Source organism: Adiantum capillus-veneris, chromosome 28, assembly GCF_014529385.1.
Source record: "Adiantum capillus-veneris isolate H3 chromosome 28, ASM1452938v2, whole genome shotgun sequence".
NCBI classification, from domain to species: Eukaryota; Viridiplantae; Streptophyta; class Polypodiopsida; order Polypodiales; family Pteridaceae; genus Adiantum; species Adiantum capillus-veneris.
In genome coordinates, this window is record NC_140958.1 from 99,219,209 (window position 1) to 99,291,297 (window position 72,089).

The following is a 72,089-nucleotide window of genomic DNA, read 5'->3' on the forward strand; positions in this document are numbered from 1 at the left end:
CTCTAAGAGCATGGGGTCTACGTTCGTCATGAATGGAAAATTTACTTCCCCACTCCCCTCATTTACATCGTTACCTCCATGTTCGGAGCGAGTGGCTCTACTAAAGGTTTCCTTCAAGTGGCTAAGCACGCTCGACCCGAACCGTGGACCCATGGTATGCATTTATTGGCTTGAGCTATTGAGATTAGGCATCTAGAAACCCTCCATGAAGTCGTAGTCAGAGGAAGAGTCATTAGTTGCTATGTTTTGGTCTTGCTTTGTACTACCTTGGGTCCCCGCTGAGGACCCATAACCTAAGGTAGGTGGATGTTGAGAACTCGCGTAAGTTGAAATGCTCTATAGTTTCTCTGTCTCCAGCACACGACCAGAGCACAGATGCATGTGCCTTGGGCACCCTACAAGCGTCGACGAGTAACCTGAAAGGTTAACCGCTGTCACAAGTTTTTTGAAGCAAGGGATTGTGCATATGTACATACACATGCATGGTGCATTGAATAAAGGATTTCCCATTTTCCAGAGCCAGGTGGTTATGTGGGGCCCACATGTGTACAGGTAGGACAGCATGTACATAGTACATCGATTTTCACTATCACCCGTACTAGTGTGTTTTTTGTATAATAATGAGGATTTGGTAGCACTAAAAATTCTCAAGGAAGATATCCGCGCTCTGACGACATGAGGTAAGCAAGCTCGTCAAATGGCATCTAGTGGCGTCAGGAGATCGAATGGGGTCAAGACTTGCACGTGGATAAGTACGGACACAACGTGGGTTTTTTCTTGTGATGTTTATGCAAAAAGTTAATCATGAGAAACATATTTTGGGGCCACTTCACGTGGTTGTGGGATGCATTATTGGAAAAAGTTGAGTGCCAGGTGTGCAGATGCATGCAGAAGGGTGATAACTATGCACTGCGAGGCTAGTTTTTGGCCTGTTCGAGGTCCATTTGAGGTCAACTAAAAGGCCAAGGGTTCCCAAGTAATAAATCTAAGTGTGGGAACTGAAAAAACTGAGAGAATACTAGAAAAAACGTGGAGAGAAGAGGAGAAACAGCCACAACTGTGTTTTTGCAATTTTTGGAGCATGTTTTGGCTGTAAACTGGTCATCCGAGGTCGGATTTGAGCACTTTGACATTGTAGACTGGGGTTTTGGGCCATTCCAAACGCAATAGCACTGTCTATTTTGCCAAATTTCTCAGTATTTTTTGTTGTTTTGACTGTGTAAGTTTCTCCTCCGAGCGAAGCTTTTGTCCCCATTTGTGATTGTATCTGGCATATTCTACCCATATTGTGTGAGCTATTTGCTCCATTGGTGATGGACCAAGCTCAATTGTATCTAAACATCAGAAATTCTCCTATTTTGATCTGAGTTTTTTGGGTGTGTGTGTGTGTCTCTCTGTGGAGTGGGTAAATGGGTAGTCTCTCTCCTCTCACTCCATAGGTGTGTTCCCTGTCTCGGCGAGGTGGGTTGTGTAAGCCCAGTGGTTCCCCATGGTGTGTGTGTGTGTATCATCCCAAGAGTGTGTGTTGGGTCATTATAGAAGTATTGTGTGTGTTTCTATCCCTCTCACATTCTTTTGGTGCCCCCACTGAGGATCCTCTTCGAGTACCTTCAACTTCAAGCTTCGAGATTTGGGATTACACGTTGTAGACTACAGGGACAGGGACAGGTATAGGTAATTCACACAGGTACAGGTAGCTGGAGTAGAGTGATACACTGATAGTGGAAGTCACTTGCAGTTGCCGTGGGTATGCATCATTTGGCGCCTGTTTGAGAGTATTGTCTGCTAGTATTGTACGTTACTTGTGGAAACTGCCATTTTACGCCTTTGTGGAGCCATACTTGGTTTTATTTGGCAGTCCCAACCATTTCTGAGACTTGGTCTGGAAGATAGTCATTTCTGAGACTTGACTATACGAGATTTGCATAAGCCTTCGTGAGAGGGTCGATAGCGTGAGGTTTTATTGAGCTGGGGGATTCTCAAATGTGATATCCTTTCGGTGATACAGGTAGCTGGAGCACCCTTTTCGTGACCTTGTCATAGGCTATGTACTAGTGATTCCTACTTGATGCTCGGGTTCTATTGTTGGCAGTTTATGCATACATATACAGTCTATATTTTGGATTCTCACTACTCTACTTCTGGGAAAACTCTGTCAAAATTTTTCCAAGTTGTGATGGCTGGTTTTTTGGTCTTTTGAGCCATTTATGCTGTTATGCTACTAAAATTTTGGCAAAATCAGAGGATAAGACATGTGTGCTTTCTTGGGAGCTGCATGGTTGACTTTAATGGATGATCAAAATGACCCTCAATTTACTCCTTTTCATTTAACTCAAAGAATCCAGATAAATGTTCATGTGTCCAGGAATACTTTTTTCCAGCAGCGCATAGTCTTTATGTTCGGGCCAAGAAGATTACGAGAGATCCTAGAATGTCCTTTGCCTGTTGTAATTCCGATGATCAACTATGAAAACTCATTTGATGTGCATGTGTTTGTCCTTATCTAAAGACAAGCTCCATTGAAGTTTCTAGGGATTGAGTCAGTCAAAAGTTTTGGGTTCTTGCACGTGTGTTAGAAGGGGTTCTCAAAGAATTGAAACTTGGGTAGCCATGCCTTTCTCTTATCCGAAATTTCATGGAAGAAGTTATGAAGATGTGAAAAACTTTTTGGAAAAGATGGAGGTTGCCTGCATTAGCAACCAGCCCGGTGAAGATGTTACGTCTTCTCCAAATTTGTTTGAAGAGTGATTCACGATTCTGGTCCAAAGAATTTGAAGAGGAGTTGTGTGTGGATGATCCACCTATAAGACTGAGTTGGGACAATCTAAGGCATGGATTGGAAGTAGAGTTTGTGAAGATAGAAGGTCCTGACAAAGTGTGGCAAGAAGTACAAGGTTTGGTGCAAAAGGAAGGTGAGCCACTAGATGCATACATACCTAAGTTTTCATTGGCATGGGAGCGGACGTGCAAGGTCATAACACCATAGGTACCCCCGCCTGACATGATGAAGAAGGATAGGTTCTTGGCTGGTCTTTGGGAGAATATATGTTGAGGAGTGGAGCTAAAGAAGCCCAGGACATATGAAGATGCACTAGAGGTATCAAGGAACAAAGAGTGGAAGCTGAGGAAAATGAGATAGCTAGGGGTGGAGTCTTTTCCCATGAGGTCTGAATTTCAGCCTATGGACTCTTTACAAGGTCGTATGCGAGGGGTTCATCATGAACCAGTGGTTTTTGTACTCCTCAAGTTATGCCAGTAGTGGTCACTACATCAGTGCAAGATGATGGGCTAAGGCAAGACCTGAGGCAAGACCTGAGGCAAGTGGTAGATTTAATGAAGAATATCAGCCTAAACATGCTAGGTCAAGTGGGAAATAATTGAGGTTGAGAGAGGTTTGCAAATCAGCCAGGAGGTGAAGAAAGGACCAGGAATGATGTTGGACAAAGCAATTGTAGGTTCTGGAGGCAGACGCCCACATGTTATAATTGCGGAGAGTTGAACTACATCAGCCCGCAATGTGATAAGCCACCAAGGATGGGGGGAGACATGTATCCCTTGCCAAGACAGGTGCTAACTTGGTCAAAATGATTATGGCATCGAAATTAAGGGAGAAGAAGGAACTAGTGGATTAACCCAGGAGGAAAAGAGAAAGACAAAAGTGATATGTGTAGTCACCTTGAAGAAGGCATCAAAGCTAGAGGATACATTAGTGATGCCTATTTGGAAGAGGACCACAGAGGAAAAGGAAGGAAGAAGCTCCCCAGGTCCTAGTAAGATGAAGGGAAAGAGCCATGAAGGTGAGGACGTCAAGGCCAAGAGGAAAAGGAGGGCTTGTAGCAAGTTTTATATTTCAGATTTTCCACTAGGGGATGGGCAATTAAGCTATGACTTGAAGGAGGATCTGACAAGCAGGAAAGCAGATGTTACTTTTGGGCAGCTTATAGAGATGGTGCCTAAGCTAAAGCGACAGTGGAAGAGGATGGTTAACCCAATGGAGAAAGAGCCAGAGAGAGGTTCAGTGAAGGTGTTGGCGATGGATGAGCTACCAGACATTTGCCCAAATATGTGTCATAACACAATCATACATGGAGAAGATGGATCTTACAGTGACTGGGGTGTCAGGCTTTCGGATAAGATTGGCAGACCATCAGAAAGTAAAATGTTTGGGTGTTGTAAAGAGCTTAGAATTGGAGGCGTATGATGCAAAGATGGTGGTTGATTTTCATGTGACGCCAATAGGATTAGGAGCATATCCTATTAAACTAGGCAGACCATGGTTACGTGCAGTGGGAGCTGTTCAAGATTGAAGACGTTGTACGATTAGCCTCTATGGAAAGATAGGTGCCAAGAAGCTATATAATATGGACACAAGGAAACGATTGGAGGAGATTTATGAAGATGAGGATGAGTCTAGTGATGAAGACTATTCCACAGTGTCTGACGAGGACAGTGATAGTACTACTAGTAGTGATGAGGATGTTGATGTTGCATTTTTTTTGATGGACAAAGAAATCCAAGAGTCTGGTTTAGTCGCCTTTGCAAATGAGGTTGAAGATAAAAATTAAGGGCCTTATGAAGTGATTGAAGGGCTGATGCAAACCAAGGTTGAATCATCAAAGAAGCAGGAATTGATGACACAAATGATCAGTGGAAACCTCTCAGCTATGGAGAAGGAGATATATTTGCACATGCTGGCTAGTTTCCTTGATTTGTTGATTACTTCATATGAAGAGATCAGAGGATTCAAGGGCAAAGAGATCCATATAGATCTGAAGGAAGGGGCTAAGCCAGTGCATCAAAGGCTAAGAAGGATGGGTCAAGAGCAGATGGAAGCCTCACAAGAAGAGTTGGACAAGTTATTGAAGGCAGGGTTCGTAGTTCCAGCGGAAACCACAGAATGGGTGAGTCCAGTAGTAGTCAGCCCAAAGAAGGATGGGAAGTGGAGGATTTCTGTAGATTTTAAACCCTTAAACGCAGCCACTAAGAAGAACCCATATGCTCTTCCATTCATTGATTAGATTTTGGATTCAGTGGTGGTAGGTTATGAGAGGTACAATGTGTGTGATGGTTTTTCAGGCTATTTTCAATTGAAGATTGCTCTTAAACACTGCACAAAGACAACTTTTATTACGCCATGGGTCTACTATTGCTACACAATATTTCCATTTGGGTTCACAAAGGGACCATCCTTTTATCAAGAGAGAGAAAATTGGGTATTGGCACCATTCATTGGTAGTTGTGTTAAAGCTTTTATGGACGACTTCTGTGTCTATAGCGGTAGGGATGAACACCATGAGAAGTTGAAGATGGTATTGGCTTGATATGATGAATGTGGAGGACAACTAAATCACAAGAAATGTCATCTAGCGCAGCCAAGGGTGAATTTATTGGGCCATATGGTGTCATAAAATGGCATTGTGGCTGATCTAGACAAGGTTAAGTGTATTATTCTTCTTCCATCACCTATGAGTACAAAGCAATTGGCAACCTTTATACACAAAGTGAAGTACATGGCGAGGTTTATTCCATTGTCTTCATAGCTCCTTTATCCATTACAACAAGTGGCAAAGCATGATCCATTGCAATGGGATGAAGTGTTTCAAGATGTGAAAGAGGTGTTAGGGGGGTTGTCAGCCATGCACGCTCCTCATTGGGAGCAAGTTTTTAATGTAAATCCATCAGTAGGGGATGATTCCATTGGAGCCATGCTATTGCAAAAGGGGAAGGGCAGTCATTATATGAGGCCAATGTATTGTGCAAGCCGAGTGAAGCTGGTAGCTGCTAAGAGAAAATTCTCGGAAGTAGAGCTAGTGATGGCCAGTGTAATATTTGCTTGTCTCGATGATTTCATCATTACTTGCTACCACGACCTTTTGTTTTCTTGATGAGTTATGCCTTTTTGCCACAGTTAATTAATGGCACTAACATGTCAAATGTGGTGAAGAAATGGGTAATTGAGATGCAAGATTTTGAGTTCTCTTTTCTAGTGAAAGACAGTAGAAGGGCTACCCTAGCTGATTTGTTGACTTATAAGGAGAATCCACTTCTTGTTAAGGAAGAGGTGGTGAGAAAGGGAGTTGAAGAAGTGCCACATATCATAAATGCACATGTGTTGTTCTTTGATGGCTCATACAAGAAGAGCCACGATGCGGCTTCAGGGGGTATAGCACTTTATGATCCAGAGGGGAAGATAGTATGTAAGAGAGGGTTCAAATTGGATGCGCATAGTAACAATGAGGCTGAATATGCTACTTTGGAAGCCGGATTACACATTTGTTTGAAGCAGGGGGTTAAAAGGTTGAGCATAAAAGGTGATGCCTTGTTAGTTGTGAAGCAAGTGTTGGGTGTGTGGAAGAGCAAGAACAACTCATTGAAGGAAATGTGCTGTAGAATTAAAGGCCTGTTAAAAAAGTTCAAAGCATGGAGCATCAGACACATTGAAGGTGCTCTAAATGGAGAGGCACATGAAGCAGCTCAAAGCATGATTGGGGAGCTATTTGAGTTGAGGACCAATTTACCTCTTTATCATGGCCGGGAAAGTTTGGCTCAAGAAGAGGAGTTTTTGCTAAGAGGAATCATTCCGAAAGACAATAAGAAGTCTAAGAAGTATGGTTTTGTGCGTAGAGCATACAGGTACAAATTGATTGGTGATGTTTTGTACATGAAAGGATCTGATCTCGTGTTGAGACGTGTACCTTGGCGGGAGGAGCTTTATAGAGTGTTGGAAGAGAATCATGAAAGCGCATGTGGCGGCCATTTTACTCTAAATATCACCTTGCATAAGATCTTGCAAGAGGGGTATGTATGGCCTAGTTTGCACAAGGATGTTCACCATTGGTGTAGGTCTTGCAATAGGTGTCAAGCATTTGGGAAGAGAGTGTTGAAGCCAGAGCTACAAAAAACCATTATGGCGTTTGATGTGTTTTAAAAGTGGGGGATTGATGCAATCAACCCGCTACCTATCACAAGCAGGGGCAAAAGCTATATTTTGACTGTAGTGGACTATTTGTCTAGATCAGGCCTGGAAATTGCAGGGCACCCTTACCCATCCTAGGGAAGGGAAATTTTCAAGAGTGCCCATCCATGGGAAGGGTTGTTTGGCATTTTCGACCTTCAAACTGAAGGGAAAAATTTTCCTTGCCCTTCCGATCAAATCTTTACCAAAATCCAATTCTTTCACATGTGTTTTCGAACAATTGTAACTTGTAAAGAAAGTTCTAAGTACAATGAGAAAGGGTGCAGTTTGAAGACATTACACATCAGTACTAAAAATCATTTCCTACAAAATACACAATGAGTAAGAGAAGTAGTAAGCTATAATGGAACATGCAAATATTTGGAACTTGAAATGTCCTGTAATGCAGCTGCGATGACGACATCATACGTCTTGGAATTTGTTGGATGTACCCTTTGCTAGAATTGTAACCATGAAGAGTCTCCCCTCGAGTTACAGACCTTCCATTGTTGAGCTCATGAAGTTACCGCTATTGCTATTCTCTCTGTGAAGCTAGGGTAGACATCTCTTCAAACTTCCAACTTCCAAGTTTTCTCTAAGTCGTTCTCGTCTCCTAAGAATCACCAATGAAAAACAATAAGATCCTTATAACATTATATACATAGATTGTAGCATCCTAATCATCAGACATGGTGCCATCTTAAACATGATGAAGTGATAAGTATGGGTTCGTATAAATAGGCTTTGGGAGCATGCCTAGCAAACCAAGAGGCTAGCACTATGTGAATCATGATTAGTGAAGGAGCCTTGAGACTTGAAGGACCTTTGTAATCGTAGACTCTGGAGTCGTCTGGAATCACAACCTAGAGGTCGCCCAAGGGACTCCCGATGGGAGCTTGCAGTTCATGGACAATGGGAGAGTGCTAGGCAATTCTGGAATGTGGAGCTTGTAGTTGATCGTGAGTCTGAGCCCTTGTAAGAATCAATCGGTATCTGAGAACAATTTCAAAAGATTTTGTATACCAAATCAAAGTGGGGAGCAAAAAGAGTGCTTAATCTTTACTCATTCCGTAATTTCCTTCAGTAAGGCATTATTCAGTGATGCTTTGAGTTAATCTCTAGTGTACTTACTTCTCTCTTTTTCCAACCCACTAGCCTTGATTACATGGCATCCCTCAAACCTCCTCATCTCAATTGGAACTTGGATATAGAAGCTCCGTGTCAGCAGTTGGTGGATGAATGAGACGAGTGTCAAGACTCGTCACTCAAGCCCAATGCCCTCACTAGAAAACTTGCGAGAGATTGAACTTTCAACTCTCAAGTTCAAAATTTAAACTTCAATCTTCGCACTTCGTCGCCTCTATAGTCTGCCCAACGCATTAAAATTCCCTATATTAAAAAGCTTACCTCAAATTACCTATATTAAAAAGTTACCTTAACGTTTTTAAAGGTGCATGGCAATGTATGCTTGAACAACCTTCAAAATCAGATTCCATACTCATTAGTGACTCTCAAAGTCCATAGAACATCCTCTAGGTACAAGTCCAAAAGTCCCAATCCCAAGCATTCGCATGATTAATCTTTGCAGGGCACTTTGAGAGGTTGCCCTTCCCTAGCAGTAAAACAGATCATTGCAAAGGATGTGGCAAAATTTGTGTATGATGAAATATGTTGCAAGTTTGGGGTGCCAGTAGAGTTACTTTCGGATAAGGGGCCAGAATTTAGAGCTAGACTGCTAGACTTTTTATGTGCGAAGATGAAGATTAGGCATCAACATACCACTCCTTATTACCCGCAGTGTAATGGATTAAATGAAAGATTCAATGGTGAGTTGGTACAAATCCTTTCGAAAGTGACAGAGCACCAAGGAAAGAATTGGGATTTGGAATTGCCTTGTCCATTATGGGCTTACCGTACTTCGGTGAAGACAAGTAAAGGGTTTACTCCATTTTATTGGGTATATGGAAAGGAAGCACTATTGCCTATGGAGGTAGAGTTGCATGCGGTCAAGATGCTGGAGAAGTTGCTTGGGCCGCCTAGTGATGCATTCAAAGAGAGGCTCCTACAAATACAAGAGGTTCAGCTGGATACAATGAGTGCATTGGAACATTAAGGGAAGATGTAGGATTAGGCTTTGGCAAAGATAAATGAAAAGGTCAAAAGTAAGGGTATCAAGAAGCATGACTTGGTTTTGCGTTACAACAGTAAGCTAGACAACACCTTCCAAAAGAATTTTCAAATTAAGTGGGAAGGCCCTTTCAAGGTAGTGGAGTGTTTTCCGAATGGTACATATCAGCTGGCTAACCTGGATGGGATTTTACATAAGTCAAGGGTAAATGGATTGCATCTTAAATTATATCATGCTAGGTTAATGATGGTGGAGCAAGATGAGCTGTCTGTAGAACAAGCAATGCTGTGAGGGATGAGGAGACCTGTGATGAGGCGAGTCTCATATCTCTTTTTGCTGCTGGCTGCTGATCATGAATGATCTAGCAGGCTAGGGGATGGGCAAATTATGTCAGGAGTTTTTTGGAGCAAGGGATTGTGCATATGTACATACACATGCATGGTGCATTGAATAAAGGATTGCCCATTTTCCAGAGCCAGGTGGTTGCATGGGGCCCACATGTGTATAGGTAGGACAACATGTACATAGTGCATCGATTCTCACTATCACTAGTACCAGTGTGTTTTTCCTATAATAATGAGGAGTTGGTAGTGCGTAAAAATTCTCGAGGAATCTATCCGCGGGACATGAGGTAAGCAGGAGGGTCAGATGGCATCTAGTGGCGTCAGGAGGTCGAATGGGGTCAAGACTTGCACGTGGATAAGTATGGACACAACGTGGGTGTTTTCTTGTGATAATTATGCAAAAAGGTCATCACGAGGAACATATTTTGGGGCCACTTCACATGGTTGCGGGATGCATTATTGGAAAAAGTTGAGTGCCAGGTGTGCGGATGGATGCAGCAGGGTGAAAACTATGCACTGCGAGGCCAATTTTTGGCATGTTCGGGGTCCGTTTGAGGTCAACTAAAAGGTCAAGGGTTCCCAAGTAATAAAGCTAAGTGTGGGAACTGAAAAACCTGAGAGAAGACCAAAAAAAACGTGGAGAGAAGAGGAGGAACAGCCGCAACTGTGTTTTTGTTGTTTTTGGAACTTGTTTTGGCTGTAAACTGCTCATCCAAGGTCGGATTTGAGCAATTTGACATTGTAGACTGGGGTTTTGGGCCGTTCCGAACATGATGGCACTATCCATTTTGTCAAATTCCTCACTATTTTTCTGTTGTTTTAATTGTGTAAGTTTCTCCTATGAACGAAGCTTCTGCTCCCAATTGTGATTGTATCTAGCATACTTTACCCATATTGTGTGAGCTATTTGACCCATTGGTGATGGCCCAAGCTCAACTATATGTAAACATCAGAGATTCTCCTCTTTTGAGTTGATTTTTTTGGGTGTGTGTGTGTCTCTCTCTCTGTGTGGAGTGGGTAAATGGTAGTCTCTCTCCTCTCACTCCATAGGTGTGTTCCCTGTCTCGGCTAGGTGGGTTGTGTAAGCCGAGTGGTGCCCTATAGTGTGTGTGTGTATCATCCCAAGAGTGTGTTTCGGGTCATTATAGAGGCGTTGTGTGTGTTTCCATCCCGCACACACCGCTTACTTTTTAAGGTGTCCGTTTTCACTCGTTTTTTGATGTTTTTTAATGCTTGATTTTTGGATTAGAGCATGTGATAGCTCAAAACAAGCGTATCGCTTTGATGTGCTTTACAACACCACATTTGGTTATCTTGAAGCTCTGTTGGTCCTCAAAAAGGTCGATTCTTACCTACGTGGGAGGCTAAAATATGTAATTTTAAAGGGGGACTAAGGCCTGAGCCTGAGCGTGAGCTTGGCTCTAGGGGATATTCTTGATCCCGGTCCTACCTTTATTTTCATTTTTTTATTTTTTGGGATAAGGTGGCCGTCGCCGCGCTCTTTGCGCGAGCAAACATACACCACCCTACCTACTTACAACTAATACAGATACTGTTACACACTAACACACTAATACAGTAACTCATTAGCTAACGGATCTACTTACTGTACTTTACACAGAACTAATAGTATGGATCTACTACCTTAATTCTAACACCTTATCTCATAGAGAAAACACAGTACCTTTTAGCACCTTAGGAACAGAAAAAACATAGTACCTTTCAACACCTTATTAAGAAAACAATACACTCGAGCAAAACAAACTTCTTCTCAACACACACACCTTCGTTCTCTACCTTTCCTACATTTAAAATTGCACCACAACGCAGCACAGAGTGCCTCTTGAGCTTAGTGCAGGGGGATTCCGCGGCAACGGTGCCAAAAATTTGCGCGTCTGTCGCACGTGTCAATGCAAGGGACTTGCTGATACACTGTGTGCGAGCCACAAATGGCTCCAAGCATGGGACTAGCCTAAACTAGTAAGCTCAAAGATGACGATGGTGTGTCACTCACTACTCTACATTTGTTGTCATGGAGGATTCTGTGCCGCGAAGAAGAGAGAGATGCCACTACACCGTGCTCAACCACCTCGCCACCGTTGTGTCACCGCAATGCTCGATCATAGACTCTCTCTCTCTCTCTCTCTCTCTCTCTCTCTCTCTCTCTCTCTCAAGTGCACACACACACACACACTAGTACACAAGGGAGATGGGGCAAGAGCACTCTTCTTGCATTGCACAAATGAGAGAATGAGGTTTTTTAGGTTTAGATTGACTTTTATATGGGCTTGCATGTTCACATTTGGGCGTCCACACTTAGCCAATCTTACCCAAATATTATAGGTTCCAGTTTTAGAGGGCACCTCTCATTGGTGATCACTCTTAACCATTTCTACGTGACCGATAAGCCCGGTCCTTGACTCTACCAAATAAATAATACAGCACTTGTCGTACGTGATAGGGTGTCCCTGAGCTGTGAAGGTTAACACTAGTGAACTCCTAGCCTTAAGCAAGAAACTGAGAAGATAGAGAGCAGTTCAAAGTTGGGAGTCTCTTCACGATGAAACAACTTATTTGGATCTAGAGAAATTTCAAATGTTGTTTGTGGGAGCCAGATGTATGGTAAACAACTAGAAATCATCTAACTCCCACAATCTTCAACTCTGCCAACTGCCTCCACATCATACCTACATTCAATGGTTGGACAGAGTCCCTGAGTGGTTCATAACCAAAGAAGATCTCGTGGTCAATCCTCATCTGTAGAATCTATCCACGGTAAACTTGAAAATCCTTGGCTTAGAATTGGAGGTACTCTTAGGTGACAAAAAAACATACAAGTGTATGAAAGTCAGAATATAGATCAAAGAAGTATTGATACATCTTCAGTGGGAAAGGAAGGTCTTAGATCATAAGATTTAGCTACTTCTAGAAGACTAGGCCACTACTAGCAGGGGCCGTGGACCAAAATGAGCCTGGGAAGACAAAAGAGAAATTTCAAAAGCCTCTACCACCTGGTAAGAAACTCAAAAAATGATGCAACAAGAGAACCTGGTGGTGATGAATTTTATCAAGTTTGTCCCAAATTCCCCTCCCTCATATATGCCATGCCTACTAAAGAATTTGAACTTCCAAGGTTCTTACTAGTGTTGTATCCAACATACCCAGAGCCAACTAACCAGCAAATTTACATCAAGATAGTCGACAAAGTCAGAGACTAGTATGAAGAATCCACTACAAAGTGGACAGTCTAGAAGAAATGTTAAAGAAAGATGTAGTTCCTGATTTGATTCAAGCACTCCAAAACTTCCAGCTAAAAAAGGGTCAAAGGAAGTTCCAAATCTGGAGATTGATCACGGTTATCAAATCAGCTATTGCAGCTCACAGTAGAGGCTCCCAAGATACTTGAGAAGAATTTAGCCAGCAAAGAATCCTTTTAACCTTAGTTCAGAGAGATGGTTGAAATCCTCTTTGAAGCCAAAATCAAATGCAGCCAACCTTACCCTCAACAATGGATCCATACGGCTTCCTATTGTTATAAACTAGGCAAAAGAACTTTGTATGACACTAACATGATGAAGATCTGGAATGCGCTAATCCCATATGAGGTCAAAAGAAAAATTTCCAAGAAGGATCAACTGGAACAAGAAGTCTTATACCGACTCATTTAGAAAGATAATATTGGTCCAAGTGACCCAGAGCCATTCAAAGTCCTATACAAATCTCTAAATAAGAAGACTCTAGATAAGAAACAGCAGGTCAGATGGATTGATAATGGGTAAATAGTCAATTTTTCTTTTAAATTTTTGTTATATAGAGAAACTCAAGAAAAAGGGGAAGGAATGTAGATTGTGAGAAGAACTACATAGCTATGGTGGCTAGATTTGGTAATTCCAAAGACAATTACCATAGTGACTGGTATAGTGCACAGTTGCAGTCCAAAGTCAAGTCGGAAGCCTATAAATATAGGGCACTTCTTCATTTTGATGATATGACTATTCCTAGATCCTATTCCCTTGTACCTTGTACCTTGTACCTTGTATCTTGTATCTTGGAGATCTTACGCTCTTGTAATCCTCACTTACTGAGCACACTTGACTCATTATTGTATTTGTCTACTAATCTAAATATACAATTCTAGTTTGAGTTCCCAATTCCAATGTCAACTCTCTATCCAAGCTCCAATGTTTGGTATCATTTCCAGTTTTAGTGTTCTATCGTCTGATCTGAAGTCTTATATTGATCTAAACTAACTCTAACTACCGACTTGAAATAGTTGACTACGGAAAGTGTCCATCTTAATCCACTCATTCTTGTATGGTTCCATCTTTTTTGCATTTAGCAATTAATGATAATTATCATTAAAGTTTTGTCAGCGCTGGAGAGGGGGAATGGGGGAACACACCCGACACCAACACAAGGGCCTCTCTATAGCTCAGGGTATTCAAAGCACCCCTATCCTCTCAGAAAACACCTCCAAAGAAACACTCTACACTAGAAGACCACCGTCTGTTCAATTTCTACTGCTCACAAATAACACAAACCACTACACAAGGTACACCTGCTACCATTGCCTATCTCCACCCTTACACACACACACAGCCACTCAATCTCACTCTCTCACTCAAAACACCATCGTTCCGGGGGGGCACACACTTCCACACAGCCGGCACCGAGGAGAAACATGAAAGCAGGAGAAAGAGAAGGGGGGAAGAGGAAACAACAGCACGGGAGGCAACTGTGGCTTGATTGCACTTCAAAAAACATATACACGGGTTTGCACTGCCATCACCATGGCCATTTTCAAGCAAAAGTTACAAAGGGGCTAGCTTGCTAGAGAATTCCACTTTGTAGGCTTCAAACGACACTCAAAAGCCAGGAAATAAGCCTAAGAAGAAGCCCCTCATTTGATTAATTTTTGGTCTTTATAGTGGGGGGGGGGGGGTTTAATTTGAGGAAACTGCTATCTAATTGGCCCATGGGGCACCTTGAATTGGCATTTTTGGGAAAGGAGGCACCGCCTTGCTCTATCTCTCTCTCTTCTTCACTCTTTGCACTTGGGGGGGGCGGGGGGGGGGGGGGCATTAGCGATGTCGCTATTGCCCCCTAGCCTTTTCATTTTTTTTTTTTTACCTTTCATCTTTTAACCTCTTTAGGCTTAACCTTATACTGCTCAATTAGCTTGACTTTGACTTTCTCTCTCTATCGGACTCCTCTTTTTCCCTCTTTTGGCCTTGGTCTCCATTTTCGTCCTTGCTTTGGTTTGTTCTTTGGTCTTTGCTCAACCCACTTGGCCGCCCTTGGGCTCTGCCTCTTTCTTTTTCTCTCTCTTATTCCGAGGGGACATGTTCGGCTTGGGAGCCTTCGGACTTATCTTCTCCTTGATGGGATCGGCATCCGAATCTTTCACTATATGCCCCAACTGTGGGACTGTCCCCTGTCTAATACAAGGGAGGCATTAGCGATGTCGCTAATGCCCCCTTGTTGCACACCTCTCAAAAGGTTTAGATCCCATCTGGGCCGCGGGATGCCACTCCTAGCGGGCACCACCACGTCATCATCACTGCTAACCCCCTTTCTCATGTAGGCGCACGCCACTGTGCCACCCCGCCTCCCCAAAACCACCGCAGAACACCACCGGCCGCCTACGCAATGCCAGCGGCGCCCAGTTCCACAAACAACGAGCTCAACCCACTCTTCTGCTTCACACACCTCCAAGAGGGAGCACGCCGTGGGTTATATACAACGTGCCCCCCCGCCCCGTCTTGCGCATATGGGCCAATGTCCCTAGACACGTGGTAGATGGTGGTTTGAGTGGCCTTCAAGCCCCCAAAAAATCTATCCTCTAGACTAGAAAGGTCCTCATTTTTTGCTTGCATTGGGCACTCTGGTATGCCTTGCCTAGTTGGCCTATGCACCGGCTTTGAAACCCGACCGCAAACCCACCGCCTCCACCTTCAAATCATCTATCTTTTGCCCCATTTCGATATGTTTAATGCCATCATCCGAGGCCGCAAAAAAACCAAAAAATGTCTGCCCCTTTTCTCTTGGCATTACTCCTCCACTTCGTCTTGCCGCATCTTGGGGAGGGTGAAAAGATGCTAGATGGCACACCCTTCAATGCAACCAAGTGGGCTCAAACCCGGCCCCCGGAAAAATTTCAACTTACCATATATTGCTAACCAGAGCTCCGATTTGCAATCCGAGAAGGCATACATGCTCCACAACTCACGCACTACACATGTATACACTGACATCAGCCCGGGCCACCTGTTCCTAGCTGCCCTATCCGTCGCGGATCTGCTACACACTCTTTCTTTAAACTGCAATATCTTGAGCACCGGGGCTTCGTTTGACGAGCCGTCTAGAGCGGCTTCTAGAGCACACTACGCACTACATTCTAGGATATTGACTTGGCATTTTGGACACCTCAATTAGCCATCTCATTTGAACCATTCCTTAAAAATCGCTTTAAGCATACATTCCCGCTACCCTTTGGCTGCCAAGGTCCTTGGCACCTGCCCTAGCCTTCTACACTGTACTTGACTGCACCCTTTGCCTAGTATAGACCATCTCCCCGCTTGGACCAACTTTGGTTGTACCATCATTGCCCAGCCCCCTCGTCAAACATTTATGTTCGACCAAAAGCATATGTACAAAACTTTGAAATTGGCAGACCAAACTGATGATTAAAAGCATTCACAGAACCATAACTATATGTATAGGCTATGTACAAAAGCTTCATCTTCTTTCTTTCACACACCGCATGATTTAGGTGGGTTGCCCACCCCCCTTGACAATAATTTGCTGCAGTTCAGACACTAGATTCCTCTCAAAATACATTTTGAGCCGTACACCATTTACCCTGTTCCTAAGAAGCTTTCCATTTACTCTTACCAGTTGATACGTCCCATTCGGAAAGGCTTTCCGCACTTTATACGGACCTGTCCACTTTTTCTTGAACTTCTTCTGGAATGTGAAATTCCAAGTAGCTTTCGTACTTTATGACCAGGTCTCCTTCCTCTATCTTCTTGTTCGGCAGGTTCTGATTGAATTTGGCAACCCGCTTCTCTCTTTGCTTCACATAATAGTCTGCCCCGCTGCCTCTCTGTCCATTTGCAAAGCCTCTAAACTTGCTATTCGATCTTGTAGAACTCCTTGTTGGGTGGCATTGACACGCCGCATACCCTTTAAAGCACCTAGATGTGCATGTATTGGCATCACGACCTCCTTACCATATACTAGCTCGAATGGAGTGAAGTTTGTAGCCACCTTATAGGACGTTCTATACGCCCGCAGACACTTCTCTAGATTTGCTTCCCACTCAGCTTCCTGTTTGTACACATACTTTGTTAACATCTTGATAATTTGACCATTAGCACTCTCGACTAGACCATTGCATTGGGGGTAGGTGAGGAAAATCGATGCTGAATCTTTAGCTTCTCCACTAATGAACTCATGAGCTTGCTTCTAAACCCCTGACCCCTATCAAAAACTAACACTCATGGAACACCGAAACGGCATCATATATTATCAAACATGAACTGAGCCACCACATTAGCATTTACTTCATTCACTGCTTTGGCCTCGACCCACCTTGTAAGGTAGTCAATGGCTACCACCACATACTTCTTACCACTTGTAGACTTTGGGAGAGGTCTTATTGCATCCAGACCCCATTTCTTGAAAGCACTTTGCGCGATGATGGCGCCCTGTGACTCCGCTACCAGTCGTCTTTCACCTATAGTCTGACACTCGTGACACGTTGTTAGGAGTTTTTTGGAAAAAGTGATTTCACATATGTACATACACTTGCACGGTGCATCAAATAAAGGATTTCCCATTTTCCAAATCCAGGTGGTTACGTGGGGCCCACATGTCTACAAGTAGAGTAGCATGTACATAGTGCATCGATTTTCACTATCACTAGTATCAGTGTGTTATAATAATGAGGAGTTTGTAGCACATAAAACTTCTCAAGGAAGCTATCTGCGGGCCGACGACATGAGGTAAGCAGGTGCGTCAGGTGGCATCTAGTGGTCTTAGGAGGTCGAATGGGGTCAATACTTGCACGTGGATAAGTACGGACACAGTGTGGGTGTTTTCTTGTGATGTTTATGCAAAAAGGTCATCATGAGGACCATCTTTTTGGGCCACTTCATGTGGTTTCGGGATGCATTATTGGAAAAAGTTGAGTGCCACATGTGCGGATGGATGCAAAAAGGTGACAACTATGCACCGCGAGGTCAGTTTTTGGCCTGTTCGGGGTCCGTTTGAGGTCAACTAAAAGGCCAAGGGTGCCAAAGTAATAAATCTAAGTGTGGGAACTGAAAAAAATAATAGAAGATTAGAAGAAACGTGGAGAAGAGAGGAGGAACAACCGCAACTTTGTTTTTTCTGTTTTTGGAGCCTGTTTTGGCCGTAAACTGCTCATCCGAGGTTGGATTTGAGCACTTTGACATTGTAGACTAGGGTTTTGAGCCGTTCCGGACGTGATGGCGCTGTCCATTTTGCCAAATTTGTCACTAATTTTTTTCTATTTTGGTTGTGTAAGTTTCTCCTATGAGCGAAGCTTTTGCTCCAATTTGTGATTGTATCTGGCATACTTTACCCATATTGTGTGAGCTATTTGCCCCATGGGTGTTGGAACAATCTCGATCGTATGTAAACATCATAAATTCTCCTCTTTTGAGCTGAGTTATAGGGTGTGTGTGTGTGTGTGTGTGTCTGTGTGGAGTGGGTAAATGGGTAGCCTCTCTTCTCTCACTCCATCTGTGTGTTCTTGTCTCGGCCAGGTGGGTTGTCTAAGCTGAGTGGTGCCCAAGTGGTGCCCCATAGTGTGTGTGTGTGTGTATCATCCTAAGAGTGTGTGTCGGAGCATTATAGAGGTGTTGTGTATGTTTCCATCCTGCTCACATTCTTTTGGTGCCCCCACTGAGGATCTTCTTCGAGTACCTTCTACTTCGAGCCTCAAGCTTTGAGATTCGGGATTACAGGTTGCAGACTACAGGTTACAGGTTACAGGGACAGATACAACTACACGTGATTCACACAGGTACAGGTAGCTAGACTAGAGTGACACACTGGCAAGTAGGAGTCAGCTGCTGCACTTGCCATGGGTATGCATCATTTGGCGCTTGTTTGAGCGCATTGTCTGTTGGTATTGTACGTTGCTTGTGGAAACTGCCAATTGTACGCCTTTGTGGAGACATACTTGGTTTATTTGGCAGTCCTAGTCATTTCTAAGACTTGGTTTGGAAGATAGTCATTTCTGAGACTTAACTATACGCGATTTGCGTTTGCCTTCGTGAGAGGGTCGATAGCGTGAGGTTTTATTGAGTTGGGGGATTCTCAACTGTGGAGATCCTTTCGGTGATACAGGTAGCTGGAGCACCCTTTTCATGACCTTGCCATAGGCTATGTACTAGTGATTCCTACTTGATTCTCGGGTCCTATTGTTGGAAGTTTATGCATACATATATAGTCTATATTTTGGGTTCTTACTGCTCTACTTATGGGGAAACTCTGCCAAAATTTTCCCAAGATATGATGGCTGGTTTTTTGGTATTTTGAGCCATTTATGATGTTATGCTGCTGAATCCAGATAAATGTTCATGTGTCCAGGAATATTTTTTCCAGCAGCGCATAGTCTTTATGTTCGGGCCAAGAAGATTACAAGAGATCCTGGAATGTCCTTTACCTGTTGTAATTCCGATGATTAACTATGAAAAATCATTTGATGTGCATGTGTTTGTCCTTATCTAAAGTTGAGCTCCATTGAAGTTTTTAGGGATTGGGGTCAATAAAACGTTTGGGTTCTTCTACGTGTGTTCGAAGGGGTTCTCAAAGCATCGTAGCTTGGGTAGCCATGGCTTTCTCTTATCCGGAGTTTCATGGAAGAAGTGATGAAGATGTGGAAGACTTTTTGGAAAAGATGGAGGTTGCCTGCATTAGCAACTAGATTCATGACCAGGCACAAATGTTACGTCTTCTCCAAATTTGTTTGAAGAGTGATGCACGAGTTTGGTCCAAAGCATTTGAAGAGGAGTTGCGTGTGGATGATCCACCTGTAAGATTAAGTTGGGACAATATAAGGCATGGATTGAAAGTGGAGTTTGTGAAGATAGAAGATCCTGATAAAGTGTGGCAAGAAGTGCAGGCTTTGGTGCAAAAGGAAGGTGAGCCAGTAGATGCGTACATACGTAAGTTTTCATTGGCATGGGAGAGGATGTGCAAGGCCTTAGCACCACAAGTACCCCCGCCTGACATGATGAAGAAGGACAGGTTCCTGGCTGGTCTTTGGGAGAATATACGTTGGAGAGTGGAGCTAGAGAAGCCTAGGACATATGAAGATGCACTAGAGGTAGCAAGGAACAAAGAGTGGAAGCTGAGGAAAATGAGCCAGTTAGGAGTAGAGTCTTTGCCCATGAGGTCTGAATTTCAGCTTATGGACTCTTTACAAGCTCGCATGCCAAGGGTTCATCATGGACTAGTGGTTCCTCTTACTCCTCAAGTCATGCTAGTAGTGGTCACTACAATTCAATGAAGAATATCAGCCTAAACATGCTAGGTCTAGTGGGAAATAATCGAGGTCCAGGGAGGTTTGCAAATGAGCCAGGACGTGAAGAAAGGCCCAGGAATGGTGTAGGACAAATCAATGGTAGGTTTTGGAGGCAGACGCCCACATGTTATAATTCCGGAGAGTTGGGTCACATCAGCCCGCAATGTGATAAGCCACCAAGGATGGGTGGAGATATGTATCCATTGCCAAGACAGGTGCTAACTAGGTCAAATGATTATGGCATCAATATTAAAGGAGAAGAAGGAACCAGTGGATTAACCGAGGAGGAAAAGGGAAAGACAAAAGTGATAAGTGTAGTAACCTTGGAGAAGACATCAAAGCTAGAGGATACATTAGTGATGCCTATTGGGAAGAGGACAAGTGATAAGTGTAGTAACCTTGGAGAAGACATCAAAGCTAGAGGATACATTAGTGATGTCTATTGGGAAGAGGAGCAGAGAGGAAAAGGAAGGAATAAGTGCCCCAGGTCCTAGTAAGAAGAAGGGAAAGAGCCATGAAGGCGAGGATGTCAAGGCCAAGAGGAAAAGAAGGGCTCGTCGCAAGTTTCATGTTTCAGATTTTCCACTAGGGGATGGGCAATTAAGCTATGACTTGAAGGAGGATCTGACAAGCAGGAAGGCAGATGATACTTTTGGGCATCTTATAGAGATGGTGCCTAAGCTCAAGCGACAGTGGAAGAACAGGAAAAGAAGGGCTCGTCGCAAGTTTCATGTTTCAGATTTTCCACTAGGGGATGGGCAATTAAGCTATGACTTGAAGGAGGATCTGACAAGCAGGAAGGCAAATGCTACTTTTGGGCATCTTATAGAGATGGTGCCTAAGCTCAAGCGACAGTGGAAGAGGATGGTTAACCCAATGGAGAAAGAGCCAGAGAGAGGTTCAGTGAAGGTGTTGGCAATGGATGATCTACCAGACATTTGTCCAATAGTAGATGTTTGGCACAAAATTAAAAATTTGGTACAAGGTTATGTTGATGGTGGAGCTCAAATATGTGTCATAACACACTCATGCGTTGAGAAGATGGGTCTTACAGTGACTGGGGTGTCAGGCCTCCGGATTAGATTGGCAAACCATCAAAAAGTAAAATATTTGGGTGTTGTAAAGAGTTTAGAAGTGGAGGCATATGATGCAAAGGCAGTGGTGGTTGATTTTTATGTGATGCCAGTAGCGTTGGGAGCATATCCTATTATACTGGGTAGACCATGGTTACGTGCAGTTGGAGTTGTTCAAGATTGGCGACGTGGTACGATTAGCCTCTATGGAAAGAAAGGTGCCAAGAAGCTATATAATATGGACACAAGGAAAGTATTGGAATAGAATTATGAAGATAAGGATGATTCTAGTGGATGAAGACTATTCCACAGTGACTGATGAGGACAGTGATAGTACTACCAGCAGTGATGAGGATGTTGATGTTGCATTTCTTTTGATGGACAAAGGAACAAGAGTCTGGTTTAGTCGCATTTGCAAATGAGGTTGAAGATGAAAGTGAAGGGCCTTATGAAGTGATTGAAGGGCTGATGCAAACCAAGGTTGAATTGTCAAAGAAGCAGGAGTTGATGACACAAATGATCAGTGGAGACCTCTCAGCTATGGAGAAGTTGCACATGTTGGCTAGTTTTCCTAATTTATTCATTACTTCATATGAAGAGATTAGAGGGTTCAAAGGCAAAGAGATGCATATAGATCTGAAAGAAAGTGCTAAGCCAGTGTGGCAAAGGCTAAGAAGGATGGGTCAAGAGCAAATGGAAGCCTTGTGGGAAGAGGTAGATATGTTATTGAAGGCAGGGTTCATAATCCCTGTGGAGACCACAGAATGGGTGAGTCCAGTAGTAGTCAGTCCAAAGAAGGATGGAAAATGGAGTATTTGTGTATATTAAACCCTTAAATGAAGCCACTAAGAAGACCACATATCCTCTTCCATTCATCGATCAGATCTTGGATTCAGTGGGTGGCAGGTTATGAGAGGTACAGTGTGTGTGATGGTTTTAGGCTACTTTCAATTGAAGATTGCTCTTAAAGACCACACAAAGACAACTTTTAGTACGCCATGGGGCTGCTATTGCTACACGGTATTGACATTTGGGTTGTCAAATGGACCATCTTTCTATCAAGAGAAAGAAAATTGGGTATTGGAACCATTCATTGGCAATTGTGTTAAAGCTTTTATGGATGACATTTGTGTCTACAGCAGTAGGATTGAACACCATGAGAAGTTGAGGATGGTATTGGCTCAATATGATGAATGTGAAGGACAACTAAATCCAAATAAATGTCATGTAGCACAGCCAAGGGTGAAGTTATTGGGCCATATGGTGTCAGAAAATGGCATTGAGGCTGATCCAGACAAGGTTAAGTCTATTATTTTTCTTCCATCACCTACGAGTACAAAGCAATTGGCAACCTTTATACACAAAGTGAAGTATATGGCACAATTTATTCCATTGTCTTCACAGCTCCTTTATCCATTACAACAAGTGGCAAAACATGATCCATTGTAGTGGGATGATAAGTGTGAAGAAGTGTTTCAAGAGGTAAAAGAGGTGTTAGGGGGGTTGTCAGCCATGCAGGCTCTTGATTGGGAGAAAACATTTTATGTAAATCCATTAGTAGGAGATGATGCCATTGGAGCAATGCTATTGCAAAAGGGGAAGGGAAGCCATTATATGAGGCCAGTGTATTGTGCAAGACGATTGAAGCTGGTAGCAGAGAGAAAGTTCTCGGAAGTAGAGCTAGTGATGGCCAGTGTAATATTTGCTTGTCGACAATTTCGTCATTACTTGCTACCATGACCTTTTGTTTTCTTGACGAGTTATGCTTTTTTGCCATAGTTAATTAATGGCACTAACATGTCAAATGTGGTAAAGAAATGGGTAATTGAGCTGCAAGAGTTTGAGTTCTCTTTTCTAGTGGAAGATAGTACAAGGGCGATTTGTTGACTTACAAGAAGAATCCCCTCCTTGTTAAGGAGGAGGTGGTGAGAAGAGTAGTTGAAGAAGTGCCACAGATCAACAATGCACATGTCTTGTTCTTTGATGGCTCATATAGAAAGATCCATGATGCGGCTGCAGGAGGTATAGCACTTTATGATCCAGAGGAGAAGATAGTATGTAAGAGAGGGTTCAAACTGGATGCGCATAGTAACAATGAGGCTGAATATGCTACTTTGGAAGCCGGATTACACATTTTTTTGAAGCAGGGGGTTAAAAGGTTGAGCATAAAATGTGAACCTTGTTAGTTGTGAAGCAAGTGTTGGGTGTGTGGAAGAGCAAGAACAACTCATTGAAGGAAATGTGTTTCAGAATTAAAGGCCTGTTAAAAAAGTTTGAAGCATGGAGCATCAAACACATTGAGCGTGCTCTAAATGGAGAGGCACATGAAGCAGCTCAAAGCATGATTGGGGAGCTATTTGAGTTGAGGACCAATTTACCTCTTTATCATGTCGAGGAAAGTTTGGCTCAAGAAGAGGAGTTTTTGCTAAGAGGAATCATTCCGAAAGACAATCAGAAGTCTAAGAAGTATGGTTTTGTGCGTAGAGCATACAGGTACAAATTGATTGGTGATGTTTTGTACATGAAAGGAGTTGACCTCGTGTTGAGACGTGCACCTTGGCGGGAGGAGCTTTATAGAGTGTTGGAAGAGAATCATGAAAGCGCATGTGGCGGCCATTTTACTCTAAAGATCACCTTGCATAAGATCTTGCAAGAGGGGTATGTATGGCCTAGTTTGCACAAGGATGTTCACCATTGGTGTAGGTCTTGCAATAGGTTTCAAGCATTTGGGAAGAGAGTGTTGAAGCCAGAGCTACGAAAAAACATTATGGCATTTGATGTGTTTGAAAAGTGGGGGATTGATGCAATAGGCCCATTACCTATCACAAGTAGGGGCAAAAGCTCTATTTTACTGCAATGGACTATCTCTCTAGATGGGCAGAGGCTATAGTAGTAAAACATATCACTGCAAAGGATGTGGAAAAATTTGTGTATGATGAAGTATGTTGCAAGTTGGGGTGCCACTAGATCTACTTTCAGATAAGGGAACAGGATTTAGAGCTAAACTGCTCGACTTTTTATGTGCGAAGATGAAGATTAGGCACCAGTATACCACTCCTTATTACCCACAGTGTAATGGCTTAAATGAGATATTCAATGGTGAGTTGGTACAAATTCTTTCGAAAGTGACAGAGCACCAAGGAAAGAATTGGGATTTGGAATTTCCTAGTGCATTATGGGCTTACCGTACTTCAACGAAGACAGGTACATGGTTTACTCCATTTCATTTGGTATATGGAAAAGAAGCACTATTGCCTGTGGAAGTAGAGTTGTCTGCAGTAAAGATGCTAGAAAAGTTGCTTGGGCCGCCTAGTGATGCATTCAAAGAGAGGCTCTTACAATTACAAGAGGTTCAACTGGATAGGATGAGTGCATTGGAACATTATGCACATATTCAAGATAAGGCTTTGGCAAAGATAAATGAAAAGGTCAAAAGTAAAGGTATCAAGAAGCATGACTTGGTTTTGCCCTACAACAGTAAGCTGGACAACACCTTCCAAAAGAAGTTTCAAATTAAGTGGGAAGGCCCTTTCAAGGTAATGGAATCTTTTTAGAATGGTACATATCAGCTGGCTAACCTGGATGGGATTCTACATAAGTCGAATATAAATGGATTGCGTCCTAAATTATGCCAGGTCAATGATGGTGGAGCAGGATGAGCTATCTGTGGAGCAAGTGATGTTCATGAGGGATGAGGAGACTTGTGATGCAGCGAGTCTCATATCTCCTTTTGCTGTCTGCTGCTGCTGATCATGAATGATCATGAGGAGACTTGTGATGCGGCGAGTCTCATATCTCCTTTTGCTAGGGGATGGGCAAATTATGTCACGAGTTTTTTGGAGAAAGTGATTGCACATATGTACATACACATTCATGGTGCATCAAATAAAGGATTGCCCATTTTCCAAAGCCAGGTGGTTACGTGGGGGCCCACATGTGTACAGATAGAGCAGCATGTACATAGTGCATCGATTTTCACTATCACCAGTATCAGTGTGTTTTTTCTATAATAATGAGGAGTTGGTAGTGCGTAAAAATTCTTGAGGAAGCTATCCGTGGGCCGACAACATGAGGTAAGCAAGTGCATCAGATGGCATCTAGTGGTGTTAGGAGGTCGACTGGGGTCAATACTTGCACGTGGATACGTACGGACACAACGTGGGTGTTTTCTTGTGATAATTATGCAAAAAGGTCATCATGAGGACCATCTTTTCAGGCCGCTTCACGTGGTTGCAGGATGCATTATTGAAAAAAGTTGAGTGCCTGGTGTGCGGATGGATGCAGAAAGGTGACAACTATGCACTACGAGGTCAATTTTGGGCCTGTTCGGGGTCCGTTTGAGGCCAACTAAAAGGCCAAGGGTGCCCAAGTAATAAATCTAAGTGTGGCAACTGAAAAAAATGAGAGAAGATAAAAAAAAAGATGGAAAAGAGATTAGGAACAGCCGCAACTGTGTTTTTGTTGTTTTTGGAGCCTGTTTTGGCCGTAAATTGCTCATCCGAGGTCGTCATCCGAGGTCGGATTTGAGCACTTTGACATTGTAGATTGGGATTTTGGGCCATTCCGGACGCGATGGCACTGTCCATTTTGCCAAATTTCTCACTATTTTTCTTTTTCTTTTTGGCCGTGTAAGTTTCTCCTATGGAGCGAAGCTTCTGCTCCAATTTGTGATTGTATCTGGCATACTTTACCCATATTGTGTGAGCTATTTGCCCCATTGGTGTTGGCCCAATATCGATCGTATATAAACATAAAAAATTATTCTCTTTTGAGATGAGTTTCTGGGTGTGTGTGTGTGTCTCTCTCTCTGTGTGGAGTGGGTAAATGGGTAGCCTCTCTTCTCTCACTCCATCGGTGTGTTCTCTGTCTCGGCCAGGTGGGTTGTGCCCGAGTGGTACCCCATAGTGTGTGTGTGTATCATCCCAAGAGTGTGTGTCAGGTCATTATAGAGGCGTTGTGTATGTTTCCATCTCGCTCACAACGTCTTGCACCAGTAATGCACGTCTTTCACAATGCAAGACCACCAAAAACCTGCTCTAAGCACTTGAAACAGAACCTGATCTTTGCCTTGGTGTCCGTTCTCTTCATGAAATTGCTCCAGCACCATTGCTATTTCTTCTTTGTAGAGCACCCTTCTAAGTACTCCGTCACGCCCATAGTTCATGAGATCCTCACCTACCAGTGTGAATTTGCGGGCCTTTTTCACCACTCTTCTCTTTTGCAGCTTGGACAAACCTTCTGAACATTGCCCTGTACCCAAAAAACCTTCAATCTCCTTGAGAGTCTCTCTTCATGCATAAGTGGCTGGGGCCACATATAGACCTGTAACATGCACCTGTACTTTGATACTTGCTAGCTGATCCGCCTCTTAGTTCTCCTCTCTCCTCACATGCTTGAATTGGACTTCTTAAGAATACTTCAACATCTTCTTGATGGAAAATAACGAATGATTCAAGGAAGCGCGCTTTACCTGCCATTGGCCTAGTAGTTTCTTGATGACTAGCAATGCATCTCCCTTCACCACCAACCTTGAAATGCCAAACTCTATGCACTGCTTTAAACCCAAATGACGAGTGAGATACTCCACATCATTACTGGTGTGGACATCCTCTAGATCATTAACCTTTGACAATATAGCTCTGCCGTGTGGGTCGTGTATCACCACACCTCCCCCTGCCTTCTGCACTACCCTTCGATATGCTCCATCAAACCACATTGTAAAAGCATCTTTCAAGTCGGGTTCCTCCTTAGCTTCATCTCGTACTACTCTCGGATAGGCCGCCAAATCGATGGCCTTGCTGACAAGAATGTTGCCAGGTGAGACCGACTCATGTGATCTACCTTGAACTCGAACTCGAACTCCTGTAGCTCCAACACCCACTTCATAATCCTCCTTCCTGGCTGCAAATGCAACACTACCTCTGGAAATATATTATTAGCCATCAACACAAAAAATTTGCACACAATCAAATGGACTTTGAACTTCCTGCAAAGCAAAGATGAGAGCCATCACCCATTGCTCTGCCTGAGTGTAGGTAGCCTCTCCTGGGCTAATCACCCTGCTCTTGAGCTATATCGGCTTGTAGATTCTCCCTACCTTTTGCAATAGAACCGCTCCAATAGAAATTGTACCTACTATCATAGACACATAAAAGTCATCCTCTTGATTGTGGGAGGACACACCGCTGGTAACTGACACAAAATCTCTTTAACCCTATGAAAAGCCTTCTGAGCTTCCCCATCCCACTCATAATCATGCACTTGCTGAGCCCTCTTTTGAAGAGGATGCATATATTGTGAGAGCATCCAAAAGAAACGTGACAAATACTTCAACTTATGAACAAATGAAGCCAAATCTCAATTAACATCAATGCCCATTAACATCAACGCCTCCATTAACATCAACGCCTTCACCTTCTCGGGATCTGTCTCTATACCATTTTGTGATACCACATGACCTAATAGCTGTGCTTGAGGTTGTGCTAGCTTGCACTTTTTGGGGTTCAGTTGACCTCATTCTTCATCAAGCCTTTGAAAGCATAATTGGAGCTTCGATACGTGCTCCAACCTTGAATTGTAGCAGCCAATATCATCCATGAAGACCCTAATAAAGCGGCCTTAGTATGGACCAAATATCTTGTTCATCCAACCTTGGAAGGTCGCATATGCATTCACCAATCCAAATGACGTCCTTCGGTAAACGAAACAACCCCATGGAGATATGAACGTGGTCTTTAGCTGGTCTTCAAGCACAATCCCTATCTGAAAGTACCCTGAAAATCCATCCATAATAGATTATCTCTCATGCCCAGTCACCTGGTTTAGGATTTCATCTTGGAATAGCAAGGGATAGTGATTCCTCTTGGTCGCGGCATTCAACGGCTTGTAGTCGACACACACTCTCCATTTTCCATTTTTCTTAGGGGTTATGACCACTGGCGAGACCCACTCTGACTCCTTCACAGGATATATGATGCCTGCATCCAGTAACTTATTGATCTCCTGCCAAAGGGCTTCCTTTTGGATTTCCCCTAGTCTTCTCAGCTTATGTCCCTCCTTAAGAACAATCTTGTGATCCACCCCTTTTTCACCTCGCAAATGCTTGTACTCCGTCACGAATAGGTTTGGATAGGACTCACATATTTTAAAATAGCCTTCCTTTTCACCCTTGGTTAAATATTCACTCAACATGCTTGAAACCTCCTCTATGCTTAAACCATGAGCTTGAGACTGCATACCTTCTTCTTTAGGTGGAGAGTCGTCTATGGTGACCCCAAATAATTCTACATCTAACTTCAGCATGTCATCCTCGCTCTCCTCTTCCTCTGTGCTAGTATAGCCTTCATCATAGCCCGCCTCAATCTCCTACTCATAGCTCGTCGTGTCACCCTCATCTTTAACTGCCTATAGGACAAGAACTGCTCTCCTTGGTCTTAAAATCAAGCACATTTGTTTGCCTCTCTCTTTGTCAGGCAAAGTGAACACTTTGCTCTGCCAATCTTGCTTTGCACCTATTGCCAAAAGCCATGGCCTACCCAGAATGATTGGATAAGAATTATCCCCTGCCTTCATCACAAAAAGTCTATCAGGAACTCTATGCTCATCACCTTGACCTTCACATCCTGCGCCACACCCAGACACTTAGCTTTGGTATGGTTAGCCATCCTCATCCGCACATTTGACCTGCCTATTGCCTTGACCCCTGTCTCTTTCATGGCTGCTTCCTTCATGACACAAACCTGCGCTCCACCGTTTATGTAGGGTTGTACCTGCATCCTCTTCTCTATAATTGCAGCTACCAACGGAATAACATCACCTGGACTACTTACCCTCAAAGCCATGTTTTGCATTGCTTGCACATTTTCCTTAGCTCTTGGCAGCCTGGTGCTAACACTTCTAGACCACTGCCTCCTTAACTTTGGATTTAAACCCAACTGCTGACCAAAAGTAATATTTGACTTTAGATTTGGAACGTCACTCATGAGATTGTACTCGGGATAGCCACGCCCTAGCTGGAAGTCCGTTTGCTTGATCTTGCGACGCATCCTTCTTTTGCTAGGCTCGGGCTGCTCTCTACCTTCGTACACCTTCTCTTTGCCTTTGCAAGCTCTAGTTTCCCGCTCGGTCTCTGTCTCCCTCTTAGCTCTTGCCATCTTATTGGCCAAAACTTTGACATCCTGCTTATCCACTCCTATGATGTTTACTCTTGGAACCTCACCTCCGTTTTGCGGAGCTCGCTGCACAAGATTCTCCACCGCTTTCTCTCTTAGACCATTGTATTGTTCTTGACCTGGACCTCTACCAAAAAGCGGGTACATACCTCCTCTCTCTCTCTACGGTTGAGGACAATCAGGTGCATACTTTCCTTCTTCTCCACAATTATAACACCTACCTGGTAGTGGCCTTGCCCTGCACCTTGCTCCTCTTGGTTGTCCTCTATCCATCACACTAAATCGCAGCTCCTGCATTTTCTCGGACAAATATTGCACCGTGTGCACCCAATTTTGTGGCACAACAACTACACCTTGATTTCCATGATTATCTTTGTGTGAGTCTCTCTCGGACTGTGCGGTTGAACATGGGCCATCATCTCGTAGCCTGACACGTCGTGCTCTATCTTCTTCTTTATCTTTTTGCTCTCGATCGTGCAATGGCTACCGCACCATTATAATTCTTTGGGCTCTCAAAATCAACTTTCTCTCTCACCTTGGGGTAAAGAGTTGCCGAATCTCCCCATCTCCCTTTTCTTACACCACAGTAGTAGATAGAGATGAAGGCTCCAGCTCCGCGACAGAGGGACTCGCTCGAAGCCCCCTTGCCCGACCCCGCTGAGCCCACCATTCGACTTGCTCTTTTGCCGACAAAGCAAGCGAGCCTAGCCACAGAGGTAGAGCGATTGCAGGCGACTTATATCATCTGCAAGATTCTTGGCACCCGACCTAGCAGAGGAGGGCTGCATGACCTTCTCCAGGCCCACCTTCTTGCAGAGGTGGGCAAGATCTTGGACGTACGAATTCTTGAATGAGGTTACTATCAGATCGAGTTTGAGACCTCCGAGATGGCGTCCAAGTTCATCACCATGAGTCCACTGACGTTCCCACTTTTGATAGTGGAGACATGGTTTCAACCCTGCTTCGGATGTTCTAGTAGAGGAGGCAGACATCCCCATCTCGGTCTGCTTTCCGGGTTTGCGGAGGAAATACTTACCACTTTTATCCAAGATCGGCTCAGCCATTGGGACTGTCCTAGAGACACCTCGTATGGCAGCCTCAGTAGCTGCCAAGGCGGCTGGCATTCCCTCAGTTCGAGTTTTGGTCAGAGATACTCACATGCTCCCGAAGGTTATTCTTTTGACTGGAGTGAGTGGAAGTTGGTTTAGATAGAGTGTGGAGTATTCCGGCCGCCCGAGCGAGTGCTTCATTTGTCCACAGATGGGCCATCTAGTAGCGAAGGCCTGTCCTCAGAGGAGGACTCAACCTACGCCACAGCCTCAGCCCCAGCCTGCAAGGGCTGCCCAACAGCCACAGATAGAGACACAACGCACACATGTAGAGCCACCCTCTGAGCCTGGGGCTCCAGCGAAGGAGGGATGGCAACAAGCCTGTGGTAGACGACGACAAGGGCTACACTGTCAGCTTGGCACTCAGAGTGGCCCTTAGGCACCTACTTAGCAGCAGTGGGTTCCCACGGGGAACCGCTTTGGTCCTCTTGAGCAGGACAAGGTCCCTCCTCCAACCCCCACCCCAGCTTCACCCTCGACAGCCCCTTCCCCCAGAGTTCCCCCCTCTTCCTCATCCTCCCCTCGTCTCCTGCTTCGGCCACCTCTTCACCCTGCCCCTCTGCCTCTGTCTCCCCCTCCCGCACCTCTTCTCCATTGCTTTGCCCAGCTCCTTCTCCCACCCCTCCTACTCCAGTTCCACAGTCGACCAGGGGACATGGCCTTCTCCGACAGCTAGGAGATCTTTTGGTAGCACCTTTGCCCTGAGTCGCCTAGCTAGAGAGGGTCAATCCTTTCTTACGACCACCTCTGCAGGTACATACATCTTTCCTTGCAGCTATCCCTCAAGGTCTGACAAGCATTGACATCCGACGCCGATGGGACTTCTTCGACTACGGCTTCACTCGTTTTCTTGGCGATCCCTCAGCAGACCATGAGGCAGCCTGCTTCACGGTCCATGCTCTATTCCTTGCCGCTAGCGAGACAGAGGCCTTGAACTCAGTAGTTGGTTTCTCCTTCCCCCTTTGCGGCAAGGCCCAGACAGAGTGGACTCTTGACTCAGTGTTGGGATGGTTGCACACAGAGGTCCTGAAGTTCTCTCACCACATGGGAGAACTAGGAGTTACAAACATGCTACAGACTTTGTGGCCATTGGCCAAGTTTTCAATGACACCTCCAGACTCACTAGGATGTAGGCACATTGTGATTTACTTCTTTGCTAATACACAGTTCTTTCCATGCTATGTATACATTCATGAGGACTCCTAGATAGAGGAGGTTGCTTTACATATGGCTCGCTCTGCTTAGGCTTGGACTAGACACTTGTTGCAGTCACGTCTATCTAGAGGACGCTCAGATGCGAATTACTCCCCATCAAAGCGAGCCTCAAAGATAGCCCGTCTAGCTGCTGCGGCATCATCTGTTCTCTCTCGCTCCCCATCAGGATCGTCTCATGGAACGTGGAGGGACTATGTGGGCCCTAGGCCGACTGCATCAAGAGCTTCAACGTTGCCTTGTGGGAGGAGAGATTGATCTCCTTATTATTCAGGAGCACCACCTATGTGAGAGCCGCATTCGATGATGTGGTCATATTTTGCGTGGACGATATGACACTTAGTTGATTTTGGACCTGGAGGCATCCAGGGTGGGGTATGTATGACTATGTGGACTCATTGCAGCAGGCCATTGTGGGCAAAGGGATTATTGTGCCAAGCAAGGCTCAGTGGACTACTATGTAGATTCAATGTGGCCTAGTGGGTTTCCTAAACATCTATGCACCCAATGTGGTGAGTGCTTGTGCAGAGTTTTGGTCACAGATTGTTGAGTCTCTGCCCGTAGGCAGAACATTGGTGCATAGGAGGGGACTTCAACATGTTGGACGACCCTTCTGATAGGATTGGTGGCAGCCATGCTACTGTGCATGAAGTTGAATTGGCAGCTTGGGAGAGGTTTTGTATGACTCTGAGGGTCTTGGATGCGTGGCAGCACTCTGGTTTTGTGAGGCCCCCAGACAGTCTTTCCTTCTCTTGATCGGACCGCAGAGTGGGATGAGTGAATCTATTGCGGATAGATCGCTTCTACACTACCACTTCAGTGACTTGGGAGGGTCGATGGGAATCCTGGAAGGTACCTCCTTCTCCAACCATGCACCAGTGATCCTCATAGTGGCAGATAGGCAGAGAAGTGGGAGCACGATGCTTCGCATCCCAGAGAGGGTCTTGTTGGACTCAGAACTCAAAGAGAGGGTAGAGGATCTCTAGATAGAGGGCATGAACATGCAGGATTCAGTCGGAGGAGCGTCTCAGACGGGGCATTGCTTTGTTACAAAGGATGCAAGAGCAGCATCGAGACAGTCCTTGGCTGTAGGAGCAGTTACAACAGGCTCGATAGGAGCTTGCTAGCATAGAGGAGAGGCGACATGAGTTTGCTTTCCATAGACATGCATCTTAGTGGACTCAGGTGGGTGACAGAGTGATTGGTGCTTTCTTTGAGGTAGTGGGACCTCGGCACTCGCATGCCAAAGTCGGTTAGTTGAGGAGGCCTGACGGGTCAGTTGCTTCTGAGCCCAAGGATATGCGTGCAGTTGCTAGTGACTTCTACTGTGTGTCCCCGGGGCGGTCACTTTTTAGAATGTGTATGATATCATGTGAGTTAACCGGAGAGGATGCCAAAATTTATAAAAATGTATACAAACAGAGGGAGGTGGGGGTTTTTAAAATAGGCTCACAATGTAAGTATAGTATGTATATTGGGGTATTATTAATAACCTCTTGAACGCACGTGATATAGGAGTCTTTTGATAAGTGACTCCCCAGTGTGTGTATCACTGTCTGTAGAGCCCTAGTTAGAGCATCAGGATGCATGCAGGGAGCAGGTTTGGGCACAGATGCCTTGTCTTGTGACTGAGGAGATGCGTCAGAGGCTAGAGCTGCCACTTTAGCTTAAGGAGCTACACATGGCTCTTAGGGCCCTCCCCCGTGGTAGCTGTCCAGGTGAGGATGAGTTGACTCCTAGTTTCTTCTTGGAGTACTGGGACCTGCTTGGCCCAGATCTCTATAGTGATTTTTAGTACATTTTGCACACAAGAGGGATGGTTGACAACATGCGTGAGGGCTTGATCTACCTCATTCCCAAGGAGGGTGGCTCCTTGGATGAGATTCGACAGTGGTGCCCCATCACCATCCTCTTCTCAACCTACAAAATTCCTACCAAGGCTCTGAGTTTGAGGATTCAGCCACTTCTAGAGAGCCTTATACATGGGACCCAGACAGGTTTTGTCAAGGAACACAGTATCCTTGACAACATCTTTACTTTTTGGGAGGCTTCTGCCCTAGCACGGCTCCGTGGTAAGGACCTCGTGATTCTTCTTCTCGAATTTGAGAAGGCATACGACAGAGTTGACTGGGACTTTCTAGAGGGCACTCTACACAGGATGAGCTTCTTAGATGCTTGGATTAGAGGGGTGTCAGCCTTGTACATACAAGCTCTTAGTCAGGTACTTTTGGCATGAGGTAGAGGTGATCGCTTCATGCTTACAAGCTGGGCCAGACAGGTTGTCCTCTTGCCTCCTTCCTCTTTCTGTTCTATGCAGAGGCGATGAGTAGGTTTTTGGTGTCACAGTAGAATGGTCTACGGGGCTTAGCACTCCCTATTCAGGGAGATGAGCTACTGGATGCTGAGTTTGTCGACGACTCAGCCTTGTACTTAGATGGCCAGGAGGCCAAACTTCACAGATGTGAGCAGGCTTTGAGACCTTCTGTTGTGCATCGAGCGCACTGATCAACTGGAGAAAGACAGTGGCTTTCTCGGTTGGTAGTGCTCCTATGCCAGATTGGATGCCAGGAGAGGGTTTCAGGTGGATTCCCCTAGGGACTACAATTCGGTACTTGGGGTGTCAAGTTGGGTTGGACTTGTCTCCTGAGAAGCAGATTGCTCCCCTTTTCCTATCTATCAGGAGAAAATTGCTACATTGGAGCTCAGCACGACCATCTTTGGCTGGCAAAGTAGTAGTTTCCAACCAGGTGCTGTTGGCGACTATGTGGTACATCACTTCCGGCTAGATCTTCTCGAGTTCTTGTATCAGCTAGGTAGAGAGGCTGATCCGCAACTTCCTTTGGTCAGGACGTGACACTTAGATAGCCCGAGCCAAGGTGGCTTGGCAGGTCATCACTCTTCCTTGTTCACAGGGAGGGCTTGGGATCATTGATCTAGCACAATAGAGCAGAACACTTCTTGGGAAGTTCATCATCAAAGGACTTCTTCCAGGTGAGGAGCCCTGGAAGGAGTTCTAGCTACAACAGCTTCGTGCTAGGGTGCCTTAATCAGGAGGCCGTTGGCAACCTTCGACCAGATGGATCTTTACAGAGATGCATAGAGTTGGTTTGAGCAGGAGATTGGAGGACCGCTTGTCTCTATTAGTTTGCTTCGATCTTGGGAGCTCTTACGACGTGCCCTAGAGCAAAGATAGCCGGGCGTGCACGGAGGAGCACCTACAAGAGCCCCTCATCTGGAACCCCATGGTTAGCACTTAGAGAGGCCACGTGGTTGGTAGTCGGCCTCATGTTTCCTAGGGTCCCATGGCAGCAGGTCTAGGGCACTCTTTAGATGACTGGGTAGAGTTCACAATTTTGTCAGAGGAGGTGCAGGGGCTCCAGCTACTACAGGTCATGAGAGGGGTGTAGAGCATGTGTCAGAACATCTCAGAGTGAGTTCGAGTTGAGTGGCTCACACCTCTTGAGCCAGTAGCACCTGTGTGGATGGGAGCCTTCACACGATTGGAGGTTCTCATCTCACTAAGGGCCTGCTCAAAGACTGTCCCAGCCCTATTCTTCGAGCTTTAGGGTGGGGGACTCCTACAGCGAGTTGCAGTAGAGGCCCCGCATGTAGCAGAGTACTGTTTTTAGAGGATCCAAGTAGTGGGCATATGTGGGAGGACTTGCATCATAGACCCTGACCAACAGCTCTTGAGACTGGACATTGGAGGCTGTGGGCTTGGGAGTGTTGTCCACTGGCACGAGTACAGTGGGATCCTGGTGAGTGGCTATGGAGGGACCCCTTGTCCTCTGCAGACCACCCATCAGTCCCGTTCTTTCAGTACACTATTTGACTGGGACGTCATATACTAGAAACACAAAGAGAGGCCCGCCCCGCTGCAGCACCTCAGTGGCAGGAGGAGGGTCTAATAGTTGAGTTCTTGGTAGCCTTTTGGGAGAGGTTGTGGGACTCCAAACAGCCGAGGCGAGTCAACTTGTTTCAGTGTGGCTGGTCGCACACAGAGCTACAACAGTAGGGAGTTGGCTAGTGCATAGTGGTCTCTCGGTCGCATGTGTAGCTTGTGACCATTTGGTGGAGAGTCAGTGTCATTGTCTTTGGGACTATCCCTCAGCCCAGCAGGTGTGGCTACAATTTCTTCGGCTGATGCCTGATCTCTCCACTGCTCGAGAATACACTTGGAGGGCAGCAGCTTGGTCCACCCTCACAGTCTGGGCACTTCAGTCCCGACTTCAGTCTGAGCTATCTTCCACCAGCAGGATGATAGTAATACAGGAGGGGCGACCTACACTTCAGCCTGCTAACAGAGCTTACTCCGCAGGAGTGGTGCAGTGAGAGAGAGGAGTGTTGGGAGCTCATCAGTGACCTAGCACTCTGGTTCATCTGGCGGGCCCGCTGTTTCTACATCTTTGAGACTTGCCCTGTGCCACCAGCAGAGATTGTTCGTGACTTCTGGCTAGAGCTGATCCATACTCTCAGAGGACAGCTTCAGGGACTATAGGGCAGCTTTGACCGCATGCGAGAGCGCCGCGAGGCTTTTCTTCGACTCTAGCGTCATGGGCCTTTCTACACCATAGTCCAGGGTGTATTCCGATGGCATTACTGACCATTTGTGTGGCTCTTCCCTCCCCCCATCTCTTGATTTAGCCCCATTGTACATATGCTCGTTTTTTCATTGGGAGAATATCCCACCATGGTTGTTGTAGCCCTCTCTTGAAGAGGTGGTTGTAGCCCTATGGGCACTTTCAGTAACTAATAGAAGGATCTTTTTCTCGAGAAAAAAATCCTATCCCAATCAATAGGGTAATGAACAAGTACAGACACGGTGTGCAGTTGGGTCCAACACACCTATGAACCTTTAAAAATCATTCAATATCAGCATGCAGTAGGACAGAAAACATCACCCCATGTATGTACCCATATCCAACCAATACACAGGGACTATCTAGGCTTCTCACAATAGTGATGAAAAACCTATATAAAAGCGATAGTAACAAGTAAATCAAAAAGAATTTTGATGATCAAGAATCCCCCATAGTATGACTGGTTACTATTTGACAGAGTACTACCATGCTAAGTCAAGTGGCAACAAACCCCTAAAAAACTAGTGTTAATGTAGAGCAGCCCAAAAAAATAATAATTTATAGAGAATTTAAACAACAACAGCTTGTATATCATACCCCAAAACCATCTCAAAATGTTAATAACAATAACTACACAGTGTTACTAGCAACCCAAAACCCAGTAGAGGGGTCAAATCCATGCCAAAACACCATCACCATATATACTCACTGACCAAAAGAACCTTAATCAGGTAGTGTTATACTGAGTGAAATCCACATAAAGAGCCACACCTTCAAAACTTACTACAACAACATTAATAGATATTTCCCTTATCAAAGTAGGTCTGCAAAGAAATACGCATGAGCAGAGTGGCAAACCTGAGTAACTTGGGTTGCGAGCTCCATACTTTGGTGTAAAAAAGACACATTCCTACTTTATGCAAGCAAAACAACAAACATAGCTAAGTGAGGGGTAGTGTTTCACCTTCACATCTTTAAATAGAAGAAGGAGGAAGGCGGCCAATCCCATGTAATGAGCAGAGCGCCATGAGTGGAGAGTCCCCCTCCTCAGACAGCGAGGACGCCTATGATGCACTAAGAAAAAACTACCCTATCACCTTGATAGCCGGTTTTACAGAAGGTAGTAAACACCTTTTTTTCATTAACGTACTACTTGCGTTTTAGAAGGCCCAATTCCCATGGTGGAGACCCAGTATAGTGAAGCTTAGAAAGCATGTGTCAAAATATTCTAGGGGTTCTTTAGTAATACACTATGTGTGTGTGTGTGTGTGTGTGTGTGTGTGACAAAAACCAAGAAAGCTTTAGGTCTTCAAATGAATATAATCACAATTATCTATGTGTGTGTGTGTGTGACAAAAACCAAGAAAGATTTAGATCTTCAAATGAATATAATCACAATTATCTATCTATCTATCTCTCTCTCTCTCTCTCTCTCTCTCTCTCTCTCTCTTAGTAGGAAGGAAAGTGAAGGCCTCTCTTTTGAAGTAGAAAAAAGAGATTACTCTATCTCTGTATCTCTCTCTCTCTCTATGTGTGTGTGTGTGTGTGTGTATGTGTGTAGTAATAATATACATGATGCCCCTTTTGAATAGGGAGCCCTTTGTTGCCAATGATAGGGTCTCCCACTTGAAGAGATTGGCAATTGCCTTAGAGTGATTACTAGAGAGGTCTAAACTAATTCTTATTGTCTCCTATGCATGCAAGCTGATAAAATTCAATCACAATAGTCAAGATCATGAGAATAAAAGAAAACTCTTTCTCTCTCTCTCTCTCTCTCTCTCTCTCTCTCTCTCTCTCTCTCTCAAAAAACATAGATTTATGGACAATAAGTGACTCATGTGGAGTGTCTAGCAAATAACCAACACATCTTCTCATTATGTTTTATGCGGGAAATTTGGTAAACTTCAAGCGTAATAGTTGAGATGGGGAGAATACGTTGAGATCAATTTTCATAAACTTTAGTGACTACCTTACCACCCCTATGAGAGAGGGCCTTTGTTTCAATGTCTGAAAATTTGAGCTCTTAACAATGTCTTCTTCATCATCCCCTATTCCTACAAGTTGGTAAACTTCAATGCCTAATAGATGAGATAAGGAGAATACAATGAGATAAACTCACAAAACTCCAGTCACTATTCTTAGTACCCCTTTGAATAGGTTTTAGAGAGCCGTTTGTTGCAAAATTTTCCTTTTAAAAGAGTTTGTGACACATGCATCATGTACTACTTTTTGAAAACATGTTGGAGATAATGAGTCAATGACCTCTTGGTGTCACATATAGAGGTGATGGTACCTAGGAAGTACTTGAAATACCCTTAAAATTGGATTTCTTCTCATTGTGGTAAGAAGAAGAGAGTGAATAGTAGTTATAAACATAAGCATGAACCAAGAAGTGGTTCAATTTTGAGCATAGAGATAATAGAGATATTGGTTCTCAATAAATATATGTATTTATTTTCCTCGTTCTTCAATGTGTATCTATATGTAGTAAAATGGACCTAGCTTGCACTACATTTGTATTTGTTGCATCTGCAGCCATTGGTGCAAGCTCCTCTCATATAGAAGTATGTACCTCAACCAATGATGATGAAGCCATTGTTACACCTCTTCCTCTTTGTAATGTGTGTACTATGGTGCAAAGATGCTAGCCCAAACATTGGGTAGGCTAACAAAGAGACAAGTTCTCAAAATCTTTGGAGAAATCAAGACATTCACAGAGCGGGTAGAGACAACTCAGTCGAGCATTGTGGAGATACTTCAAACACTTAGCTTTGAGGTTCAAGTTGAGGGTGAAATTGCATGGAAGCTGCATGATGAAATGAACGAGACCCATTCAAAGATCTTGGAAATCAAGTGCACTTACAAAAAGCCATAGCTCCTCCGATTGAGTCAAGTCAAAGACAAGACTTGGAGTTTCTTGGGAATTTTTGGATAGAGGTCCTGGAAATTCTTGGGGGCCAACACTATGACCAACATCGTGACTTAGGTGACATTGTACCCTCTTTAAGGAGCATTGTGAAAAAACTGAATGCCTCAATAAAGCTACAAGGTTTCAGGGTTTCAGAGGTTTGAGTTGCTTTAAATAAATCGGTCATATTAACAAATCTACAAGGTTTTGAGATTCAAAATACATGAAATAGTTAACACAATTTGTAGAAGCCAAATAATCTTGTTGGTTACAATAAACGTGAATGAAGTGCAAATCAATTATGATGTATGCACTTAAACATTTCTATGCAACGAGAAAATGGAAACTTTGCTTTATGTACTTTTTTAGATTTTTTCAATTTGAAAAAGACAATTGAAATGCATGTGAATTCTTACATATACACACGTCAAACACCAAAGCCACATTATGACGTATCTTCCTCTAGACATGTGATTGCCCGTGCACTTTAAAAAAAGGCATGAATACAAGGAAAGGAAAATCAGTTTTTTGCATGTGTGGGTGTCTATGTGTGATAGATGGACAACTGTGTAGGTGTATATGGTAAGATAGAACTCATAGCACACATATATTAACTAGGATTATGGTACCTGTCCTCTCTCTCTCTCTCTATGTAGGTGTGTGTGTGTGTGCACGTTTGTGTGTGTGTGTGTGTATGTGCGTGTTAGGTAGCTATATAGAACTCATAGGACACATATGGTACATATATAGAACACATAGCACATGTATGAAAAATAGGATTATGGTGTATCTACCTCTCTCTCTCTCTCTCTTAAATGAAACATGGATTTATGAAGATCAAGTAATAGCAAGTAACACTAAAAAAACCAACATATATTTTCATTGTCTTCTATGTGTCAAGTTGATAAAAAATTCAATCACAACAGTTAAAATGCTTTCTACCTCTCTCTTCAACATTATCGTCTCTCTCACTCTCTCTCTCTCTCTCTCTCTCTCTCTCTCTCTCTCTCTCTCTCTCTCTCTCTCTCTTTGTACAACCCTAGCCTCATCTCTGCTTTGTGCCTCCCTCAGCCTCCCTATGGGTGTGGGGCTTCCCTATGGGGGACGTTAGCCTTTGCAATGCCCTACACAAACTCAAGCCAGCCCAAAAGTCATTAACCTATGCCTTGTCGTGCCCTACCATGTATGAACTCAAGCCGACCCTAGCCTCTGCATAACCACTCCCCTCTGCATAACCAATGGGCCTCAAGCTCAATCTCTCTCACAAAACCACCTCACACAATAGCAGTTGCAATCCCTCGCTCTATAAATCGAAGACAAAGGTGTGCAAACCTACTTGGAAAATAGTAGCCCATCATAACAAAGCTTTGTAAAACCCTTTTGAAGTGTTAAATAGTCCTGGTTTATAGCTAGGTCATATTGAAGCTACATCCCATCATGAATACCCAGAAGGTGAGTGCAAGGAGCAGGCCTAGTTTTGTGGCCATTGTAGCAGTACGAAGAAAACACAACTAGATTAAATAGATTCAAAGAAATGTTGATCAACTTATGAAAGAGAATTGCAACCTCAAAGTGCACCTTAGCAATCTCGAGGCAAGCTTTGACTCTATAGTCAATCTCGTTGCAGACAAAGTCAAAGGGTTTGAAGCTAACGTCACCCAAGCTGACTCCGCAGCCATTCAAAAAGTCCAGACCTGCCTGATGACAGAGCTTTGAGAACAGAAATTTCAAGAATAGAACTCCCTCAATGTTTAGATTGGTGGGCTCCCCTCACCATGGTGCACCACCGATGATACACTTGAAGATTGATTATCAAGCTCAACACTATTTTGTGAACCATCATTATCAAGCTGAAAGCCATTTCTCGGATCAATGACCCACATAGACAAGTTCCACCAGAGCAGTACCTTTTGACTTTCAAGGACAAAGATGATCATATGTGACTATTGTGCAAAACCCACCTACGCAAGGGAACAAATGTTTTGATTGCTGAAGAGTTTAACACGAATCAACTCAAGATGGAAAAACAAGAGCTCAAAAAGCTCCATGAAGCACAAAAACAAGGTAAATGGGAAGTATACCGAGGGGTAAGTCCACCATCCAAGAGTTTCTTTCTTTCCCACCTTATTGACAGACCCTCAGTCCTTAAGTGATATGTATCTAATGGACCTACTTAGAAGGTCACATTGTAATGCTTTTGTCTTTGGTCCCAAAGCTCCATGGATGATAATTCAATCTATCTGCCTATCTCTCCATTTTCCTTGAAAGATAAAGGATAACTATAGAGATTATGGTATACTATTATGTGTTTTAGCTTAGTTTCATTGATTAGTTTTATTAAAAGTTTAAGTTTCATAACCAATGGTGTTAGGACTTTCTCCCCCTCTCTTCCTCTCAATTATTTAATATTGTCCACCTCTCTCGCTCTCTCTCTCTCTCTCTCTCTCTCTCTCTCTCTCTCTCTCTCTATATATATATATATATATATATATATATATCTTAATTAACAATTACCTTGAAAGGTAAGTTGAACTGTTGGAATTCAGGTTGCAAGAAAAAAAACACAGCTTGGAGAAGACGAAGGAAGCTCAAGGCACACAATACAGAGTGCATAATTAGTGTGCAATGAAAAGATAGATAGCCCTAGAATGATGGGTGTATATACAATGCACAGGGGGAAAAACCTCCTAGTGAGGGAGAAAATGCCTCGATGGTCCTAAGTATGTTTCCTCACATCATTACCACATTTATATGGTAACAAATCCCCCCTAGAGTGATGTGGTGCCCTGAGGACATGATCAATCCACAAAGGGGAGTAAGCCCAAAGTTTTGTGGAAAGCTTCAAACTTCTCATGAGATAATGCCTTTGTGAAAAGATCTGCAAGGTTGTCCTATGTTCGCACATAAGCCAAGCTGATCGTTCTGAGAGCCTCTCCCTGACACAGTGGTAATGCATCTCAATATTCTTTGTGCGACAATGAAAGACTGGGTTCGTTTCAATTGCTAATGCACTTTGACTGTAATTGTAGATTGTGTTGGTAGTGTCCTATCCAACACCCAAACTAGCGATAAGGCGTCTGAGCCATACACACTCAACCATAGCGGTAAGGGGTTTAAAAATGAAAAATTTTAATCAATTTAACAGAAATATATTGAAATAAAGGGTTTTTATATTCAATTTTGGAAAAAAAAGTCCTAAAATAAGGGGTCATTTTATTAATTAAGACATATTTAAAGAGGGGTTTTTTAATACCCCACGAATGCACTTTATATAGGGGGGTGCTGAACGATGACCCCCCCGAGATATTAGGTACATAAAGTTCATCAACATATGTGAAAGAACTACCATTTGCAACCTAAATTGGATAAGTGGTAGTGTTGGGACAAGTAACTAAATTCCCATGAGGGACATACTCAAGAGGGGTGAACAAATCACGATGTCAGGTAATGTGCCTTGTAGCGCCACTGTCAAAATACCACACATGTAAATCTGCAGCAATTTACATGCATGCACCATAAAGAATAGGATTATAGGTACACTCTCCACTAAAAGCCCATTCTACATCAACATCAGCATCACAATCTCCTTTCATAGAAGACTCAACAATAGCTACATTTGGAGTGGAACTAGCATTTGTAGTGGAACCACCCTCTTTCTTCTTAGCCTCTCTAGCCTTCAACTTAGGACACTGGTTGATCAAGTGATCATTAGCTTTACAATAATGGCAACGCATCTTCTTTTTTCCCTTATCACCAGAATTTCCAAACAAAATTGTTGCCAGCAGAAGCACTAGGAACCGGTCATTTTCCATCTACAAAAGAACCATAAGAAGTGGCTGTATTTCTATTACCACCCTTTCTTTGAGCAGCAATAAAAGCCAGTTCAACTACACGCTGTCTAGTCCTGTTTTTCTAGAAAGGGACTCTTGCAAGAGCAATGTACACAATGCATCAAGCTTGACAACTTCAGGATTTCCTTGGGTCATACATCTCCAAGTACTAGCAAAATTCTGGTAAGAGGCTCGAAAGGCATCAAGAACAGTCTCCACAAGGGAAATTTCTAAAATGACTTCACCTGTAGAAATAAGTTGCTCATTGATATATTGGACATTGGCAAAAATGGTGTCTATATCATCTTCCTCATGCATAATCTTCGACTCCAGGTCTTTACGCTGCAATGCAATTTTTTGCCTCATTGCGGCTTGCATAAAGACCGTCCGGAATATCCCAAGCCTGATTTGCATATTTTGCTGAATAGATGTGAGGAGTAATGGTGCACTTTACATACAACACAATCAAAACATGCACCTATGCATCCTTTACATCCCAACGAGCTTGTTCTGCCATAGGAAAAACAACTTTAACAGTAGCAAGACCTACCACATCCTCAACATCGCCTATCTTCTCAGAACCAAGATATACATCAATGTCCTACACAATGTTCCAAACTCCCTTTGACACAAGAACTTTTTGCATCATATAAGCCCACATAGGGTAATTGTCCCCATTCAATTTGTCCTGAGCAGCAAACCTCTTGAACACATTTGTGTTGTTGTTAGCCATGGTAAATGCTGAACCTGATGTGAAAACTGCCCAAAAAGAGGAGATAGAGAGAGGGAACAACACATGTTGTATAGCACAAATCATAGAACACCATAAGGAACTGTTATGCAAACAATAGCAATGATAGAAGTTTTGCACAAAATGACAAAATAGCTTGTGTAATACTACCTGTACTGGAAAGGAAAGTCAAAATGAGTCCAAATCAGATATCAGAGTAGATTGAGCTCTTTGATTTCTCCTAGAACTTTTGTCAACCTACAAATGCATGCCAAAGCTCACATAAATTTGAGAAAAGGAGTAGGCATGTGCTGGGAGCTGCTGGCGACTAAGCCAGAGAGGATGCAACCTGCTCTGATACCAATTGTTGGAATTAGGGTTGCAAGAAAACACACATAGCTTGGAGAAGACAAAGGAAGCTCAAGGCACAAAATAGAGAGTATAAAGTTGGTGTGCAATGGAAATATAGATAGCCCTAGAATTATGGAAGTATATACAATGCACGGGAAAAAAAATCTCTTAGTGCGGAAAAAAATTCCCCGGTGGTCCTAAGTATGTTTACAGACATCACTACCACATGTGTATGGTAACAGGAACTACTAAGGTGAAAGCAGGCATTGGTGGTAAGAAATGTGGTGTTCTTGACCCAACAAACCTTTGGTGAATCTATTGTTGAAAAAAAATGAAGTATTATTTAATCAAGTTCCTCTATTTTATATGTATACTTACAAAGTGGTGGTCTTTTAATTTGTGGCAACAAGAAAACTGAAGGGTGGAGTCATTCAAGACGTGGGGTTCTTTTTTGTAGGGGGGAGGACAGGGAAGTACAGGGAGCGTGTAAAAACCATACCTCTCTCTCTCTCTCTCTACATGTGTGTGTGTGTGTGTGAGTGCGCACGCGTGCATGGCTCTCATGCCCACGGATTGTATGCCAATGAAAATCTACAATAGAGACAATGTCTCCTAGTCTTGCTAGTGGCTAGCCATGGTATGAGCAGCCAGACCATAGCCATAGTAGACTCTCTCTCTCTCTCTCTCTCTCTCTCTCTCTGTGTGTGTGTGTGTGTGTGTGTGTGGGCGCGAGGTGTACATAGTTTTGCACGGGTCAATGGAGATACCAATTTTAGAGAGCTTCTCATCTTTTGATGCCTAAAAGCCAACAATTGAACATGAAATGGATACTACTCCAATCATGAGCATTCCAACCACTTCATGTCTCATAAACCTTGCTTACATGAGATATTATTGGGTTGTAAAGAAGCATCAACAAAGGAGCAACGAAAGGGTGCCCAACATCATCGGGAGAGGTTCAACATGCAAGTCAAGGAAGAATATTTTCTTAGTATGGGCCCGATGTTGGCGCAACCAAACACGAGGTCTTTTGGCTAGCAAGCAAAAGGAACTCGTCTAGGAACTCCTCCAATACATTTTCAAAACTCCAAGTGATCGATGTTAATTCCGGTCTTGTTTTTAGCATCCACAATACACTTATATAGCTCAAGGTCCCTCCTTTTGCAAACAAACTTTTTGTCAAGAAAACCTCTTTGAGCATGGTTTTAAATACTATAGGTGGCTTAGGAGAGAATCAATCCACAATTGTGACATTATTAGGTGTTCATTGTAGGAACATTGCAATGGAAACTTCTTGGCTACACATGAAAGATGAGGATAAAGTGTTACCATTGTTTGCCTGTCAAAGATCGCTTCGTTGCGAGACCCATGTGAATTCTATAACAAGGGATATAGTCTATGCCTTCTGGTCATTGAAGGCTAGGGTCTCTCCTAATAAAAAGGACATTTGTAAATTTAGAATTGAAGAGAAGAGTGTTGTGAAACATCCGGTTCATTTTTTAGATGACTCTTAGGTACATCCTATCAATTTTTGTTAATGTTGCCTCTTACTTGGATTATGTATAGTGTGAATAGGTTTGAATTTGGTATTATGCAGCCATGTACATAGTTTCAAGGGGAGCAATTCTACCTCTGGTGGCAATATGTTGAGGCCAATGAAGGTAGTCATCATTTTGAAGATTTACAAAGGTCTAGGTATTGTTTGTTGCATACCATACCCAATTGATATTTCAAAAAACACCTTCAACTCACAATGACAGAAGTTTCTCACCTAGGTACTTGTCAAAAACTAGAACCAATGATGAGGAACTTTGGTACTTCATCTAATGACCCTTCAAAACTTAGAGCTATATAGTACCTATAGCATCAATCTTGGTATTTTAGGATGTCTTGGTTACTATCCGCACAGTACCAAGTCTCTTGAGGTAGTATTATCGTGTCTCTTTGTAGTATTCTTTGTTTCATTATATTAACTTTAGAGTGCGAAGAGTTCCCAACTTGGCACTTTACAATGTTGTTGCTAGTATTTTCAGTATACTAAGTCATTGAGACTTTGGAACTTTGTGTACTTCAGCAAATGATTCTTTGAAACTTAGAGGTGAACAACACCCAAAGCACCAATCTTGATAGTGTAGGATGGCTTGGGTACTATCTCTCAGTACCAAGTCCATGGGATTGGTATTATCATCTCTTTGTAATATTCTTTGTTTGGTTATCTTAACTTTAGAGTGCCAAGAGTTCCCAACTTGGCACTTTACAATGATGTTGTTGGAAGAAATTTTTCTGGAAATTTTGGTGACAAGGGAAAAAAGAAGATGCGTTGCCGTTATTGTAAAGCTAATGATCACTTGATCAAGCAGTGTCCTAAGTTGAAGGCCAAAGAGGCTTAGAAGAAAGAGGTGGTTCCACTGCAAATGCCGGTTCCACTACAAATGCACCCATTGTTGAGTCTTCTGTGAAAGGAGACTAGTATTTGCACAGTACCAAGTCATTGAGGCGTTGGAGCTTTGGTACTTCATCAAATAATTCTTTGAAACTTAGAGTTGAACATCACCCAAAGCACCAATCTTGGTACTTTAGGATGTCTTGGGTACTATCTCTTAGTACCAAGTCCATGGGACTTCTATTATCATGTCTCTTTGTAGTGTTTTTTTGTTTGGTAATCTTAACTTTAGAGTACCTAGAGTTCCCAACCAGGTACTTTACAATGCTTTCTGTAGTATTTTCACAGTACCAAGTCATTGAGACGTTGGAGCTTTGGTAGTGCATCAAATGATTCTTCAAAATCTAGAGTTGTATAGCACCCAAACCACCAGTCTTGGTACTTTAGGATGGCTTGGGTACTATCTCTCAGTACCAAGTCCATGGGACTGCTATTATCATGTATCTTTGTAGCATTCTTTGGTTGTGGTAATCTTAACTTAAGAGTACCCAGAGCTCCCAAACTAGTAGTTCACAATGTTGTGTGTAGTATTTGTACATTTCCAAGTCACTGAGGCTTTGGAACTTTGGTAGTTCATCAAATGGTTCTTTGAAACCTATAGATGTACATCACGCAAACCACCAATCATGGTACTCTACAATCTGCATAGTACCAAGTCCCTGGGACTGGTACCCAAAGTTACAAACGTTGCACTTTACAATGTTGTGGGTAGTATTTGCACATTATCAAGTCATTAGTACTTTGGTAATTTGGTACTTTGGTACTTTATCCAATGACCTTACAAAACCTAAGGCTAATGAGTACCCAAAGCACTCATGTTGGTAATTTACAATGGCTTTGGTACTGTTTGCACAGTACAAAGTCTATGAGGCTGGTACTGGGCTGAAATCTTTACTAGTTGAATTCTTAGTTTCAAATTTGGTACTTTACTCTCAACTTTTGGGTCTGGTTATTGTAACTTTTGAAGCTGTCATCTCTGTGTCATTTTCAAGGATTCTAACCTACATTGTTTTTGTATCTCAGGTGGAACTGTATAGGAGATTCAAACGAACACACTTCACGATCGAGTTGCCTCTTAAGTCTTTTGAGGTCTTGAAGCCATTCTTTGTTCAAAAGATAAAAGAATGGTATACTTGTTGTTGTGTGTATGATGTGGAGATGTTATTCCTCAAGGAGGATTTTAATCACATGCAAAAAAATAAGTTTGGGCATCATGAAAAAGCTCATACCTGCAGATTTTTTGTGTGTTGTAGCAGTAATGATGCAACTCAGTGCTCTGCAAATGTGGTAGTATGGTAGGACACAAGTTTGTGGGAATCCATTTTGTGTCCAAAGATAGTTGACAACTTCCACGCAAGGAAATTCTTGGTTGGGGAATGTTCTCAATGTGGCGTAACCATGTTGCCCTTTTATTCAGATGAGATTTCCAACAATAGCAAGGAGGTGTAAAGAAATTCTGCACAAACAAAGTATCATGCTGCTTATCATCAGATATGTAGAAATGCAGTGTCTTCTATACGGCACCTCCCAAATTTCTAACATATGTAATATGCACAAGGGTTGTTAATTGTGTTGACCACCAATGCATCAATTGTATTTCATTTTGTACTTTGAATGAATAATTCTCCACAAAGTCAATTACGGATACAACAACATTGTTAGGAAATCTAAGCATGATTTCTTTGATCAATTGTTGTTCCGGCTACCAAAATATGAAGTCGTGCTTGATGAAATATTTTAGATTCTTTGCAAAAAGGCCATGGAAATAAGCACTTGACATTCTTTGTAGAATAGCTACCATTGTTAGCCACATGTCCACTATTGACATCCATGAACACCTTGAAATTATGCTTCATGATAGGTGGCTAGAAGATCAAGGTCACCATTTGTGATATCATTGGATGTGGTCAGGTGGTGCAGCATCGTAATTCAAGGCACGACAACCTTTTTACTTTGTTTCTAGGTACCATCAATTGACAAGCTTGCACATGATGTGTAACTTCTCCACATCGGGGCCCAAAAAATGGGAGCATGATGGAGCTTGTGTTGTCATCAACAGAACACTAACGCATGAGGAGCTGAAACTAGACGGGGCTTCAATGAGGGGTGTGTCTGATGTTGTCAATTTTCTAAAGGCAAAATTTGGAGACTTGGTTGGGTCACATAGATCTAACACACAGAGAGTGCTTGGTTGGTTACAAAGAATGAAGTACAACGGGATATCTAGTGGGAATTTCAATAAATCTAAGTCTCACGTGTAGCCCATTATGTAGATGTTACTCACTTGAGGACCCATGCACTCTATGTCTTTGTACTCTCATGATTTTGTGATGCATGTTTAAGTGGGAAATGGAGGAGATGCAAGAGAAAGCATTACATTGAAGAATAAAAATACTTATCCATTGTACCGATGCAAGAGGTGGACAATGAGGATAGAGAGTAAGAGGAGGGATCTAGGTAGGATGATAGCAACATGACAACTATAGCAATGAGATCGGACATCAACTCGCCAATGTATCAGATCAACCCATAGACAATGTGTGAAATGTTGTCTGTTGGGGACAACTTTGCAATGAAGGCAGCTGAAGGGGATGAGAACTTTTATCTTTTGAAATGCACCAAAGCCATGTACAAGGCACACAAATCATAGAGGGATAAGTGGCACAACAAGATTGTTAGAGGTGGACTTGTGGTTGAAGGATTATACTATGGCCAAGTGGATGTGAAATGTGATACATAAAGCCTTCTTGATCATACACCACTATTCATGATCTATTCCCACATGAGCCATACAAATTCCGATGGAGCCTATCTCTAGACTCCAAAACATGTTTACATTAACCAATGAGGTCTATGAAAATGTGTACAATAGTATGCCGTATGATGATGATGGAGAAGAGGATGAGGGCATTGGACCCATCCCACCCCTGCCATTTGGGATGTTAGTAGTTTGTACTAGGTCTACCATTCAGGCTTGAGTAATGTCCCTTCCCTCCCTACCTCCACTATGTATGCACATCAGATACTACATTGTTGAGGTTAGTAACATAACGAACTTGATGTTGGAGCTATATATGACTCACTCTACTCAACTTGGTCTCACCTATATATTTGTATCTTGTCCTCAATATGAATCAGTCTTTGGGAGCGTATATGGTGTGTCTCTTGTCTCGTCTCTCTCTCTTTCTCTCTACATCTCAACATGGTATCAGAGCAGTAACGATCATGCGCCGATTCAATTCATGGTGACAAAACAGTATGTGTATGCGATTTGCATGTAAGATTCAAAAATTGCTACAAATTTTATTTTTGAGCATTGATTCTTGTTAATTGTGGTTGTTTTGTGTTAAGAAGAATATGATTAGTGTTTTGTGTGACGTTTATTGCTAATCAATCTAATCGTTGATTACGTTTTCTTGTTGATGACACCCTGAACTTCATCTCAATTTTTCTTGCTGTTCTGCTCAAAATTTGGAGAAACGGGAAAAGCGATGAACTCTCCGATGTTGTTCTTGGAAATCGTGTTTGTCCGCCTCAGCCTGTTGATACGGATAATGATAACGTGCTTATCACTGAAGGACCTATATTTGAAGATTAGAATGTTGCCTATACGGATTGGCAACGACGTGATAAAGCAGCTCGTCGGTATATTCTTTCTGCTCTTACTGATTCCCTTTTGCTTGATATGTACGAACTGCCTACTTCCCACGACGTATGGAAGTACCTTATTGCAAACTTTCAGAAGAAATCTGTCACAGAAATACTTTATTTGAGAGGGTTGCTTAACAAGTTACAATATGAAGTTGGTACTGCCATGACGGGACATATTGAATCTTTCAAATCTATTATCAATCAACTTGCTGCTGCCGGTGATCCTGTTCCACAAAAGCAACTGATTACACTTCTCCTTGATACGGTGAAGGACTCTTCTTATGATAACATTGTTACTATTCTCTCTAATAAAGATGGTCTTGATTTCGACCAAGCCTGCATGTCTTTAATTGAATACTCTCAACGTCAAGAACGTCGTAATGCTAGTCATGATACAACTATGATTTCACACGAGGAGACTGAGTCACAACAGATGGAACGGGCTTTTTATGCTCGAAGGCGTCCATTTCAACGAGGAAACTGCAGAGGTGGCCGTCACGGTAATATTTTCTCTTGTCTCAAATTTCCTAATAAGCAATGTTCTTACTGCAACAGAAATGGCCATACTGAAGATGATTGTTGGGCACGTCAATATGATGAAGAACACAATATTACCACAAAACAACCACGTTTATCTAGAGACTCTTCTTCTTCTTCTTGTGAATATTGTGGACGATCTGATCATCCCACTCATATGTGCTATAAGCGTCGATTCGACACAGATCGGAATAGAGCATATGCTACTGAACATCGAAACAACATTGTACCAGAAACAAGCTGCGTCCTATGTTCAGTTGCTCTAGACAGAATACTTCATGTACGCGATGGATCACTTTTTATTGTCGATTCTGGTGCTACAGGAAATATGACATATCAGTCTAAGTGGCTCCATAACTATCATCCACTGCCAGTTCAACGTGTTGTTTATCTTGCTGATGATACTACTTGTCAAGTAAAGGGTATTGGAGACTTATATCTTGGTACCTTATCTTCTTCCACTCGAATTTTGCGAGGAGTATTACATGTACCAGATCTTCAACGTAATCTTCTTTCAGTTGCTAGACTTGTTGATCTTGGTCTGTTTGTTGGATTTGATCATACCAAATGCCGAATTGAGAAAGATGGACAGACTATAGCCACTGCTCCTCGAAATGGTAATTTGTTTGAACTTTCTCTCAACGATGTTGTAGCAAATGTTGTCACTGCTCCAGGTGATCATGATTGCAAAGTATGGCATCACCATTTTGTTCATGCTGATTTCTCAAAACTCCTTGATCTTCAACGTCGTGATCTTGTTCATGGCATGGATCTTAAAGCCCATCCTCATATGGGAATTTGTGAATTTTGTGCTCTTGGGAAACACAATCGCAAACCCTTTCCTCTTTCAAATACAACTCATTCTCATGACATATTGGATCTTGTTCATACTGATATATGTGGACCTCTACCTTCTTCAAGATCACAATATCGCTACTTCATTACTTTCATTGATGATTTCTCAAGGTATACGACATTATTTCTACTTAGACAAAAATCTGAAGCCTTATCTGTTTTCAAACAATTCCACAAGGCTGCGGAACTTCAAACTAGTCGTCGCCTTAAGAAGCTTCGTAGTGACAATGGAGGTGAATATGTTTCTCGAGAGTTTGTGAGTTACTGTGCTGACAATGGAATTCATCATGAACACACTATTCCATATTCGCCTCAACAGAACGGTGTTGCTGAACGAAAGAATCGCACTATTCTCAATGTTGTAAGATGTATGCTCATTCATTTTGGCTTTTCTCGTGTTTTTTGGGCTGAAGCTACTTTGACAGCAGTATTTATTCAGAATCATCTTCCTACTACTGCACCCTCTGGTAAGATACCCATCACAGCATGGACAGGTGACATTCCTTCTGTATCTCATTTTCGAACCTTTGGATGTATTGCTTATATTCATGTTCCCAAAGAAACACGAACAAAGCTTGATGCTCCTGGTCTTAAAGTTATTTTTATTGGATATTCTGACACTTCCAAAGGCTACAAATTCTATGACCCTTCCTCCAAGAAAGTAATTGTGAATCGTGATGCTACTTTTAACGAACAGCTTATGGGAGGCTCATGGTCCATGGATGATTTTGATGATACTAAATCATTGCTTCAAGCTTTTCCATTTCTTTCAAAAGATGAAACTCTTCCTGTAGAGCAGCTTTCCTCTTCACAACCATCCATTCCGAATGTCGCCAATGATGATATTGATATTTTTGTTGATCTGCCTATTGATTTTGAACATGGCTCATGTCATGTTTATGATGACGATATTGCTGATAATGCTTTTTCTACTTCCAAAGATCCAATTACTTATGATGAAGCTATCTCTTCACCACAAAAGGATCAATGGAAAGAGGCTATGGAAGCAGAGTACGATTATCTTATCTCTAAAGGTACATGGATACTAACTGAATTACCTCCAGGTCGTACAGCTATTAAATGTAAGTGGGTGTAGAAGACAAAAGTAAAAGCAGATGGATCTTTTGACAAGTTCAAGGCGCGTTTAGTTGCAAAAGGTTATTCCCAAGTAGCTGGTGTTGATTATCAAGAGACTTTTTCACCAGTTGTTCGCATTACAAGTGTTCGAGTTTTATTGGCATTTGCTGTTCAATTTGATTTAGAAGCTCATCAAATGGATGTGCGAACTGCTTTTCTTAATGGTGACTTGGAAGAGGAAATTTATATGGAACAACCAGAAGGGTTTGTTATTCCAGGTAAAGAAGACCTTGTTGCTCAACTCCATAAGGCACTATATGGTCTCAAACAAGCTTCGCGAGCCTGGTATACAAAATTTGATCTTTTTCTCACCTCTAAAGGATTCATCTCTTGCTCGTCAGACCCCAACTTATACATAAAACGCCAAGGTAGCAGTTTTGTGATTCTTGCTCTTTATGTGGATGATACCATCCTTGTTTCCAATGATTTGGGATTTCTTCAGCAAGTGAAAAAGTTATTGTCTTCTGCATTTGATATGGTGGATCTTCGAGAGATTCACTCGTGTCTTGGCATTCAAATCCAACGGAACCGTACAAAAGGTATTTTATTCCTTCGACAGTCAAAGTTTATTGCAGATACTATTCAAAAATTTGGTATGGAATCTGCACATTCAGTCAACACACCTTGTCTTGCAAGCTCTACGAAGAACACTTCTAACAATGGCGGTCAACTTGTCACAAATCAACCTTATGCTAACTTGATTGGATGTCTTCAGTTTGTTGGCATGAACACTCGTCCTGATATTCTGTTTGCTGCTAATTATCTTGGACAACATCTTGCATGTCCTTCTCTTAAGAATTGGTCTGCTGCAAAGCGTGTGTTGAAATACTTGAAAGGCACTACAGATTTTGGTTTAGTCTATCGACGACAACTCACATCGGATTATATGCAATCTCTTTCTCTTTTGGGTTACACAGATGCAGACTGGGCAAGCTCACATTTATCTATGCGATCTACTAGTGGAAATTGATTCTTTATAAATGGTTGTCTTGTTTCTTGGACTAGCAAGAAACAACGTTGTGTTGCAGTTTCTACGACTGAGTCAGAATATGTTGCGGCATCACTTGCAGCTCGTGAGTTGATTTGGCTTCGACAAATGCTGGTTGATATTGGTCACTCTCCTCTTTCTAGCACACCCTTGCGGTGTGACAACCAAAGTGCTATTAGTCTTGCAAAAGACTATGTTCAACATAATAAGTCAAAGCACATTGCTGTCCATTATCATTATGTCAGGTATGAAGTACGCAAAGGAACCATTATGGTTGAACACTGTCCAAGTGACCAGATGATTGCAGACATTTTGACCAAAGGCCTCAACGAGTCACTTTTCATCCTCTTGCGCTCAGAGCTTGAAGTTGCTTCGACCTCACTCTTTCTAGATTAGCTTCCTTGCTATTGTAATAGCTTTGTACATATGACATTGTAATCTTTTAGGTACCATGCACTATGCACACTCCACATTTGCACATTGTGATCTCTAAGTCACTCGAATATTTGTACATAGATGCACAATTCACTTTCACATCATCATCGCTGATTCATATTTTCACATTGTATAGGGGCTTGGGTTTTTCCCTTGAACTCCCCAAGGGTTTTTTCATCCAAAGCTAGAGACCTTTGTTTGAGTGGGGGTGTTGGAGCTATATATGGCTCACTCTACTCAACTTGGTCTCACCTATATATTTGTATCTTGTCCTCAATATGAATCAGTCTTTGGGAGCGTATATGGTGTGTCTCTTGTCTCGTCTCTCTCTCTCTTTCTCTCTACATCTCAACACTTGAAAAACAGTGGGTTACAATTTTCTTAGAATGAGAAGACCACTGCCAAATGTGGAACTTACTAGTAATGGTAATTGTGACTTCCGGAGCTCACAATTTTGTTGTTTTTTCAAGACACGGCTAGCTTTGCTATAAAGTTCTCCCTTCCATGACATAGAATCACACTACAATGAGAAGACTAGTGCCAGATTTGGTACTTACTAGTACCAGTACTTCAAGCCTCAAAAGCTTCAAATTTGGTATTGTTCTTATAAATTCCCCAACCCATAATATCCTTTTTCCAAAATAAGCTTTCTTCTACAATCAATCTGTAGTGATATGTTCAGCACCAAATTTGGTAGTCTCTAATGCCAGTATCAAAAGCAACAAATTTTGTACATGTATACCTAACTTCCTGAATCCATATTTTTTTTTCCCAAAATAAGCATTTTTCTACAGTCACTCTGTAGTGAGATGACTAGCACCAAATTTGGTACTTTATAGTACCAAATTTGGTGGATGCCAATGCCAATATCCAAAGCACCAAATTTTGTACTGGTATACCTAACTTCCCGAGTCCATAATATTGTTTTTTTCCAAAATAAGTTGTCTTCTACAATCACCCTGTAGTGAGATGACCAACACCCAAACTCAGTAGTTTCCAATGCCACTATCAAAAGCACCAAGTTTTGTACTAGTGTACCTAACTTCCCAACCCATAATATTTTTCTTTCCAAAACAAGTCTCCCAAAAAAGCTTTCTTGTACAATCACCTTGTAGTGAGATGAGCAGCACCAAATTTGGTACCTTATAGTACCCAATCTACCAGTACCAAAGCCTGAAAGTTGTCAGTCCTAGTACCAAAAGCTGCAAATTTGATATTGGTAGTTATAATTTCCCAAGCCATTTTGTGATCTTGGGGTAATCTTCCATTCTATTTTTCCCTACAAAGATTAAATCAATTCACACATTCCAATAGTTAGAATTCTTTTTTTTACAACATACATATAGTATCAATTCTCGTAACATGCAAAATGGCATCTGCAGTGAAAATCTCAAGCATGCAGCTTGCATTGAGACACATGAAAGACCTTTTTTTTGAAAATCAGCTACCTTGAACCCAAAAAACTAAATCATTTATTTATGTATTGACATAAAGACCAAACAATGCTCAACTAATTTGCATTAATAGTGCTACATACAAAAATGTTCAATCTGCAGTTTTCAACACAATATGCACAACTCATCTCTACTCTTTGATGTAGACTTATCGTCGTCGACGACAAGGATAGAAGACCCTCCATGTTCAGATTGTGCAATTGAGAAACTCATTATGCTTGCGCAAGTATTCAGTCTTCTTACTTGTCGGACGGTACAGATGGTGTGGTCTTGGTGCAGTGAGGAGAAGTGAGTGTGGAGTTGCCCTTGTAGTCCTGGTTACTCTCTCAGGAGTGGACTTAGTAGCATCAGCCCTTTGCAGGAACCTCATATCAACCAACAAAGGGGACACTAAGAAGAGATTGTGAAGAGCACTGCAAAGAGGACGGCCACACAACACAACTCAAAAGTAGAGGAAGCTTGTGATGGGAAAATAGGAAGACCAATCGGCTTGTTAGTTCCAAGCGTAGAGGATAGCTTGTCTTGCACATGGGAGAGAAAAATTCGAATTGGTTGTCCTTGCAATTATAACACCACACACACATTTTTTGTCAAAAGTAAATCATAATATAAAATTGGGAGTTTTTCCCCCCAAAAAATAAGAATATGACATCTTTTGGTTTATGGCCATAACAAAGTAGCAGCAACCAGGTGAATTCAAAATTGGTCTTTTTTTTTGTACCACCAATACATTCTTTCACCCTAAAGTTATAGTGTACCTTCATGTGTTTTAGCTTGGTTTCATTAATCATTAAAGTTTCATAGCAGATGGTGCCAGGACCATGAATATTACCCCCAGGGCACAATTATCTTGATCAATCTTGAAGATCTAGATGTGAAATAGAAAAAAATAAAGCTGGAAACTCTTTTCAGAAAAAGGCATCGAGGGTCTCATGGTTACATCCACAGATTTCTTATGAAAGACGGTGGTATCAAAGACTGGAACCACCCATCATTGACCAAGGGACAAATCATGAGTGCATGGATATTCATGTTAAAAACCATGAAATTAATTTAGTGAAAATGTGCATAGAGCCCTCAATTTTGTTTGACAAGGGATATTATACCAAGTGGCAAGGAATTTTTTGTCAATTTTCTCACTATGCATCTACTCCCATCTTGAAAAATCCTTCCATGGCACCAATCCTATTTAGAACGTGTTTGATACACAACTTAGGATGCTTAGACTTTCAATGCTTCATTTGTGGAGCTGCAGCATGGAAGATTGAAGGAAGAAGGAGATGTAATTTTGTAGAAAATATTGTTGTTTGGATGGCAAGATCTGTTTGATGCCCTTGACTGAGCTGCCCCTAGACTGGAAGATTTGATCCAATCCTCTACACGAAGAGGCAATAACTTCTTAAAGAATATTTCATGGATATAATAATGAGATTTCAATTGCCTCTTTGGGAGCTCACAATGATGAAAACATGTCTCGAGGAAGAGGGATTTACATCTTTAAGGGGTTCAAGATGGTGATAACTAACACTCACTCTAATGGGTAGCAATATCTTCCTCCCTGTGGTGCTGAAATTTCTTATAAATTTCTTGGGCAAGGAGATGAGAGAACTATAAGGTATCATGGCATAGTGTTAAATCTTAAATATGAAGGTTTAAAAATGATTCCTAATTTGCGTCAATCATACATGCTATTTATGTATGTTCTTTTGTTTCCAATGGGAGAAGATGGGTGGGATCCTTTGCTACAAAGAGGATTCAGACAAAAAATCACACAAAAACAATACTATAGTTTTTGAATACAACTATACTATTGATTGTCTCTTGCGGGGTGGTAGATTTCCTTAGGAGTATAGCTCAATGGAAGACTCATGTTTGTTGTGGCTAAGAAATAATTAGAGGACACTCTGTGATGAGGTCTATCAATGCTTGGCTGATATGGTTTAGGCTAGGGATGGTATCGATGTTGTTGTGGGAAAAATTGCTAGCCATAGAATTGTCTTGCCCTCTTCTTTTACTGGAGGGTCAAGATACATGTGCCAATTGTACCTAGATGTTGTTGCAATTGTTCGTAAGAGGGGAAAGCTCATCTTTTTAGAAGTTTATATGTAAAACACGATGGAGATAAATAGAAGAAGCATTGCTATTAGGAAAAAGTACTTCAAATTGTCTGGATCTAACTACACATGTATGATATCAAAAGTTCAAATACATGATGCATTTTCTCAGAAAAAAAGGCTATCTTTGGAGATTTTGTAGGCCATGCTTGTGTGATTGAGTTTCAGAATCAAGGCCTTTTTCACATACACATATTTTGGTTATTTTAGATTCTGAGTACAAACCAATCGAAACTTCCCACTATGATAAGTTAATGTATGCTGAGCTCCCAAAAAAGAGCCATTTTTGGAGTTTCACGGTGTGATTATTTGTTGTAATATTCACAAACCATGTGGTCTCTTGACTTCAAATGCTCCATGTATTGTTGATGGAAAATGTAGGTTTACATATCCACACAAATTTAGTCTATCTACAAATGTGGATGAAAGTGGATATCCTACGTATATGAGAAAAAATAATGGAAGCTTTGTTCAATTAAGAGATTGCAAGCTAGACAACAAATGGATTGTCCCATACAACCCATTTTTATTGTTGAGATATAAAGCACACAACAATGTTGAGAGCTTCTTAACTATCTATGTTGTAAAGTAACTATACAAGTATGTCTACAAGGGCCATGATTGAGCCACTGTGGTGCCCCATGATCATGAAGAGATATTTGACGAACTAAGAGCTATCTTGATGCACGATATCTTTCTACATCTGAAGCTATTTGGAAAATTTATGGTTTTGACATGCATGAAGAGAAGCCTGATATCCAAAAAAAAAATCTCTCTAATCAAAATGTTGTAATTTTTTTTTATTCGACTGATCTGGTAGAGTTAGTAAATAGCAACAAAATTAAGAACACAAAGCTCACTGAGTGGTTTATTGTAAACCAAAATCATTATGAGACCCATGTACTAACATTTTCTGACTTTTCTACTGTGTGGGTCTAGAACAAGACTCAAAAACAATGGACACAAAGATGGTTAGGGGATACCATTGGAAGTATGTACAACATTGTTCCCACTGACTGAGACATTTACTATTTACAAATTTTTCTAACCATATGTAAGGGATGCAAGTGTTATGATAACTTGCAAACATATGAAGGACGTGCTTATGCTGTAACATTCAAAGAGGCTTGCAATGTTAGAAATTTATTCCAAAGTGATGAGGAGTGGAGATGAAGGACATTTTTATGCTACGTTTAAAGAGGCTTGCAATGCTAGAGGTTTATAGCAAAGTGATGAGGAGTTTATCACATGCTTGGAAGAAGACTCTTCTTTTCAAACCGAATTGAATTTGCACCAATTACTCGGTATTGTATTGATATACTACGATCCATTATGTCCAAGGACATTGTGAGAGAGGTCTTTTGTTAATATTTCTAAGGACTATGCATATTCATTAAACATGCATGTCCTTGATGCAAGAGTTTGACAAAGAAGTTCTTAAAAGTTCCACCAATTTGTAATCTACATTCCTTGTTGCTACAAAAATATGGTAAGAGGCTCTCTCATTGTCCTAGGATGTGCCTAATGGATCCAAGTTTAATTTCTTTAATAGTAGTAGTGTTTTAGCAGAGAGACTATATATGATACTACCAAACAATGTAGTATGGTGGAACAAATGGAATGGTCTTTAAACAGTGGCCAATGTGATGCTTACAATTGTGTGCTACAAGAAATTGAGTATAATGGAGGGGGTCTCTTCTTTCTAGATGGTTCAAGAGGCTCTAAAAAAACCTATCTTTTCAATGCATTCCTTGCACGGAGGGTCTGAGATGTATGTAAGGTAGCGTTCGCGTGTTCATCATATGGTATTGCAGCTTTGCTTCTTAACAACGGAAGAGCTACACATTCCAGATTTAAAATTCCTCTAGAATTAAATTATGAGTCAACATGCAGTATAAAAGTGAATTACCAACTTATTGAATTGTTGAGAATATTTTTTTTTATTATATGGGATGAAGCACCCATGACTCATTGCCATGCTTTTGAGGCAGTGGATAGAACACTTAGAGAGATGTTTACAAACAGACAACCTGTTTGAGGTATTTTTCCTTGCAGGTGACTTTAGGTAAATTTTCACAGTTGTAGGCAAAGGTAGCCTAGAAGATATTGGTAATGCAGCATTGTGTCATTCATACAAGAATATTAAGGCTCACCTAGAATATGTGTGTGCAAAAACGTATGAAAAATGCAATTGAGAAATAAATTTCTCATTAAGTTCTTGATAGCGGTAATGGGAATATACATATTACGGAAATTGTTGAAATGTCACTTTGCATGCGATTATGTTACTTCAAAAAACCAATTTTTAGATCTTATGGAGAGCATCTATGGAGATATTTAAAGAGTCAAGGATCATGCAAGATTGTTTAAAGATAGGGGAGCTCGTTTAACTTGAAATAAGGATGTTGATGTGATCAATGATTATGCTCTACGCAAGATGTGTGGACATTATAGGGAGTATTTGAATGCAGAGCCACTAAGTGAATCAGAAGAGAGCAATGCATTTTATACATTTGGATTTTTGAATATCTTGGATTTAGGTGGAGGTTATACACCACATGTATTGTGTTTGAAAGAAAATTCTCTTGTCATGTTGTTATGCAACTTGGATCCACAAAGGGGGCTTTGTAATGGCACAAGGTTAATACACAAGCAGTTTCATCGCAAAGTCAAAGAAGCAGAGATAATCATAGGTTCCAACTTTGGAGACTGAGTATTTCTTCCAAAGATAGATTTCATTTTGCTAGAAATAAATTTCTCAAGGACTACCCTGTCAAATGAGGCATTGGCAGTTTCCTATAAGGATGGTATTTAGAATGACCATAAATAAAGCACAAGGAAAAACATTGGGCCTCTTGGGATTATATTCGGTAGCACCCATTTTTTCACATGGTTAGTTACATGTGGCAATACACATGTGTTAACCTCAGTTTCTATAAAGGTACTTATTGTCAACGGTGATAATGAAGCAGAGTCGACTCGGACTCCAACCACTGTATTCAAAGAAGTGTTGCAGGCTCTAAATACAAAGGATAAGCATTCAGAAATGAATATTTAAATTGTATATACAAGGCTTCCTCTCTTACATCATTTTTCTTCAAAATGATATAAGGCTCTAGGCTACAATTTTTCTCAAAATGGGACTGCAATATTTTATTGCATCAACTATAAGCAATTTCAATCTAAGTCACTGGGTTACCCATACCTTAGAGGCGAAAGAATGCCTCTATTGGATTCTGATATATAGCAAATTGCAAATGGATAGAGTCAAGAATACATGGTTGCATGTCATAGTAATCAATATCTAATTCTCCTAAATGATTTTCTCATATTAAACTGATCATTTAATGTGGGGAAGTGCCAGGGGAGAAAAAGCTAGAATATTGGTTAAGCTAGCAGACCAGCCACAGTAGGGATCCAAAGGAGGGAAAAAAGCGATCCAAAGGGGGGGGCATCTGCAAAAGATCCATGTGCAACAATGGGCTAAAAAGACCCTAAGGTTCAGCCCATTAAGACTTCCAAAATGCTAAGGTTCCAAAATTCAAAGGTTGTGTCCAAAGGGTTAAAGCTTAGGGGGAATTGGATGCTTTGTGTGCTCTCCAAAGTCAACACACATCCCTACACATGAAGGGGCGAGCCCTTCTTCTAGGGGATGAGAGAGAAAGCCACACACACACACACACAGGCTCCCTTTACACAAAGGGAATGAGGGACACATGTTAGCTCCCTAGGCCAGATGCCCACAAGGTGTGCCCAATTTCTATTGGATGACCCTTGAAGTGGACCAACATTAGGAAAAATGTGGACTCTCTTTGGGCCATATAGGATTAAGGTTAATTAGGCTCCAGCCAATAGGAAGAGAGCAATGTATATAAGTCTAGAACCTAAGAAAGTAGAGAGAATAATAGGGTTGTCCACTCATTATTGCTTTGTATCCTAGAGGGAGGTGGATGGGTAAAAGAGGGAGGGGGAAAAAGGGAGGGGGGGAGTGGTGGGTCCAGAGTTACGTTTTTGCAAAAACCCTAAATTTTCAAAATTTTCAAAAAAAAAAAAATCAAAATATTCCATCCAAAACTCCCCCTAAACCTACCCTATGATCAAAAAGTCATTTTCTCACTCTAGAACCTTTTTTCCAAGACTCCCTTCCTCCATAGCCCCTTTCCATAACACAAAGCTCTCACTCTCTCTCTAAACTTTTACACCTTCCTCCTTCTTCAAGCTCTCCATTGCAACTTTAAGCTCCCACTCTCTCTCTCTCTAAACTGTCTCCCTTCTCCTTCCTCAAGCTCTCCATTGCAACTTTAAGCTCCCACTCTCTCTCTAAACTCTGTTTCCCTCCTCCTTCCTCAAGATCTCCATTGCAACTATAAGATCTCACTCTCTCTCTAAAGTTTGTCTCCCTCCTCCTTCCCCAAGCTCTCCATTGCAATTTCAAGCTCCCACTTAAGCATCCATGGCAAACAATGGTCAAAATAGACGCCCCAAACCCATCATTCAAAGTATGGTTCTCCACAACTCGAAGAATGAGGAGCAGTTCGTGAAAGAAAAAACGTTGATCTCCATTGGAAGGGAAGACAAGGGTACAGTGGCAATCGTTCAACATATTTTCATGTTTGGACACATGCATCTACGAGGGATCACCAACCCAAGGGATTTTCCTTGTAATTGTATGTCCCTTGCACTTCAATGGTTTTGGTGGTAACAAAAAAATGGACTTTTTACATCTTACGGACTGTTTTATTTCTATGTAGATGTTTTTCCTTCTAGCCTTGTGGAGGAGCAACCACTCTCGTGCCTTTCAGGCACATTTATGGCCATGCATGCAAGTCTTGGGGATATGCTCTTCTCCAACACAACTTCATCAAACCTTGCACGACAGAGGGTGTTCTTCTACACCCACAAGTACATTGTACCTACAGATGAGGAAGGCTACGGAGAGCTACAACCTTTGGAGGCTACAACCTTGCGTAGCATGGAGTGGCCAAAGCCAGATGCATTCACTGTAACGTCTTTGAAAGCCAAGATTGTAGCTGATGTGAGAGCATCATTAAAATTTGGAAAAGCCACGCGTTTCGTTGGGCTTGGATGGTGTTGTCTTGCTCATGTCCTCGCTAGCATCTTTGGATCTTTGCCTTTCCATCATACAAATACTATGTATGTTTGCAAAGATCTACAATACGATACATTGGAAGCCATCCTTGGGGAGAAGTGGGGGTATCTTGAAGGACTTCACAACGGAGATCGCTTTCGGTGTCAGGTTCGAAGTTTCGGCATTGCTATCCGTTCATCAAGGTGCGCTCCACTCTTTACGTGCGGTACTTCTATGAAAGGTGGATGTGCAAGCTTGGTGAATGGATTCCATTGCAATCCGCCGATGCTACAATTGAGGTATTTGATATTGCAATCAAATTGTCGAGTGGTGCCATTGAAACTGTCAAAGTGAACAAGCATTGGACATTGGCCAATGTACGGGAGCACTTAATGATAATGGGTTTAGAGCATGGAGAAGATACAAAATTTTGCATCGGACGACGTAAGGTGAATGATTTTTCTCTCTTAATTATGTTATATTTATGTTATTTTGATTATTCCCTGCTCTAAGTTGGGTATGCTAATTTATTTATTTTTTGCTAGATTGGTAGCCGCATGGAGAGCACGATTCAAATTGAAAAGGCGTGGACGACGGAAGAGAATTTGATTTTATCATTAGAGTAGTTATGTTTTGTACTTAAATTTTTTATAATATCACAATTGTAAGTTCAAGCAGATGGTTGTATCAAATTTTGGCAATGCACATTATCTTAAAGTTGTAGTGATGTGTTTTTTGAGTTAAATGATTGTAATTTAGTTTGTAAGTTTTTTATAACTTCTTGTTATTTGTGTTACTTTATGAAAATTGTTTAATATTTTAATTATTGTTTTTTTTTTTTTGGGTGGGGGGGGGGGGGGGGCGTGCTATATAAAGCCTCCTAAACCCTACCATTTTCACACTCTTTGCCTGTTCACACTCTCATTTGAGCTCCAACACTCTTTGCATTCCTACTTTAAGAGCTAGCATTATGGCATCCTCCTCCACCCCTCCCGAAGCTACGGCGTTACAACGCTTCCAAGCGTTTTTACAAACAACCGAGTGGCAAGATCGTGACGATCTTCACAATTTCTTCACCCAATTCCTTGATGTGAATGCAACTATTCACCTAAACAGCCTATCTTAAAATTTTTTGAATTTTACATCGACAAGTATGCTGTACCAATTGTCGGACAAGGGGAATTGTGGATTCCATGGGATTTGCTTTGCTACATACACAAAGGTGATCGTCCTTTCACCCAACGACTTCAACGATTTTGTGTAATTGCGGGTGAGGCAGGTTAGTACATTGAAGATTCACGTTTGAAAAAGAAGAAGGTCGGCACCCATTTTCTAAGTCGCTTGGCTACTTTTGTGTTTCTTCTTGCGGAGGAGCGTGAAAGATCTGAGGTGAATTTGCCTCATTTGCGCCTTGGGGGTGTCGTCAAGGACACAAAGGAACCCATTATCGCGCCCTGGGATGCAAGAAAAGAGGGCAATATTCTTGCCCTAACCTACCCAGAAGGTGTCATGGATGCCGCCAAATCCACGGGTGATGAGGGTGCAGAAGCATCCTTTAAGCCCGCTGCAGATGTGCCGGAGGAGACATTAACTCCGAAGGTTTTTTTTTAACACCTCTCCCCAATTGTGATAGATGGGGAGGAATATTTGTTTTTACATGATCTTGAAAAGACTTTTGACATCCGCATGGATGAGTGTCTGTCCATCCTCTGTGCCATTGTAGAGTCCTCTGCCATTGACCCCTCTTCCGATCCTTTGGATCGAAGCCTCCTTCCCCTTGGAGAGAGTGTGGTAGATACAGTGGAGTTGGCAATGGTGGCGATGACAGATGCACCGCACTCATCTGTGTCGGAGGATGAGTTTGTAGCTACACGTGCATTGCTTGAAGCCCAACGCACTCCTATGCCTATTCATATAGATGAACTTGAGAGTGTCGCTATGGCTCCCAATTCATCTATTTCTCTTGACAGCAAAGGCATAAACGATGAAGACGACGAAAAACAAGAGGTATTAATTGTTTTTTGTTTTGTGATTATGTTAATTTTCATTGTTGCATTCTGAAATCTTATTTACCTATTGATTTCTTTGTAGAATGTTGTGGAGCTGGATGAGCATGTAGGTCGGGGTTGAGATGGTAGGCGCCAAGCTTTTGGATGGCAGTCTTCTCTTGCGCATTACCTTGGCAAGCTCCCCCAGGATGGCTTTGCGATAATCCACAAGGAGTACACTCCTTGTGGTCAATTTTGGGTGTCAATGATGAAAGCAATGAGCCGCATCCTATGCCTGTCAACCATATCTCAAGCCTCCCAAGTTATATATCTTGTAAATAAATCTCTGGCCAGTGCTGTATTTGCGACACACATTCGTGGTTGTGTGCTTTGTAACGTGGCCTTAAGCCAAGATGTAGGTCTACGCAATGTGGAACAAATTGCTTGGGATGTGCTGCACAAACAGCTTCCTTGCGCCCAAGAGCGTCGAGAAAACATTGCTCGCCATATCTTAGATGGCTCAAGCAGTCAATAGATGCATAAATCTTGTAATTAACTCCTTCAAGTATGTAATGAGATATCACATCTTTGTACTTTGTTATTTCAAAATTTGAATGGAAATTGATTTTAATTGGTACTTTTCAACTTCTATATTGAGTTTATTGTACGATAGATAGTATATGATCGGTTCTATCTTGTGATACACTTGTGTAATTCTCTGAATCAAAATATAGAGTTTTTTTCAGTCCAATCTCCATCAATAAAAACATAATAACATTGTATTCTTATAATTTTGGCATAAAAAAGCTTTAATTAGGCTGTCTAAAGGCCTGCTGCAGAGGCGCACAAGAAGTCATAAGTAACATTTACTTTTGGCTTCTCACGCGCCTCTGCGGCAAGCCTCTAGACAGCCTAATTAAAGGTTTTTTAAGCAAAAATTATAAGAATACAATGTTTTTTTGGTTATTCAATCAACCAAACTTGGTTGACAGTTCTTTTATCCACATCTCTCTCTCTCTCTCTCTCTCTCTCTCTCTCTTTTCCTCTCTCTACTTAGCTTTACTTATCACTTAAAACAAATGTACACGACTCGTTATATTTGAAAAAGCCACGACTTGTTATATTTCAAAAAGATATCTTTACATTGGCAAAATTGCCTAAAAGTCAAATTCAATCTCTTTGTCCTCTGATTCGACGCGCAAGAGCTAAATCTTGGGCATTATTGTCACCCGTTTTGCATCAATAGCACACAAGTTGGTGTCTTCAAAAATAGAAATTAGATGATATTTTGCCGCTTCTTGCAGAGCTTCTACGGCGATAACTTGAACTCAAAACGCCATTCGATAACTTTGCATGATCTCTTTTACCAAACGTGCGAATGGTGCCTTGCGTATGAGAAGGTCTGAAGTTTTTTGATAGTGACGAATCTCTTGCAACGCCTTTCGAATGCGTCGCTTCACAGCAGGAGCCCGTTGTTGAAGGATGGTAGGATCTGGGACATGGGCCTTGCGAGGGCGAACCTTGAAAAACTTTTTCTTCTTACGAGAGGGCTTGCGAGGGGGAGCTTGCGCATCTTCAAGGCCACCATGTGCTTTGACTGGCTCTTCAACTCCACCCTGCGCTCCAACTGGCTCGTCTACTACATCCTCAAAATCCTCTTCATTTAGTAACGCATGATCACCTCTAGGCTGATCTGACGGCAGAGTGCCAAAGCCACATGGCAATGTCTTCCCGGCTGGAACTCGATGATTGCTTGGGATCTCCTGTCCGCTCCATGGTGGGCTTTGTGCTTCATTGTCCGTTTCAGTTTCTGTGTCTGATGTCACTACCCGTTTCTTCTTGCGTGAAGGTTGTCCATCTTGTTGCTCTTCACCTGACCATTCTCTCTCCATCTCTTCTAAGAGCTCTTGTTTGTGTATCCAAGGTGGTTTTTGAGCACCTTGGACGGTTGAGTGAGGGTGAGCAAAAAAAGGTTGATCTTTTCTTGCTGTTTGCTTTGTGCGTGCCATGGTGTAAGAAGGGGCAAGATTGAAAATGAGACTCCTTCTCTAAAAGCCCTCTATTTATAAAAAAAAAAGGTCTCTTCACACTTGACCAGGCCACTAAAAAAAACTCTTAATATCATCAAAATATAAAAAACAAAAAATAGATAAATGGAGAAGTATTATATACAACTCAACAGACATCTACAAATATAAACATTACATTGCATAGCATCATTTGTTTTACATGTTGGGTAACCAACGTTTTCCTACTCTATGGCGATTTTCACGCCACCTAGCATGATGAAGGGGTCCGGTGGAGTTTCTCCATTTCTCTTTAGTAGTAAGTTGAGATTGTCTCCTAACCTCCTTGGCAAGACTTGACTTTTGCACTCGCTCTATGGCATGACATCTCCCCAAAGAACAACGAAAGAACCAATTTCCTTCATGTAGTTGGATCTTGTAGTTCCACCACCGTGACGTGTATTTTTAAAGTAAACACCTTTGGCTCGATAATGTGATTTTTCCATTCCTTGAGTGCTCCACATGTCTAATGAACCATATTTTGACATAAAGAATGCTCCATGCGCATACAAAATATGCTGCATCAAGAAAAAATGCTTAGATCAAATAAATATTTATGTATAGCATCAAAATTTGAACTGAACAAAGTAACTTACCATGTAGTGTGTGATATTGCTCTCTCCCCACGCTTGCACAAATGCTTTAGTGAAATTTGAAATGTGATCTTTGAACAAATTTTGTTGCTCGCTCGTGGTTTGGGGTTTCCACATGATTTGAAGCACTAACTCCAAGTGGTGCCACACTTGTCTACGCAGATTTACAAGCACGGGATTTGAATCTTGATCGGTCGTACACTTGCAAAGCGCTTTCCATAGCTCCCATGGAGCATCCTCTTCACCCCTCTCCTTTCGCATCTCTGGTTTCTTGAAAAACCTACGTACTTTCACACCATTCATAGATACTTTTTTTGGCACTTCATGCATATTATCCACCTCACCGATGATAGAAACATTGCCACCATGACATCCAATCAAATTTAGAATTGTTTCAACTATTCCAATGGCTTCCACGGATCTGGAAAGTGGTTTCATTGTGAAAGCGTACTCTATGTGAAGCTTTAACAATTGATCAAATATACGCATAAAGGCATGCAAAGTGCAAAAGTGTACATTTGTAAGTGGAAAATTGATAATGTGATGCCATGTTTTATCTTTTGTCGACCGATTGGGGACCTCCATGATAGGACACTTCAACACCGAGCACACCCAATCCCTTTCATCATCATCCATTGACCCTGTTGCCTGACTTCCCTTGACATTTTTCTTTGAAGACGTGGAGCCACGGGTACTCTCCTTGTATCCTTGTACACAATATGGACAAGGAAGAAGTGATGAAGCACCTTGTTTACACCCAAGTATACATTTCATTGTTTTTAGATCACCTCCTAAGTGCCACTCAACATCAAATGTACCTACTCCATCTACTTCTAGCTTTTCTCCCCCTAGTTGTTCCTTAATAACCTCTGTGATCCACGGGATCATAGAGAAGACCCATGCCAACACCTCATGAGTCTCCTTCGGAACTTCAAAAGCTCCTAACCACCATATTTATTTTTCCGATTGTACACTAAATGATGGTTTTTGAAAATGATCACCGATAGCATCGACTTTTGCAAAAAACATTGCCTCATTCATGAGTGTCACACTCATACATTCCAATCTCCGTCCTTTGACAATTTGACATTTATCTAGCATAAGAATAAATATGATCTTCTCTCCAAGTACTGAAACAACACAAGAATTGAAGTGTTATACTAAATGATATTCAATACAAATAAAAAACGACATTACAATTTGTATTACCTTGAGGAGACAAAGCATAAAATTTAACCATAGCTCATTGTAGTCGTTTCAAGTCAACAAAAATATTGTTGAATTCATGATAACTAAAAGACTTTGTCCCATTAGGAATAGTATTGCCTCCCTTTATATTACCACGTGACTTGGCACTCGTGGAAGAGTACACCATGGATCCTTCAATGTGTTTGTATTCGCCAAGGGATTCCCGAACGAGCTCATTGTTTGATTTTTTTGCAAGTCGGACCCTATGTGGAATAGGAAATAAATTCTCGGTGATGCCTTGCTCTCGTAATGCATCTTTCATCAATCCATGAAGTGCATGGTATGCATTTGTGCTGATCCCAACCTCATCACAAGCTCTCTGGACATCATCCTCAGACACAAGGTTAGAGATCTTTTTTAGGATCTCCTTTGTGATGGCATCTTTCATGTGTTTGGCCTTTTCACAACCTATGATGTAAAGTATATCTTCCTTTGAGATGCATCCTAGGAGAAGGTTGTAGCAGTCCTCTTGTCTAAAACTTCCACACACATCTTGTATATATGTCCTATTTCAAAAGGTGAACCGAGTTAAAAATTGATGAAAATTATTTGAGAGTTATAAACACTGTGAATTTAAAAAAATACCTGGTTGCCGTGATCCGCTTCTTACGTGCCCCTCCTTTAGATGCTAAGTTTTCAATGGAAGAGAACTCCCTCTTACGCTCACGCATGCCAAATGGAGTGTCTTTTAGGTGCATCATTGCAATCTGTAGCTTAGTTACCTCTGTTTCTATAGCTTTCATCTCCTCTTTAAGATCTTTGAGTTGTTTCTCTGTGGAATGTAGTTGTTGTTGGAGATTTGTGGAATGATTGTGTAACACTTGACATTGTTTTCGGAAATATGCCGACGCACCTGCGTGATTGGAGTCCAATATCTTACAATACCCAAGAAGACCACGTTCTCCTTCTCCCACATATTTGATTAAGCTTGGGAGTGTACGGAATGTCAGATAACATCCCACGAGCGGATCTTTTGGATACCAACCCTCCATCAAGCCACAAGTCAACATTGGTTTCTCCTCGAAACCGTCGTACGGGTGCTGGTTGAGATGCTTTCTCGTCATTTTTTTTTGTGGGAGAAAATTCGATCGGTAGACGCAGACTGACATTAGTTGACCTAGTAGATGACGATGCAGGTGATTCATTGGTTATGTCGCGAAGAGACATGGTGAAAAGTTATGATGGGAAAAAAATTTTGATAAGATATACTTTTTGGGATAAGCAGACAATTTTTGGGATAAAAAGACTTAACAATATATTTTTTCATATATAGGTTCAATTTTTGAGCTCAAAGGAGGGAAATTTTTAGGCTTTATTAGATGGACGTTTTGATGATGTGGCATTGTCTATTTATTCTTGGAGTTAATGTAGAGAGGGACCCAATGAATTTTAGATTTGGAGCTTATAAAAGCTAGATTCTTCTAAAAAAATATTGTTATATATATATATATATATATATATATATATATATATATATATATAGGGACCTTTTGAAAGCTTAAAAGATCCATTTTGAAGATTTTATAAAAAAATCATTTCTGGGGGGTAAATTGATGCACGAACTGAAAAGTGGCCTTTGTCATAACTACTTACTCTCTTTGTTTGGTAATAGGTAGAGAGAGAATGGTTCTTCTCTCTACCTTTACTCCCCTCTCTCTCCTACTTTATCCCCCCTATTCCTCTTACTTTACCACCCTCATTCCCTACTTTCCCCCCATCTCCTATCTAGAGAGAAGTTAGAGAGAGAGCTACAAAAGTAGCTCTATTTATTGTCTTTGTTCCCTCCATCCCCTACAAAATTAGCTTTAATCCCTTAAAATTAGGGATCCTTACATGGCCCCAAGGGGGTCCAATTTTTTCCTAATGATGAAAATTAAGCTAGAGTAAATCTAGTTTAATTAATTTAAAAACATTTAATAAAAGAAACCAATGAGAATTAAGTTTCCTAGAAGACTATTGGGCAGTCTCCCAAGGGGTCCAATTAGCATTCGGGAGCTCAATGGCTTGCCTGATTCCTATTGGTCAGGAGGCAAAGGGGTCCAATGAGAGTTTAGTTTAATTATTGAATTACCTAAAGCTCTCACAAAAGGGGAAAGGGGGACACATGTCAGAAGGCTATCAGTTATGCTACTTAATTGTCATTGGCTTGACTTGGGGAGAGCCAATGAGGGCTCAGCAAGAGCAAATAGCAAGAGGGCTCTCCCAAGAGAGAGAGGGGGCTGATTTTTGCAAGGCATTATCACACACACACTCACACAATCTCATGTGTGAAGAAAGAGAAGACTATCTCTTCCCAAGCTTTAATGGAGAGCTCATCACCTACTCCAAGCTTGTGAGATAGAAGCATACAACGACACACTCTTCGCATGTGGATGCAAATCCAACCAAGAGACAAGCTTCAATGCATGCTCATCTCCTCTACCAAGCTAATTACTAAGCTAAGCTATGCTAATATGAGTGATTATGTGAGGAGATGTACATCTTTCTCGTAAGATACTCCTTCTTCCTCTCAATCTACTCTCATACCGTGCTAGCTCTCACCATCTTCGAAGGTGTGTGAGGTCTTGGGTCCGAGAACGTGGATAATTCAAGTTGTGTTTGCTAAGTGTTTTGCTTAGTGCATGAAGCTTTCATCTTCATTGCACTAGCTAGTCTTGAAGGAACACAAAGAATTGTATTGTACAATGTATCCCTTGATGGGAGAAACCATTATAGAAAGCCTTTTGGAGGGGGGACCGGCTCCATGCAAATCTGGTCCTCAACTGTTGTCATTAGCTTAATTTCTCTCTCTTTTGAAAGTATTGTCGATGCTATCCAACTAGGTGTTATGCTTTTTGTTGCTCTCTCCACCCAAGCACTATTGTTATTCTCATTAGGAATCTATTCTAATGAAATGCCCACTATGTTCATGCTCATTTCCGCTACACACAAGTTATTAGGCCATTAAATGTTACATTGGTATCAGAGCACAAGGTTTCTCTTTTCTTGCTGAAGAAGGGAGGTCCTCAAGCTAGCTACAAATGGTTGGTATTATTAATTGCATGTGAGTAAGTAGAATAGGGAATTTTCAGCCTTGCAGTGTGCCTGCCTTTGTGCAGTTAACGGGGCATCACCATCGAGAGCTATGGTCTTAATAGTGGAGTCCTACGGGGCTTGCCTATGGCTTAACCACTATTGAGCTATTAGAAGCTTGACATGAGCTGGTGCTGTTTTGGTGTCGAAAGGCCCTCTCTTCTATTCCTTGCAATTAATGGTATTTGAGCCGTCGGTACAGTAGCTTGAGTGCTTTTTCTAAAGGGGTAAAGAGGAGTAGCAACTAGGGCTTGAAGTTCCAAAGTACACCTAAAAAGTTTACACCTAAAGGTTGTTAGAATGGATGACAATAGTAAAGAGAGTGAAATTAATGTTGATAACTTTGATTTTGCTCATGAGCAAGCTACTAATGATTCTTCAATGCTTGTTAACTATCTTGTTACTAGGCTTCAACAAGCCATGGGCAATCCATCTCTCCAAAGTGAAGTGCAATGGTAGCTCCGTGCTCA

At 42.0% G+C, this 72,089-nt stretch overlaps 1 protein-coding gene across 1 annotated transcript; it reads right to left on the minus strand.

Annotated features, from left to right (window-relative positions):
- Window positions 1-27,415: 27,415 nt before the first annotated feature.
- Window positions 27,416-28,899, minus strand: LOC147420965 (uncharacterized). Its single transcript, XM_086504600.1, has 4 exons — window positions 28,746-28,899; window positions 28,594-28,680; window positions 27,709-27,831; window positions 27,416-27,489 (listed from the first exon to the last, which is right to left on the minus strand). The coding sequence occupies exons 1-4, from the start codon at window positions 28,897-28,899 to the stop codon at window positions 27,416-27,418; spliced, it is 438 nt and encodes a 145-aa protein (XP_086360726.1).
- Between the last annotated feature and the right edge of the window lie 43,190 nt (window positions 28,900-72,089).

Excerpts from the sequence above, each read along its gene's own strand:
- LOC147420965 (XM_086504600.1), bottom strand. The coding sequence starts at position 28,899 with ATGGCTTTGAGGGTAAGTAGTCCAGGTGATGTTATTCCGTTGGTAGCT. Across the intron at positions 28,681-28,745 it reads GACAGGGGTCAAGGCAATAG|GATGTGAAGGTCAAGGTGAT; the intron begins GCAGGTCAAATG and ends GGTGTGGCGCAG. Across the intron at positions 27,832-28,593 it reads TTCTTATCCAATCATTCTGG|GGTACTTTCAGATAGGGATT; the intron begins GTAGGCCATGGC and ends ATGGATTTTCAG.